The sequence below is a fragment of the Pristiophorus japonicus genome, chromosome 7 (genome assembly GCF_044704955.1).
Source record: "Pristiophorus japonicus isolate sPriJap1 chromosome 7, sPriJap1.hap1, whole genome shotgun sequence".
In the NCBI taxonomy this organism is placed as follows: domain Eukaryota; kingdom Metazoa; phylum Chordata; class Chondrichthyes; family Pristiophoridae; genus Pristiophorus; species Pristiophorus japonicus.
Window position 1 is genome coordinate 20,368,622 of NC_091983.1, and position 72,089 is coordinate 20,440,710.

Here is a 72,089-nt window from a genome sequence, read left to right on the forward strand (position 1 = left end):
AGCTGCACGTCCACAGATGTCTGAGTCCACCATCAAGCGGAATGAGTGCAAGGCTATTAACACCTTGTTGGCGCTGTGGGGTTGATCATCATTTCCATTCAAGCCGATTCAAAGGATACATTTGCAATGGCTGTAGAACAATGGGACACCTCCAACAAGTGTGCAGGCGAGCTGCTAGGCCTGTTAAACCTGCAAACCACCACGTTGCAGAGGAGGACAGATCCACGGAGGATCACGACAAACCAGAGCCTCAGACTGAGGAGGCGGAGTTACATGGGGTGCACACATTCACCATGAATTGTCCCCCGATAATGCTGAATGTTGAACTAAATGGACTCCCATTGTCAATGGAGCTGGACACTGGCACAAGCGAGTCCATTATGAGCAAAAAGACTTTTGAAAGATTGTGGTGCAAAAAGGCCTCAAACATAGAAACATAGAAAATAGGTGCAGGAGTAGGCCATTCGGCCCTTCGAGCCTGCACCGCCATTCAATAAGATCATGGCTGATCATTCCCTCAGTATCCCTTTCGTGCTTTCTCTCAATACCCCTTGATCCCCTTAGCCATAAGGGCCATATCTAACTCCCTCTTGAATAATCCAATGAACTGGCATCAACAACTCTCTGTGGCAGGGAATTCCATAGGTTAACAACTCTGAGTGAAGAAGTTTCTCCTCATCTCAGTCCTAAATGGCTTACCCCTTATCCTAAGACTGTGTCCCCTGGTTCTGGACTTCCCGCATCTTCCCGCATCTAACCTGTCCAGTCCCGTCAGAATCTTATACGTTTCTATGAGATCCCCTCTCATCCTTCTAAACTCCAGTGAATAAAGGCCCAGTTGATCCAGTCTCTCCTCATATGACAGTCCAGCCATCCCTGGAATCAGTCTGGTGAACCTTCGTTGCACTCCCTCAATAGCAAGAACGTCCTTCCTCAGATTAGGAGACCAAAACTGTACATAATATTCCAGATGAGGCCTTACTAAAGCCCTGTACAACTGCAGTAAGACCTCCCTGCTCCTATACTCGAATCCCTGGCTATGAAGGCCAACATACCATTTGCCTTCTTCACCGCCTGCTGTACCTGCATGCCCACTTTCAGTGACTGATGAACAAGGACACCCAGGTCTCGTTGCACCTCCCCTTTTCCTAATCTGCCGCCATTCAGATAATATTCTGCTTCGTGTTTGTGCCCCCAAAGTGGATAACCTCACATTTATCCACATTATACTGCATCTGCCATGCATTTGCCCACTCACCTAACCTGTCAAAGTCACGATGCAGCCTCTCTGCATCCTCCTCACAGCTCACACCGCCACCCAGTTGAGTGTCATCCACAAACTTGGAGATATTACACGCAATTCCTTCATCTAAATCGTTAATGTATATTATAAAGAGCTAGGGTTCCAGCACTGAGCCCTGTGGCACTCCACGAGTCACTGGCTGCCATTCTGAAAAGGACCTGTTTATCCCAACTCTCTGCTTCCTGTCTGCCAAACAGTTCTCTATCCACATCAGTATATTACCCCTAATACCATGCGCTTTGATTTTGCACACCAATCTCTTGTGCGGGATCTTGTCAAAAGCCTTTTGAAAGTCCAAATACACCACATCCACTGGTTCTTCTTTGTCTACTCTGCTCGTTACATCCTCAAAAAACTCCAAAAGATTCATCAAGCATGATTTCCCTTTCATAAATCCATGCTGAATTGGACCGATCCTGTCACTGCTTTCCAAATGCGCTGCTATTTCATCGATAATGATTGATTCCAACATTTTCCCCACTACTGATGTCAGGCTAACTGGTCTATAATTAGCTGTTTTCTCTCTCCCTCCTTTTTTAAAAAGTGGTGTTACATTAGCTACCCTCCAGTCCATAGGAACTGATCCAGAGTCGATAGACTGTTGGAAAATGATCACCAATGCATCCATTATTTCAAGGGCCACTTCCTTAAGTTCTCTGGGCTGCAGACTATCAGGCCCTAGGGATTTATCGGCCTTCAATCCCATTAATTTCCCTAGCACAATTTCCCGCCTAATAAGGATATCCTTCAGTTCCTTCTTCTCACTAGACCCAGTACAGTCGGAAGGTTATTTGTGTCTTCCTTCGTGAAGACAGAACTGAAGCATTGGTTCAATTGGTCTGCCATTTCTTTGTTCCCCATTATAAATTCACCTGAATCCAACTGCAAGGGACTTACGTTTGTCTTCACTAATCTTTTTCTCTTCACATAGTTATAGAAGTTTTTGCAGTCCGTTTTTATGTTCCCTGCAAGCTTCCTCTTGTACTCTATTTTCCCCCCTCTTAATTAAACCCTTAGTCCTCCTTATTGAATTCTAAATTTCTCCCAGTCCTCAGGTTTGTTGCTTTTTCTAGTCAATTTATATGCCTCTTCCTTGGCTTTAACACTATGCTTAATTTCCCTTGTTAGCCATGGTTGACCGTTTTATTTTCCAGTTTTATTTTTACTCCAGACAGGGATGTACAATTACTGAAGTTCATCCATGTGATCTTTAAATGTTTGCCATTGCTTATCCACCATCAACCCTTTAAGTATACTTTGCCAGTCTATTCTAGCCAATTCACGCCTCATACCGTCGAAGTTACCTTTCCTTAAGTTCAGGACCCTAGTTTCTGAATTAACTGTGTCACTCTCCATCTTAATAAAGAATTCTACCATATTATGGTCACTCTTCCCCAAGGAGCCTCACACAATCAGATTGCTAATTAGTCCCTTCTCATTACACATCACCCAGTCTAGGATGGCCTGCTCTCTATTGGTTCTTCAACATATTGGTCTAGAAAACCATCCTTAATACACTCCAGGAAATCCTCTTCCACCGCATTGCTACCAGTTTGGTTTTCCCAATCAATATGTAGATTAAAGTCGCCCATGATAACTGCTGTAGCTTTATTGCACACATCCCTTATGTCTTGTTTGATGCTGTCCCCAACCTCACTACTACTGTTTGGTGGTCTGTACAGAAATCCCACTAGCGTTTTCTGCCCTTTGGTATTCCGCAGCTCCACCCATACCGATTCCACATCATCCAGGCTAATGTCCCTCCTTAGTATTGCATTAATTTCCTCTTTAGCCAGCAACGCCAGCCCGCCTCCTTTTCCTCTCTGCCTATCCTTCCTAAATGTTGAATACCCCTTGGATGTTGAGTTCCCAGCCTTGGTCACCCTGGAGCCATGTCTCCGTGATGCCAATTACATCATATCCGTTAACTGCTGTCTGCGCAGTTAATTCGTCCACCTTATTCCGAATACTCCTCACATTGAGGCACAGAGCCTTCAGGCTTGTCATTTAAACACACTTTGCCCCTTTAGAATTTTGCTGTAATGTGGCCCTTTTTGTTTTTTGCCTTGGGTTTATCTGCCCTCCACTTTTACTATTCTCCTTTCTATCTTGCTTCTGCCTCCATTTTATTTATCTCCGTCTCCCTGCATTGGTTCCCATCCCTCTGCCATGTTGGTTTAACTCCTCCCCAACAGCACTAGCAAACACTCCCCCTAGGACATTGGTTCTGGTCCTGCCCAGGTGCAGACCATCCGGTTTGTACTGGTCCCACCTCCCCCAGAACCAATTCCAATGTCCCAGAAATTTCAATCCCTCCCTTCTGCACCACTCCTCAAGCCACGTATTCAACTGAGCTATCCTGTGATTCCTACTCTGACTAGCATGTGGTACTGGTAGCAATCCTGAGATTACTACTTTTGAGGTCCTACTTTTTAATTTAGCTCCTTGCTCCCTAAATTCGTCTCGTAGGACCTCATCCCATTTTTTATCTCTATCGTTGGTACCTATATACACCATGACAACTGGCTGTTCACCCTCCCTTTTCAGAATGTCCTGTACCCGCTCCGAGACATCCTTGACCCTTGCACCAGGGAGGCAACATACCATCCTGGAGTCTCGGTTGCAGCCGCAGAAATGCCGATCTATTCCCCTTACAATCGAATCCCCTATCACTATAGCTCTCCTACTCTTTTTCCTGCCCTCCTGTGCAGCAGAGCCACCCACGGTGCCATGAACTTGGTTGCTGCTGCTCCCCCCGATGTGTCATCCCCCTCAACAGTCCCCAAAGCGGTGTATCTGTTTTGCAGGGGGATGACCGCAGGGGACCCCTGTACTACCTTCCTTGCACTGATCTTCCTGCTGGTCACCCATTTACTATCTGGCTGTGTACCCTTTTCCTGCGGTAAAACCAACTCACTAAACGTGCTATTCACATCATTCTCAGCATCGTGGATGCTCCAGAGTTCATCCACCTGCAGCTCCAGTGCCACAGTGCGGTCCGTCAGGAGCTGGAGGTGGATAAACTTCCTGCACACGTAGTCATCAGTGACACCGGAAGCGTCACTGACTTCCCACATAGTACAGGAGGAGCATAATACGTGTCCGAGCTGTCCTGCCATGACTTAACCCCCAGTTTAACTTAATTTGGCAACAACAATGCTAAGTGTTACTTACTGATATAGAAAAGAAAAAGAAATGCTGCTCACCAATCACCAGTCAATCACTTACCTCCTTGGCTGTGATGGCACCTTTCAATTTCTTTCTACTTCTTTTTTGCCTTCTCACCCAGTTGCAGCTGCACCGGCTGGCCTCCCGCCGACCGCCGACCGCCGACCGCCGACCGCCGACCGCCGACGCCTCAGGAACTCCCGCTGGGCCTTTATAGGCCTCTCGACGCTGCTCCTGCCTCTCACCGACCGCCACCGCCTCAGGAACTCCCGCTGGGCCTTTATAGGCCTCTCGACGCTGCTCCTGCCTCTCGCCGACCGCCACCGCCTCAGGAACTCCCGCTGGGCCTTTATAGGCCTCTCGACACTGCTCCCGCTTCCCGCCGACCGCCGCCGCCTCAGGAACTCCCGCTGGGCCTTTATAGGCCTCTCGACGCTGCTCCCGCTTCCCGCCGACCGCCGCCGCCTCAGGAACTCCCGCTGGGCCTTTATAGGCCTCTCGACACTGCTCCCGCTTCCCGCCGACCGCCGCCGCCTCAGGAACTCCCGCTGGGCCTTTATAGGCCTCTCGACACTGCTCCCGCTTCCCGCCGACCGCCGCCGCCTCAGGAATTCCCGCTGGGCCTTTATAGGCCTCTCGACGCTGCTCCTGCCTCCCGCCGACTGCCGACCGCCTCAGGAACTCCCGCTGGGCCTTTATAGGCCTCTCGACGCTGCTCCTGCCTCCCGCCGACCGCCGACGCCTCAGGAACTCCCGCTGGGCCTTTATAGGCCTCTCGACGCTGCTCCCACCTCTCGCCGATTGCCGCCAATATTAGGCCAGTTCGCATGAAACTAAGAACTCACACAAAAGAACTGATTCCTGTAATCGGCAGTGCTACCGTAAAGGTCTCCTACGATGGTGCGGTGCACGAGCTACCACTCTGAGTAGTACCGGGCAATGGTCCCATGCTGCTCAGCAGGAGCTGGCTGGGAAAGATACGCTGGAACTGGGACAATGGCCGAGCGCTATCGCCCGCTGACGACACTTCGTGTGCCCAGGTCTTAAACAAATTTCCTTTGCTGTTCGAACCAGGCATCAGGAAATTCCAAGGGGCAAAAGTGTAGATCCACCTAATTCCGGGGGCGCGACCCATCCATCACAAGGTGAGAGCAGGACCATACATGATGAGAGAAAGGATAGAGATCAAGCTAGACCAGCTGCAAAGAGAGGGCATAATTTCACTGATTGATTTCAATGAGTGGGCCAGTCCTATCGTCCATGTCCTCAAGTGAGATGGCGCCGTCAGAATCTGTGGCGATTATAAAGTAACTATCAATCGTTTCTCCCTGCAGGACCAATACCCGCTACCAAAGACCAATTACCTCTTTGCAACGCTGGCGGGAGGAAAGACGTTCACGAAGCTGGATTTGACTTCAGCCTACATGACGCAGGAACTGGAGAAATCATCGAACGCCCTCACCTGCATCAACAAGCACAAAGGTCGTTTTTGTTTATAACAGATGCCCGTTTGGAATCCGATCAACGGCGGCGATATTCCAGAGAAACATGGAAAGTTTACTGAAGTCGGTCCCGCACACCGTGGTCTTCCAGGACGACATCTTGGTCACAGGTCGGAACACAGTCGAGCATCTGCAGCATCTGGAGGAGATTCTTAATCGACTCAACCGCGTGGGGCTCAGGTTAAAATGCTCGAAGTGCATTTTCCTGGCGCTTGAAGTGGAGTTCTTGGGAAGGAGGATTGCGGCGGATGGCATCAGGCCCACCAATGCGAAGACAGAGGCAATATAGAATGCACAACGTGACGGAGCTGCGGTCGTTTCTGGGATTCCTGAACTACTTTGGTAACTTCTTACCGGGTCTCAGCATACTTACTATGAAAAGGGGACGAACGGATTTGGGGCAAAAGCCAAGAAAATGCCTCTGTAAAAGCGAGAAAATTGTTATGCTCAAGCAAATTGCTTCATGTAAGCGTTTGGTACTAGCATGTGATGCGTTGTCATATGGCATTGGGTGTGTATTGCAAGAAGCTAATGATTTTGGGAAACTGCAACCAGTAGCTTATGCATCCAGGGATCTGTCTAAGGCTAAGAGCCTATAGCATGATTGAGAAAGAAACGTTAACGTGTGTCTATGGGGTAAAGAAAATGCATCAATACCTGTTTGGGCTAAAATTTGAATTAAAAACTGACCATAGCTACTTGTATCCCTGTTTTCCAAGAGTAAAGGAATAAATACCAATGCATCGGCCCCCATCCAGAGATGCGTGCTCATGTTGTCCGCATACAACTATGCCATCCGCCACAGGCCAGGAACAAAAAACTGTGCCGATGCTCTCAGTAGGCTGCCATTGCCTACCACGGGGGTGGAAATGGCGCTGCCCGCAGATCTAGCCATGGTTATGGAAGCATTTGAGAGTGAGTAATCACCCGTTACTGCCCAGCAGATCAAAACCTAGACAAGCCAGGACCCCTTACTACCTCTAGTCAAAAGCTGTTTGCGTCACGGGAGCTGGTCCAGTGTCCCAGTGGAAATGCAGGAAGAGATAAAGCCATTCCAGCGGCGCAAAGATGAAATGTCTATACAAGCAGACTGCCTTCTGTGGGGCAATCGAATAGTGGTCCTCAATAAGGGCAGAGACATATTTTATCAATAACCTCCACAGTACCCACCCAGGCATCGTAATGATGAAAGCGATAACCAGATCCTACGTGTGGTGGCCCGGTATCGATGCACACTTCGAGTCCTGCATTCACAGATGTAACACATGCTCACAGTTAAGCAATGTACCCAGGGAGGCGCCGTTAAGTTTATGGTCTTGGCCCTCCAAACCGCGGTCTTGGGTACACATCGACTATGCAGGCCCGTTCTTGGGTAAAATGTTCCTTGTGGTTGTAGACGCATATTCCAAGTGGATTGAATGCGAAATAATGTCGGCTAGCACGTCCACTGCCACTACTGAAAGCCTGCAAGCCATGTTTGCCACACATGGCTTACCCGATGTCTTGGTGAGTGACAACGGGCCATGTTTTACCAGTGCTGAGTTCAAAGAATTCATGACCCATAACAGGATCAAACATGTCACATCTGCCCCGTTTAAACCAGCGTCCAATGGTCAGGCAGAGAGAGCAGTGCAAACCATCAAGTAAGGCTTGAAGAGGGTAACTGAAGGCTCACTGCAGACTCGTTTATCCCGAGTCCTGCTTAGCTACCGCACGAGACCCCACTCGCTCACTGGGATCCCACCTGCTGAACTCCTCGTGAAAAGGGCACTTAAGACAAGGCTCTTGTTAGTTCACCCTGATCTACATGAACAGGTGGAGAGCAGGCGGCTTCAACAAAGTGCATACCATGATAGCGCAAATGTGTCATGCGAGATTGAAATCAATAATCCTATATTTGTATTGAATTATGGACAAGGTCCCAAGTGGCTTCCCGGCACTGTCGTGGCCAAAGAAGGGAGCAGGGTGTTTCGGGTCAATCTTTCAAATGGACTCATTCACCGGAAACACTTGGACCAAATCAAACTCAGATTCACGGACTATCCTGAGCAACCCACGCTGGACCTTACCTTTTTTGATCCCCCAACATACACACCAGTGGCAACCGGCACCATGGTTGACCACGAAGCAGAACCCATCATTCACAGCAGCCCAGCAGGGCCCAACACAACAGGCAGCCCAGCAAGGCCAGCTGCACAACAGCCCAGCGAGGGCCCAACAAATGATTCAACAGCACCAGCTTTCACACCAAGACGATCAACCAGGGCAAGAAGGGCCCCAGATCGACTCACATTGTAAATAGTTTCACTATTGACTTTAGCGGGGGAGTGTTGTTTTGTACGTAAACTTGTATTTACTCTGTACAGCCACCAGAGGACTCATCCCCTGCGATCCCAAGGGATCCCATAATCCCTTGGGAGCACAGGTATTTAAGGAGGCCTCACAGGTTGGAAAGGCACTCTGGAGACCTGCAATAAAAGACTACGGTCACCCTTTACTTTGAGCTCACAGTGTTCAGTCTGACTCTTTCTCCATACATAACAGGTTGCGCACAAAGCGACATGGCTGCAGTCAGTGGCACCCGACATCATGGGGATGCCGTTAATCTGGCATGCTCGTGCTGCTTCTCTCTGGTGATGGGGAATGAAATGTACTCCTTTCTCCTTCTGTACACAGCCTCGCTGTCCTCTCGGATACAGCAATGCACGGCAAAATGCGATAGGTTCGATATGTCTCTTGTTTCACATTGGAAGGATCTGCTGGCATAGAAATTGAGGGCGATGATGTCCTTGACTGTCACTGAAAGAGCCGTCCTCACCCTGGTCTGAGGCTCGGGGTCTGGTTGCAGGAGGTGGCAGAGCTCTGTGACCACATCCTGGTGAAGTGGAGTCTTCTAAGTCGCTGTTCCTCACTGAAACTGATGTAAGAGAAGTGCTGCTGGAATTTCCTGGGAGGGTAAGGCCTCCTGCTGAGAGCCCTGTTGGCCCTCCTCCCTCTGGCCAAATTTTGGCAACCTTTCTCTCTGCCTCTGCTGCCTCCGACATTGGAACTGAAAAATGCTTCAATCGCTGTAAACAGATGTTTGGCGAACTCAACCTGACAAGGCAGCATTCTATGCTGACTACAAATAAATCGGATGTTTGAGGCCTTTAAGCACAGCTCCACCAGCAACCGTCCGACTGCATACCACCTCACTTTCTGCCGTTGTTGACGGCGGGCGGTGATGCAGGGGCGAGAGTGAATTTCTGATCTGGGTCGGTAATGGGGTGCTGCACACTTGATGATGTCACGATCAACAGGGTGCTGAAGACTAAGACGATAAGTGTTAGCACCAGGGCAAAACCCTCAGGGAGATTTTCGGGAGTCGGTTAGTTCGCTGCGCCCGGTCAGTAACCCATTAGCACCACATTACCGCCCCCACAGGCGCTAACTGGAGGCGTAAAGCAGTTGAATTTCTCTGAGTTTTTAAAATTCTAAAATGCCTCAATTTTAAAATTCTCACCCTTGTGTTGAAATCCTTCCATGGCCTCACCCCTCCGTAGCTCTGAACTTCCTCCAGGCCGACAACCCTCCGAGATCTCTGCGCTCCTCCAATTCTGGCCTCTTGCACATCCTCAACTTACATCACTCCACCTTTGGCAGCTGTACTTTCAGCTGCCTAGGCCCTAAGCTGTGGAATTTCCTCCCTAAACCCCTCTAATACCTTTTCATATGCCTCTAAATACTGAATATAACTGGAGAAAAATTAGTTTTCACTTTTAAATAAATCAAATCTAACTGCTTTTCAAATTGAAAATGTGACTCCAAGGTTAAATCTTAGACTCAAACTTAGGGGCAAAATTGCCCCACGCCCTGCTTGGGGGCAGTAAGCTTCCAGGGCCGGGACCTTTAGTGCCTGGCGTGGAAGTCCTGCCCATGATGCAGAATTGAGTCTGCCGCCCCTCAAAGGAAGCGGGGCGCTACTGCAGCGCTGAGTCAAGCGCTATAATGTCCTTCCCCTTCAACTAAAGAGGAAGGCCACTGTGCACTCTGCAGGTCAGCATGGGATAGTGAGGGTTCGCCGCACGCGGTGATGATGTCTTCGCCGGTTGCGCGGCGGCCCGGGGCACTAACTGTGGGGCACAATGTTACCGGGTCATGGCCACCGAAACCCCATGGGCAATTTCTCGGGAAGCGGTAGTGCTCCCCTCCTCTGGGCGAAAACTGTCTCCCAGACGCGCTAAACGGGCTATAAAATGGGGCAATTTTGCCCGCTTAATTTCTTGTTAAACGGACTTTTTTTTATTTTTCTCAGTTTTTGTACCAGCTTAACTTAAATACTTTTTACACATAGTTAAAACTTTCAAAACGAAAACGCGAATTACAAAGGGTTAAACGGCTTTTAGCTCTGTGCAAGAGAAGTAGATGGTGCTAAAACAAACATAACAGACAATTTTTTTAAAAGCCAGACGTTCAGACAAAAGGAATACTACGGGCCGGATTTGTGGCTTTTGGGTTTTTTCAGCGAAAATGGTAGCGATACATGAAAATTACCGTTTTCGCTGCGCTACTATTTTTAAGCTGAAATTTCAGCCTTTGGGATCTGCGCCGTAAGGGAAGTGTTCCATGATTATTCGCAGCGCAAAACGTGAGTTTCAGCAACTTTAGTCCGGGGTCGTTTGCGTGCGAGAGAGGCATTGGGTGGGGCGGAGGGGGGGGGGGGGGGTAATGCCAATAAAAATTCCAAAAACATTTACAAGCCCCTTAACTAAACTGAAAAAAATTAAAACATAAAATCTTTAACTTACCCTTTTTGCAGGTTGGCAGAGCTGCATCGATAGGTTTGACCTATCGCTATTCTGGGTACGGTGTATGGGTCGGGACAATGCCGAAAATCTATCACAAACGCAATTGGAGTCGTTGCACATCAGCGCACCTGTCCCCAGCGGTACTTGGAAGCACCACTGCAAATAGGTACCCGAGGATCCCGCCTGGACTTTGTGACTGGATTTTCACCGCGGAGGGTCAAATCGTGGCGTAAACCCAGTTGGTAAAAGTGGACAGGATTAATAACTGACCTCGCAGTAAAGGATCCTCTAGGAATGAGTGACCATAACATAGTTGAATTTCAAATTCAGTTGGAGGGTGAGAAAGTTGGTTCTCAAACCAGTGTCCTAAGCTTAAATAAAGGAGACTACAAAGGTATGAGGGCAGAGTTGGCTACAGTGGACTGGAAAAATAGATTAAAGTGTGGGGCGGTTGATGTGCAGTGGCAGACATTTAAGGAGATATTTCAGAACTCGCAACAAAAATATATTCCAATGAGAAGGAAAGACTGCAAGAGAAGGGATAACCAACCATCTGTGGCTAACTAAGAAAATAAGGGATGGTGTCAAATTGAAAACAAGGCCATACAATGTGGCCAAGACTAGTGGGAGTCCAGAGGATTGGGAACGTTTTAAAAGCCAGCAAAGAACGACTAAAAATATGATAAAGAGAGGGAAGATAGATTATGAAAGTAAACTAGCTTGGAATATAAAAACAGATAGTAAGAGTTTCTACAGATACATATAAAGGAAAAGAGTGGCTAAAATAAATGTTGGTCCCCCCAGAGAATGAGACTGGGGAACTAATAACAGAGAACAGGGAAATGGTCAAGACGTTGAACAAATATTTTGTATCGGTCTTCACAGTAGAAGAAAATAAAAACATCCCAATAGTGGATCGTCAAGTGGCTATAGGGAGGGAGGAACTTAATACAATCACGATCACTAAAGAAGCAGTACTCGGTAAAATAATGGGACTAAAGGTGGAGAAGTCCTCTGGACATGATGGCTTACATCCTAAGGTCTTAAAAGAAGTGACTGCAGAGATCGTGGATGCATTGGTTGTAATCTACCAAAATTCCCTGGATTCTGGGGTGGTCCCAGTGGATTGGAAAACCACAAATCGACTAGCAAGGGACGATCGACTGGCAAGGGACCTTTTGTTTCGAACAGCAGCTCATGTTGGAGGCGTGGAGGCACATACTCAGCCGGAGTTTGCAGAGGTGAGCAAAATACCTGCAGAAATTGCAGAAATGAGCGCTGGGGGAAATCGCTGGACGCTGAAGTTCAGCGAGTTCATATGGAGCACGTATACAGTTCATACACCAGGATGCCACCGATAATAGAAACATAGAAACATAGAAAATAGGTGCAGGAGCAGGCCATTCAGCCCTTCTAGCCTGCACCGCCATTCAACGAGTTCATGGCTGAACATGAAACTTCAGTACCCACTTCCTGCTTTCACGCCATACCCCTTGATCCCCCGAGTAGTAAGGACTTCATCTAACTCCCTTTTGAATATATTTAGTGAATTGGCCTCAACTACTTCCCGTGGTAGAGAATTCCACAGGTTCACCACTCTCTGGGTGAAGAAGTTTCTCCTTATCTCGGTCCTAAATGGCTTACCCCTTATCCTTAGACTGTGACCCCTGGTTCTGGACTTCCCCAACATTGGGAACATTCTTCCTGCATCCAACCTGTCCAAACCCGTCAGAATTTTAAACGTTTCTATGAGGTCCCCTCTCACTCTTCTGAACTCCAGTGAATACAAGCCCAGTTGATTCAGTCTTTCTTGATAGGTCAGTCCCACCATCCCGGGAATCAGTCTGGTGAATCTTCGCTGCACTCCCTCAACAGCAAGTATGTCCTTCCTCAAGTTAGGAGACCAAAACTGTACACAATACTCCAGGTGTGGCCTCACCAAGGCCCTGTACAACTGTAGCAACACCTCCCTGCCCCTGTACTCAAATCCCCTCGCTATGAAGGCCAACATGCCATTTGCTTTCTTAACCGCCTGCTGTACCTGCATGCCAACCTTCAATGACTGATGTACCATGACACCCAGGTCTCGTTGCACCTTCCCTTTTCCTAATCTGTCACCATTCAGATAATAGTCTGTCTCTCTGTTTTTACCACCAAAGTGGATAACCTCACATTTATCCACATTATACTTCATCTGCCACGCATTTGCCCACTCACCTAACCTATCCAAGTCACTCTGTAGCCTCATAGCATCCTCCTCGCAGCTCACACTGCCACCCAACTTAGTGTCATCCGCAAATTTGGAGATACTACATTTAATCCCTTCGTCTAAATCATTAATGTATAATGTAAACAGCTGGGGCCCCAGCACAGAACCCTGCGGTACCCCACTAGTCACTGCCTGCCATTCCGAAAAGTACCCATTTACTCCTACTCTTTGCTTCCTGTCTGACAACCAGTTCTCAATCCACGTCAGCACACTACCCCCAATCCCATGTGCTTTAACTTTGCACATTAATCTCCTGTGTGGGACCTTGTCGAAAGCCTTCTGAAAGTCCAAATATACCACATCAACTGGTACTCCTTTGTCCACTTTATTGGAAACATCCTCAAAAAATTCCAGAAGATTTGTCAAGCATGATCTCCCTTTTACAAATCCATGCTGACTTGGACCTATCATGTCACCATTTTCCAAATGCGCTGCTATGACATCCTTAATAATTGATTCCATCATTTTACCCACTACTGAGGTCAGGCTGACCGGTCTATAATTCCCTGCTTTCTCTCTCCCTCCTTTTTTAAAAAGTGGGCTTACATTGGCTACCCTCCACTCGATAGGAACTGATCCAGAGTCAATGGAATGTTGGAAAATGACTGTCAATGCATCTGCTATTTCCAAGGCCACCTCCTTAAGTACTCTGGGATGCAGTCCATCAGGCCCTGGGGATTTATCGGCCTTCAATCCCATCAATTTCCCCAACACAATTTCCCGACTAATAAAGATTTCCCTCAGTTCCTCCTCCTTAATAGACCCTCTGACCACTTTTATATCCGGAAGGTTGTTTGTGTCCTCCTTAGTGAATACTGAACCAAAGTACTTGTTCAATTGGTCTGCCATTTCTTTGTTCCCCGTTATGACTTCCCCTGATTCTGACTGCAGGGGACCTACGTTTGTCTTTACTAACCTCTTTCTCTTTACATACCTATAGAAACTTTTGCAATCCGCCTTAATGTTCCCTGCAAGCTTCTTCTCGTACTCCATTTTCCCTACCCTAATCAAACCCTTTGTCCTCCTCTGCTGAGTTCTAAATTTCTCCCAGTCCCCAGGTTCGCTGCTATTTCTGGCCAATTTGTATGCCACTTCCTTGGCTTTAATACTATCCCTGATTTCCCTAGATAGCCACGGTTGAGCCACCTTCCCTTTTTTATTTTTACGCCAGACAGGAATGTACAATTGTTGTAATTCATCCATGCGTTCTCTAAATGTCTGCCATTGCCCATCCACAGTCAACCCCTTAAGTATCATTAGCCAATCTATCTTAGCCAATTCATGCCTCATACCTTCAAAGTTACCCTTCTTTAAGTTCTGGACCATGGTCTCTGAATTAACTGTTTCATTCTCCATCCTAATGCAGAATTCCACCATATTATGGTCACTCGTCCCCAAGGGGCCTCGCACAATGAGATTGCTAATTAATCCTCTCTCATTACACAACACCCAGTCTAAGATGGCCTCCCCCCTAGTTGGTTCCTCGACATATTGGTCTAGAAAACCATCCCTTATGCATTCCAGGAAATCCTCCTCCACCGTATTGCTTCCAGTTTGGCTAGCCCAATCTATGTGCATATTAAAGTCACCCATTATAACTGCTGCACCTTTATTGCATGCACTCCTAATTTCCTGTTTGATGCCCTCCCCAACATCACTACTACTGTTTGGAGGTCTGTACACAACTCCCACTAACGATTTTTGCCCTTTAGTGTTCTGCAGCTCTACCCATATAGATTCCACATCATCCAAGCTAATGTCTTTCCTAACTATTGCATTAATCTCCTCTTTAACCAGCAATGCTACCCCACCTCCTTTTCCTTTTATTCTATCCTTCCTGAATGTTGAATACCCCTGGATGTTGAGTTCCCAGCCCTGATCATCCTGGAGCCACGTCTCCGTAATCCCAATCACATCATATTTGTTAACATCTATTTGCACAATTAATTCATCCACCTTATTGCGGATACTCCTTGCATTAAGACACAAAGCCTTCAGGCTTGTTTTTTTAACACCCTTTGTCCTTTTAGAATTTTGCTGTACAGTGGCCCTTTTTGTTCTTTGCCTTGGTTTTCTCTGCCCTCCACTTTTCCTCATCTCCTTTCTGTCTTTTGCTTTTGCCTCCTTTTTGTCTCCCTCTGTCTCCCTGTATAGGTTCCCATCCCCCTGCAATATTAGTTTAACTCCTCCCCAACAGCACTAGCAAACACTTCCCCTAGGACATTGGTTCCGGACCTGCCCAGGTGCAGACCGTCCGGTTTGTACTGGTCCCACCTCCCCCAGAACCGGTTCCAATGCCCCAAGAATTTGAATCCCTCCCTGCTGCACCACTGCTCAAGCCATGTATTCATCTGCGCTATCCTGCGATTCCTACTCTGACTAGCACGTGGCACTGGTAGCAATCCCGAGATTACTACTTTTGAGGTCCTACTTTTTAATTTAGCTCCTAGCTCCTTAAATTCTTTTCGTAGGACCTCATCCCTTTTTTTACCTATGTCGTTGGTACCAATGTGCACCACGACAACTGGCTGTTCTCCCTCCCATTTCAGAATGTCCTGCACCCGCTCCGAGACATCCTTGACCCTTGCACCAGGGAGGCAACATACCATCCTGGAGTCTCGGTTGCGTCCGCAGAAACGCCTATCTATTCCCCTCACCATCGAATCCCCTATCACTATCGCGCTCCCACTCTTTTTCCTGCCCTCCTTTGCAGCAGAGCCACCTACGGTGCCATGAACTTGGCTGCTGCTGCCCTCCCCTGATGAGTCATCCTCCCCAACAGTACTCAAAGCAGTGTATCTGTTTTGCAGGGGGATGACCACAGGGGACTCCTGCACTATCTTTCTTGCACTGCTCTTCCTGTTGGTCTTCCATTCCCTATCTGGCTGTGGACCCTTCTCCTGCGGTAAGACCAACTCACTACACGTGATACTCACGTCATTCTCAGCATCGTGGATGCTCCAGAGTGAATCCACCTTCAGCTCCAATTCCGCAACGCGGACCGTCAAGAGCTCGAGGCGGATACACTTCCCACACACGTAGTCGTCAGGGACACCGGAAGTGTCCCCGAGTTCCCACATGGTACAGGAGGAGCATATCACATGACCGAGCTCTCCTGCCATGTCTTAACCTTAGATACCCTTAAATTGGTAATAACAATGTTATAGTTCACTTACTGATATAAAAAATAAAAGAAAAGCTACTCACCAATCACCAGCCAATCACTTACCCCATTGGCTGTGACGTCACTTTTTGATTACTTTCTACTTCTATTTTGCTTTCTCTCCCGCTGTAGCTGCACCAGTATGCTTTTGATAGGTCGCTCCCCTCTCACCAACTGCCGCTGGCTCTCGATCTCCCGATGATGAAAGTGCTCCTCAATGGCATCCCAGTATCAATGGAGCTAGATACGGGGGCCAGCCAGTTCCTGCTGGGTATCAAACAGTTCGAAAAGTTGTGGGCATCCAAGGCCAGGAGGTCAAAATTATCACCGATTGACGCACAGCTACGGACTTACACAAAGCAGATCATTCCGGTGCTAGGCAGCGCCACGGTAGTCGTGACCCACAAAGATTCGGAGAACAGGTTGCCACTCTGGATTGTCCCAGGGGACAGTCCCGCACTACTGGGGAGGAGTTGGCTTGCTGTCATGTACTGGAAATGGGGCGATGTCAATGCAATTTCCTCTGTGGAGCGAGTATCATGCTCACAGATCCTGGACAAATTTGACTCATTATTTCAACCAGGTATCGGCACTTTCATGGGGGCCAAGGTAGTGATTCACATAAACCCGGACGCCAGACCAGTACACCACAAGGCCAGAGCAGTGCCGTACATGATGCGGGAAAAGATAGAAGGCGAATTGGACCGCCTGCTGAGGGAAGGCATCATCTCACCAGTCGAATTCAGTGACTGGGCGAGCCCGATCGTGCCAGTGCTCAAGGCGGATGGGTCGGTCAGGATATGTGGTGATTACAAGGCCACTATCAATCGGGTGTCACCCCAAGACCAGTACCTGCTCCCGAGAGCGGAGGACCTCTTTGCGACGCTATCCCGTGGCAAATGTTTTTCAAAAATTGGACCTGACCTCAGCTTACATGACCCAGGAGCTGGCGAGTGAGTCAAAAAAGCTGACCACCATCACGACACACAAGGGGTTGTTTGAGTACAACAGATGTCCGTTCGGGATTCACTCGGCCGCAGCAATCTTCCAACGAAATATGGAAAGCCTCCTCAAGTCGATTCTAGGGACGGTGGTTTTTCAGGACGACATCCTCATCACGGGTTACGATATTGAAGAACACCACCATAACCTGGAGGAGGTGCTACGCAGACTGGACCGGGTAGGTCTGCAACTGAAAAAGGCGAAGTGCGTCTTCCTAGCTCCAGAGGTAGAATTCCTGGGGATGAGGGTAGCAGCAGACGGGATCAGCCCTACTGTGTCCAAGACGGAAGCGATCCAGAGAGCACCCAGACCACGTAACACGACGGAGCTGCGTTCGTTCCTGGGGCTCCTGAACTATTTTCCCAAATTGAGACACTACACGTGCTCCTATGCAAAGGTCGCGAATGGGTCTGGGGGGACAGCCTGGAAAGGGTTTTTAAGAGAGCACGCAATTTGTTATTTTCCAACAATCTGTTAATGCTATATGACCCACGTAAAAAACTTGTGTTAACGTGCGATGCGTCGTCCAATGGTGTCGGGTGTATGTTGCAGCATATCAATGTCAAGGGTCAGTTACAGCCGGTAGCTTATGCCTCCAGGAGTCTGTCCCAGGCAGAAAGGGGTTACGGGATGGTAGAAAAGGAGGCGCTCGCATGTGTATATGCGGTAAAGAAAATGCACCAGTACCTGTTTGGCAGGAAATTTGAGATGGAGACAGATCACAAACCCTCAACGTCCCTTTTGGCTGACAAAAAGACCATAAATGCAAACGCATCGGCTCGCATACAGAGATGGGCACTCACATTAGCCGCCTATGACTATACAATTCAGCACAGACCGGGCACTGAAAACTGCGCCGATGCACTCAGCAGGCTCCCACCAGCCACCACTGAAGGGGCTACCGAGCATGCTGCTGAGATGGTCATGTCTGTCGAAGCTTTCGGAAGCGAAGACTCACTCGTGACAGCCCGTCAGATTAAAGTCTGGACAAATAGAGACCCGCTATTGTCTCTAGTCAAGAAATGTTTCTTGAATGGGGACTAGGCAGCCATGTACAGGGCATGCCCTGAGGAATTTAAACCATTTCACAGGCGCAGGGATGAACTTTCGATTCAGGCCGATTGCCTATTGTGGGGAAACCACGTAGTCATGCCCCAGATGGGCAGAGAGGTGTTCATCAGAGAACTCCACAGTGAGCACCCGGGCATTGTCATGATGAAGGCAATTGCCAGGTCACACGTTTGGTGGCCAGGGATAGACGCAGATCTGGAACTTTGTGTTCGTAGGTGCAACACATGTTCCCAGCTGGGCAATGCGCCCAGGGAAGCCCCCCTTCGCCACTGGCCATGGCCCGCCAAGCCTTGGTCACGCATCCATGTGGACTACGCAGGTCCTTTCTGGGAAAAATGTTTTTGGTTGTAGTAGACGCCTACTCCAAATGGATCAAGTGTGACATTTTAAATTCAAGCACATCCTCTGCCACGGTAGAAAGTCTACGGGCAATATTCGCCGCCCACGGTCTACCGAACGTCTTGATCAGCGACAATGGCCCGTGCTTCACAAGGACTGAATTCCAGGACTTCATGGCAGGCAATGGAATTAACCATGTCAGAACGGCACCGTTCAAGCCGGCCTTAAACGGCCAGGCAGAACGAGCAGTGCAGATAATCAAACAGGGGATGCTCAGATTCCAAGGGGGTTCCCTACAATGGCGCTCCTGTTGGCCTATAAATCCTGACCACGCTCGCTCACAGGGGTTCCACCAGCAGAGCTGCTAATGAAAAGGACGCTCAAAACCCGGATATCCCTTATACACCCCACCATGAAAGAAATTGTCGAAAGCAGGCGCCAGCCACTATATGACTACCATGACAGGAATGCGAGGGCGCGATGTATTGATGTAAATGATCCTGTTTTTGTCCTCAACTATGCTGCAGGGCCCAAATGGCTCGCAGGCACTGTGATTGCCAAAGAGCAAATAGGATTCTGGTCGTTAAACTTAACAATGGACAAATCTGCCACAAACATGTGGATCAAACAAAAAGGAGGTTCAGCAACCCCATAGAAGAAGCAGAGGAAGAACACGATATAGAGTTCACTCCACCACAGGTGACCGAACACCGGAACCAAAGGGAGGAGAGCCAATCACTGTGGGCAATCCGGACAGGCCTGATGCACTGCAAACAGCAGACACTCAGGCCAGCACCCAACAACCGGAGCCCCAATTCAGGCGCTCTACAAGGGAGCGTAAACCACCAGAGAAACTCAACCTGTGATCCCAATAAGACTTTGGGGGGGAGATGATGTCATGTATTCAACCAGCATTGTAACCCATGTATAATCTGACCTAAGTTGTACAATGTGAGAACAATGACCACTAGGTGGGAGACACTCCTAACCTGGACCTTCATGTATAAAAGGGGAAGCTCCACCCACCTTCAGCACTTGAGTGCTCAGGAATAAAGGACAGGTCACAGATTGACCTTCTCTCAAGCATGGGCCTCGTGTGCATTTATACTGTATAGTAAGGACATATCAGTAACAACCTATTATTTCCTCCAATCTATAATTTCTTACATTGTGGAGACTCCCTGTGTAGTGAGTCCCCACCCTCTGTCCCTCCCCCTCTAATGCAGGTGCCCTTGTTAGGTGTGGTCATAGGTTCCGTCACTTACAAGGCCCACCTCCTCCACTGGATAATGGCAGTGTACGTGGACAAGCAACCAGTGTATCTGTTTTCCAGCCCTTCCATTGCAGAGAGTAGGCCAGAACGACTGTGGAATTTCAGCCCTGCAATCTCTGAGCAACTAGTCCATAATCACTACACTTCTGAGCCCATATTTCAGAGGAAAAGTTAAACATTGGAAACTTGTCAGTGATGCATTGAATACAAACTCTAAATTGAATCCTGCTAAGTTAAACTGCAGCCTTAAACACTGGATAAAGCTCTGTAATACTGCTTTTAAGCGGACTGAGCGATTATGATACACTTAAGTTGTGACCATGTAAATTAATACATTGTAATACTAATTGCAACAATCAGTGCCTAATCTATTACCAGTTGTCTTATAGACGTTCTTCATTAAATAGTGTTAGTTAATGCATATGTTATGTATGATTCCATCTGTGGTGACTGGTAAATGAGTAGATTGCACTCAATATTAAACTGTGTTCTTGCTATGTTAGGGTCAACATTCACACGATTAATATAACATTGATTGAGCATTGTTGCAAGATGAGCTAATTTAGGCATCTTGTAAACGTAGACATGAATAATAGATTCCAATCCAGTCTTTTTCTATGTGTACTTGCTTTTCTTTAAAAGTGCAATGCCTAGAAACTGGGCTCCTTGACGTATCCCGTTATCGCCTCTGGTGGGCGACAACGGGACATGAACGACTTACCGACCAGGTGTGGCGCGATGATCGACTCCGGCTAAATTGGCCAAGAGGTTTGCTGCGACGGTAACACCTTGCACCATGATCTCCTTGGCCCAGAGATGGTGACGCCATTGTCCTGCGTTTCGCCCCGGTAACGCCCCGGACCCAAGCTTCGGTGCCCGCCCCCTGCAGCATCGCCGGGCGACAACACCGACAGCTACAGGAGGCGTTGATCTGGAAGCTGGGTGTGTTCGGGGATGCAAGTTAAAGAGGATGTTGGTGCAGTAAGTACAAAAATAGTTCAAATGCTTATTTTCAATTTTTTTTCATTCCTCTTCGGCCGCGACTGATCAGCCCGGCACTCTGCTGCAGGGCACGGGGCTGATTGGGCCGGATTGCAGCTGCTGTCGATGACCAGCTCACTGGTCCCAATGCAGGGCCTGTAGCGATGCCCCATACCTTTAATGGAGGCAAGGAGCCTCAGATGTCGGCAGCGCTGCACCGGACACTGTGCAGTGCTGCACCACTATCACACCCCGCTTCTGTCTCGAAGCGCTAACATCGAATTTACAGAAAACTGAGAATCATTCGCACCTGCCGCTATTTTTTCCAACTTTCAACATTTAGCAGCCCAATCGGGGAAATCCCGAATTTCTCCCCCAAAGGATTGATTTGTTATTTTCTAATATTTTACAGGCCGAATATTGACAGTTTAGATAAGATAATATAATACAAAGAACTTGACATTTAAACAGTGCCTCAGAATATCCCAAAGTGCTTCAGAGTCAATTAAGTAATTTTGAAATGTAGTTATTGTTGTGTGGTCAACCAAGACACCCACAAGCAGCAAATGAATTAAATACAGTCATGGGATTTCTCACCTGAATAAGCAGACTTGGTTTAACATCTCAGCTAAAAGACAGCACCTCTAGCAATACAGCACTCCATCTGTGCCGCTTTGAAGTGTTATACTCAAGTGGGTCTTGATCGCATGTCCTTCTGGTTACATAGGAACAGAGGAACAGGAGGAGACTATTCAACCCCTCGAGCCTTTTCTGCCATTCAGTGAGGTCATGACTGATCTGTGATCTAATTCCATATACCCGCCTTTGCCCCATATCCCTTAATACCTTTGCTTAACAAAAATCTATCAATCTCCGATTTAAAATTAACAATTAACCTAGCATCAATTACCATTTGCAGAATGGAGTTCCAATCTTCTACCATACTTTACATGTAGAAGTATTTCCTAATTTCACTCCTGAAAGGTCTGGCTCGAATTTTTAGTCGATGCACCCTAGTCCTAGACCCTCTAACCAGCGGAAATAGTTTCTCTCTATCTAACCTATCTGTTTTGGGGCAAGAGTGCCACTACTGAGCCAAGGTATTAAGTTACACAATGGGATTTACCATTCATCAGTCCTATAGGCTCTTTGGCTGCGATGCACCATACCCTTGCAAGGCACTTTTGGTTAGCCAGAGCAAAGCTTTCAGAGTACCTTTGACTTAGTTGTTGACTTGGGTCAGGGTACTCTGAGAGAAATTATTTGACACAATAACTTACTTAAAGCAAATCAGTATTGCTTCCTAAATGTTATATGAGTAATTAACCAAACATACAAAATTACAGTATGCTCTGTGTTCATATGTTATGTGCTACTCCTTTTTTTCAGAATGTTTTGTCATATGGTTCGCCTGTAATTACTCTACTGGCTGAGTTAACTCCATTCATCTAGGATAACTAAGAAAAGAGTTTGGCCAATTAGAGAACACAAAAGTTGATACGCTCATAATAAAGGAAGAAACTGAGTACTGTGAGTAATTAGTAAGTGTGACCTTAGTTCCTTTAATTAGACCCCAGAGTGCAGGTACCTCATGGGTGGTCTGTTTATATACAGTGCTCACAAAGGATGCTGGGATCCCTTGGGACTCCAACAGGTAGGCCCTCTGGTGGTGGTGTGATACAGGTTACCAAGGGTTAAATAGATAACAAAAGTAACTTGTGTGTGGAGGTGGAAAACATGGGTATGGTTCTTAATGAATACTTTGTGTCTGCTTCACAAAAGAGAGGGACGATGCAGGAAGAGTGCAAAATATTAGATGGGATAAACATAGTGAGAGAGGAAGTATTAAGGCATTTAGCATCTTTGAAAGTAGATAAATCACCAGGCCCAGATGAAATGTATCCCAGGCTATTAAGAGATGTAAGGGAGGAAATAGCAAAGGCTCTGACCATCATTTTCCAATCCTTTCTGGCTACAGATGTGGTGCCAGAGGACTGGAGGACTGCTAACATTGTACTTTTGTTTAAAAAGGGAGAAAGGGATAGTCCGAGTAATTACATGCCAGTCAGCCTAACCTCGGTGCTGGGAAAATTATTGGAAAAAATTCTGAGGGACAGTAGGGTAATTGTCATTTAGAAAGGCACAGATTAATCAAGGTCAGTCAACATGAATTTGTTCAGGGAAGGTCGTATCTGACTAATGTGACTGAGTTTTTTGAGAAGGTAACAAGAAGTGTCGATGAGGGTATCGCATTGGATGTAGTTTATATGGATTTTAGCAAGGTCTTTGACAAGATCCCACCTGGAAGGTTGGTCAGAAAAATAAAAGCCCATGGGATCCAAGGGAAAGTGGTAAATGGAGTCCAAAATTGTCTCCGAGGCAGGAAGCAAAGGGTAATGGTTGATGGATGTTTTTGTGACTGGAAGATTGTTTCCGGTGGGGTTCTGGAGGGCTCAGTACTATGTCTCTTGCTTTTTGTGGTATATATCAATGATTAAGACTTCAATGAAGGAAGCATGATTAAGAAGTTTGCAGATGATACAAAAATTGGCCATGTTGTTGATAATGAGGAAGAAAGCTGTAGTCTGCAGAAAGAGATCAATGAACTGGTCAGGTGGGCAAGAAAGTGGCAAATGCAATTCGATCTGGAGTAATATGAGGTAATGCAATTGGGGAGGGCTAGCAAGGCAAGAGAATACACAATACATGGTAGGATACTGAGAAGTGTAGAGGAACAAAGCAACCTTGGCGTGTATGTCCTCAGATCCCTGAACACCGCAGGACAGTTAGATAAGGTGGTGAAGAAAGCATACAGGATGCTTTCCTTTATTAGCTGAGGCATGGAATACAAGAGCACGGAGGTTATGCTAAACTGTATAAAACACTAGTTAGGCCACAGCTAGAGTATTGCGTACAGTTCTGGTCACCACATTACAGGAAAGATGTGATTGCACTACAGAGGAGATTTTTTCAGATTTTGCCAGGACTGAAAAATGTTAGCTATCAGAGAAGATTGGATAGGCTGGGGTTGTTTTTGTTGGAGCAGAGGAGGCTGAGTAGAGATTTAATTGAGGTATATAAAATTATCAGGGGCCTAGATAGAGTGGATAAGAGGGATCTATTTCCCTTTAGCAGAGGGGTTAATAACCAGGGGGCATAGATTTAAAGTAATTGGTAGAAGGATTAGAGGGGAGTTGAAGAGAACTTTCTTCACCTAGAGGGTGGTAATTAGATATGCACTTGAAGTGCCGTAAATCTACAAGGCTACAGACCAAGAGCAGGAAATTGTGATTAGGCTGCATAGCTATTTTTCGGCCGGCACAGACACAATGGACTGAATGGCTTCCTTCAATGATTCTATGATTTATCTGTCTATTGTTGTTCTGCTCACAACAGACTAGCAAATTAACATCAATGAACTTTCCCTGCTCATAGTCATTTGACAAGTGACAAGGCAAATAACTCCAAGATAAGACCAGTTTGTGCTGTGACACAAACCTGTAAATTATGACTATTTGTTTAAGCAAAGAATTTGAAAATAAGAATGGAAATGATCGAACTTGAAGAGTAGTTTGCCTTTTACAAGACTATACCTAATGGGTCAAATCTTGTTGGAAAAGTAATGACACACGGCGCCAATCAGCTAGCAAGTTCAGGGGACTAAGAGACACGCCATGAGTTGTGAATCTCCAGAACTTGCTGGTCGACTTACACCACTCTGCTGTTTGCTTCGCACAAACCGCATCTCATCCTCAGCCTCCCTGTTATTTTTAAGATGCTGGATTGCCACATTAATTGCCCATTGAATTCACTGAAGAAAGCTAGGACTGGAACAGTGCAAGAACATTTTTTAAGGACATGATAATAGTTAATGCAATGCCAAGCCACCTCTCTGGCCCATAAAGGGAATAATTTAAACTGTGGCATTTTACAATTTTTTATTTTTTTATTTCTTTTCCTTTCTGTGTATTTTTTCTTTCTCTTAATCCAATCTTTCTTTCCCTCTCTCTATTTCTCTTTCTGTACTTGATTTGACTATAATTCACCCTCTCGCCTTCTCTGTTGTTCCTGTTTCTTTCTCAATCCTTACATCTCAATGGTTGTGGAGAGAGATTGTTGGTCCCATTGTTCACCAATGCTCAGTTGCCCTTGCTGTGCTGTTATCAGCTCTCACCTCAAGTTATAGGCCAAATAAACTGGAGCTGAAGTGAGATGCTCTGCTCCAGCAAATTCTGGCCCAATATTAGTTAAATGTCAAATGAATCGGCTCATTATAGTTATATGGGCCGATTTTGATCAAGGCCTTCACCCGCCCAAGTGCTGCCCAAAGTGCCGCCAATGGCTGCTGAGGTACCGGACGGCACTTTGGACGGTATATTCATGACGGAGGTCCTTCGAAGGTCGGCGGGTGGCAAACGGAAGATCTATGCCTCCAATCTGGGTGGCAGCGGGCTGGAGGTCTCATTCTCGGCGGCAGAGGGGCTTGCCGCCCAAGTGCCGCCGAGGATGGAGTTGGGGGCCCATGGAGGGTCGAAGTACTGAAAAGAAAAACAACAGCAAAAAATAAAAAATTGTATCCGAAGACCTTTTAGGGGACCCCCTCTAGGTAAGTTGCTGTTGAAAAAAAAAATTAAAATGTTCACTTACCATTTTTTAAGGTACTTCATACTCACCGTCGGGAACAGACCAGCCTCTTTGCAGCAGTCTACCCCCATTCTGGCGTCTCTCTCCTCCCACCCGCTCCAGGCCAAATGGAAAGTGGCACAGGGCGAACCTTCAGGAGGAATGTCGGTGCCAGTGGGCGTAGTCAGTGGCAGCAGGCGGTGAGTGGTGAATTTTGGCCCCTATGTCAATAATTGAGTATATCCCTTTTCAATCAACACCTTTCCTAACATCCTTATTCAACTTCTTTAGAAGTAACATCAGCTAAATCCTGAAGTCCAGCTTCACCTAAAAAAATCTCAGTGTCAAAACAAACTTTTCCTTGCGCAATAATATTGGGTTAAAGGATTGCTGAAAAAGTCATGCATGAAATCTGTGAACTTGATATCAACTTCAAACAAGATAGTGTGATGTGAAATTTTTAGTATACTCTAGAGTTGCCGAAAACCCACAAAGCAATTAACCAATAATGGAAAAACGTTATGGGCAATTTAACTAATGGTAAACGGGACACAGTAAAACTGTCATTAGTGATGAGTCCAATCAAGTTCTGTACTACTGTGCATTATGCTGGTGGTCTCAGTCTCCTATTTCAATTGGTATTGTCATATTTATCAATTTCGTGAGTGATTGATCAACCTTTGTTGCAGCAGAATTGTCAAATGTATATGACTGTTTAGAAGCAAATATATTTCTTCAGCAAAACTTCATGTTTTATTCAGTAACTGTGTGGAGCTTTTCACAAACCACTATAATTCTCTGTCAAGTGTAACTGACAGAATAGATTCTCTCACCGTGTACATTTAGTGAGTCCGACACCCAATCGTGGGACGCTCAAGGTCCATTGGTCGCAAGTTCAATACCTGCTCTGGGGCATCTGTACAAAATCAAGTTAACATGAAAGAGGATAGACTTGGATAGAAGTGGAAGTGTTCCTGTACTTGTGTAGTGAATTCCTGTTTTTAAAAAAGCATTAACGTTTTTGTTGTTGATTTGGGGACTAGTGTTCCATTGTTCATAGTAATCCTTTCACAGGTGCTTGCATTGGAGGCAAGGGGGATGGAACATAAGAACATAGGAAATAGGAACAGGAGAAGGCCATATAGCCCCTTGAGCCTGCTCCACCATTCAATAAGATCGTGGCTGATCTGATCATGGACTCAGCTCCACTTCACCGCCCGCTCCCCATAACCCTTATCGTTTAAGAAACTGTCTATTTCTGACTTAAATTTATTCAATGTCCCAGCTTCCACAACTCTCTGAGACAGCGAATTCCACAACTTTGCAACCCTCCGAGAGAAGAAATTTCTCCTCATCTCTGTTTTAAATGGGCAGCCCCTTATTCTAAGATCGTGCCCTTCTAGTCCCCCCCATCAGTGGAAACATCCTCTCTGCGTCCACCTTGTCAAGCCTCCTCATAATCTTGTATGTTTTGATAAGATCACCACTCATTCTTCTGAATTCCAATGAGTAGAGGCACAACCTACTCAACCTTTCCTCATAATTCAACCCACTCATCTCCGGAATCAAGCGAGTGAACCATCTCTGAACTGCCTCCAAAACAAGTATATCCTTTCGTAAATATGGAAACCAAAACTGCATGCAATATTTCAGGTGTGGCCTCATCAATACCTTATATAGCTGTAGCAAGACTCCCCTGCTTTTATACTCCATCCCCTTTGCAATAAAGACCAAGATATCATTGACCTTCCTGATCATTGCTGTACCTGCATAATTTTGTGTCTCATGCACAAGTACCCCTAGGTCCAGCTGTACTGCGGCACTTTGCAATCTTTCTCCATTTAACTAATAAGTTGCCCTTTGACTTTTTCTGCCAAGTGCATGACCTCACACATTATACTCCACCTGTCAATTTTTTTCCCACTCACTTAGCCTGTCTACGTCATTTTGCAGATTTTTTGTGTCCTCCTCACACATTGCTTTTCCTCCCATCCTTGTATTGTCAACAAACGTGGCTACGTTACACTCAGTCCCTTCTTCCAAGTCGTTAATATAGATTGTAAATAGTTGGGGTCCCAGCACTGATCCCTGCAGCACCCCACTACTTTATAAAAGCAGAGAAGTCCTGCTACAACTATACAGGGTATTGCTGAGGCCACACATAGAGTACTGCATACAGTTTTGGTCTCCTTATTTAAGGAGGGTTATATTTGCATTGGAGGCAGTTCAGCGAAGGTGCACGAGGTTGATTCCTGAGATGAGGGGGTTGACTTATGAAGAAAGGTTGAGCAGGTTGGGCCTACACTCATTGGAGTTTAGAAGATTGAGAGGTGATCAAGATTCTGAGGGGGCTTGACAGGGTAGATGCAGTGAGAATGTTTCCGCTTCTGGGGGAATCTAGAACTAGGGGGCATAGTTTAAGATTAAGCGGTCGCCCATTTAAAACGGAAATTTGGAAGAATTTCTTCTCTCAGAGGGTAGTGAATCTTTGGAATTCTCTACTCCAGAGAGCTGTGGAGGCTGGGTCATTGAATATATTTAAGGTGGAGATAGACAGATCTTGAACGAGTAATGGGGAGCGTGCAGGGAAGTGGAGTTGAGGCCAGGTTCAGATCAGACATGATCTTATTGAATGACGGAGCAGGCTCGAGGGGCCAGATGGTCTGCTTCTGCTCCTATTTCTTATGTAAGTATGTTGCTGTGGATTGTAATGACAGACACCATAGGCATATTCAGTGATCCATCTGGGCCAAACAGATTACTGAGAGGCAGCTGTGTGCTCTGAAGTCAAATCCATGCGAGCTTGTCTGAGACATTTAATATCTCATTTTATTTTAAGGCCTTCAACACCACCTAACTTTATGGTAGCGCAAACTGCTGATGCACTTATTGTATTCCCCATTGGCAGTCTGGGAGCTCAAAATGGGTGTGTTGCTGGGCTGGTTTCTTAGAAAAGAACCCAAGCACAAAATGAGATGCTTTTTATTGGACCAACATAATAGATTCTATTTATTAACTTGGCCCAATTAAATGTGCTTGAATCCTAGGGATAGGAAATTAAATTAAATTCTTCATTATGTTGTAGAACTCTGTTGGACAATTTGACAGAGCAGAGAAGATAAAAGTCATAAGAGATAGTAAGAGCAGCATTTATTTAACTGGAAATGTGCATCACCCTACAGCTCTTAGACTATAAGTTCTTAGCGAAGCATTTGGTGAATTTTTTATTCAGTGAATAATGGTATCTAAAATAAGCACGATGTTCTTGCAAGTTAAATGAAATCTATATCAAACACTTTGCAGTATTCTTTGGCTATGTTTCGCTTTTATTTTAATTTCAGGTCCACTCTCACTTACTTTGTGAATTCTTTTCTCATCCTGTTTAGACTCACTTCTGCCACAAACGATACCTGGATCAAACAGTGGAATCAGAGATAGTCTGTTCTAGGGAGATTAAGTGGTTGGCTATACTCCCGATAGGGTAACCTATACCTTTGGAAGAATCAGTCTTGATGGGCAGAAACGTTTTTTCATACCATGCTTTCTTAAAAGAACTGCAACAACTTTCACGTAACAAAGTATTACAAGGTGCATTGGAAGAGTGGTTAACACTCAACAGGAAGTAAGGGAAAAGTTGTGAGACATGATTGAAAGCACAGTTGAAGATGTAAGTTGACAGGTTTTAGAGGAAACTAAGTGAAGCACCAAGGAGAAGAGATTTAAAAAATGAGCTCCTGATCATTAAACTGGGGTCCACTAACAAGAGGGCACAGATTTAAAGAACCAGAGGTGACATGAGGAAAAACCTTTTTACGCAATGAGGATTTGGAACACGCTGCCTGATAGGGTGTTGGATACAGATTCAATAGTAGCCTTCAAAAGGGAATTGGATAAATATTTGAAGGAGAAAAAATTGCAGGGACATAGGTAAAGGGGTGGGATTAACTGGATTGCTCTTCGAAAGAGCCAGCGTCAACTCAATGGCCTCCTTCTGTGCTGTACTATTCTGTGATTCTATGTACGTTGGACAAGGGTTGGAATGGTGGAGGGTGCTAAGGTGATGGGCTAGAGATAAATAGATAATCAGGGTGGGAGGTAAGGATTTTGAAACCAATATGTCATGACACAAGGAGTCAATTATTTTGGTTTTAAATACACTTTTTATGCCCTTACATTGGGTGTGTGGGACCTTTTTTTTATTTGTTCCAGGATGTGGGCATCGCTGGCATTTATTGCCCATCCCTAATTGCCCTTGAGAAGGTGGTGGTGAGCTGCCTTCTTGAGCTGCTGCAGCCCCTATGGTGAAGATATTGCTACAGTGCTGTTAGGGAGGGAATTCCAGGATTTTGACCCAGCAACGATGAAAGAAGGCGATATATTTCCAAGTCAGGATGGTGTGTAACTTGAACGGGAACTTGTAGGTGGTGGTGCTCCCGTGCGCCTACTTCCCTTGTCCTTCCTGGAGGTAGAGGTCGTGGGTTTGGAAGATGCTGTCAAAGAAGCCTTGGCAAGTTGCTGCAGTGCATCTTATAGATGGTACACACAGCCACCAAATTGTGCCGGTGGTGGAGGGAGTGAATGTTTAAGGTGGTGGATGGGGTGCCAATCAAGTGGGCTGCTTTGTCCTGGATGGTGTCAAGCTTCTTGAGTCTTGTTGGAGCTACACTCATCCAGGCAAGTGGAGAGTATTCCATCACACTCCTGACTTGTGCCTTGTAGATGGTGGAAAGGCTTTGGGGACTCAAGAGGTGAGACACTCGCCACAGAATACCCAGCCTCTGACCCCCTTTTTGCCGCAGTATTTATGTGGCTGGTCCAGTTAAGTTTCTGTTCAATAGTGACCCCTAGGATGTTGATGGTGGAGGAATCGGCAATGGTAATACCATTGAATATCATGGGGTGGTGGTTAGACTCTCGCTTGTTGGAGATGCTTATTGCCTGGCACTTGTGTGACGTGAATGTTACCTGCCATTTATCAGCCCAAGCATAAATGTCGTCTAAGTCTTGCTGCATGTGGGCATGGACTGCTTTATTTTCTGAGTCATTTAGAATGGCACTGAACACTGTACAATCATCAGCGAACATCCACACTTCTGACCTTGTGATGGAGGGAAGGTCATTGATGAAGCAGCTGAAGATGGTTGGGCCTAGGACACTGCCCTGAGGAATTCCTGCAGTGGTGTCCTGGGGCTGGGATGATTGACCTCCAAGAACCACAACCATCTTCCTTTATGCTAGGTATGACTCTAGCCAATGGATGGTTTTCCACCTGATTCCCATTGACTTCAATTTTACTAGTGCTCCTTGATGCCACATTTGGTCAAATACTGCCTTTGATGTCAAAGGCAGTCACGTTCACCCCACCTCTGGAATTCATCTCATTTGTTCATGTTTGGACCAAGGCCTTTAATGCGATCTGGAGCTGAGTGGTCCCGGTCCTGGTGGAATCCAAACTGAGCATTGGTGAGCAGGTTATTGGTGAGTAAATGCCGCTTGATAGCACTGTCGATGATACCTTCCATCACTTTGCTGATGATTGAGAGTAGACTGATGGGGCGGTAATTGGCCGGATTGGATTTGTCCTGCTTTTTGTGGACAGGACATATCTGAGCAGTTTTCCACATTGTCGGGTAGATGCCAGTGTGGTAGCTGTACTGGAACAGCTTGGCGAGAGGTGCGGCTAGTTCTGGAGCACAAGTCTTCAGCACGACAGCCAGGATGTTGTCGGGGCCCATAGCCTTTGCTGTATCCAGTGCACTCAGCCGTTTCTTGATATCAAATTGACTGAAGACTGCCTTCTATAATGTAGGGGACTTCAGGAGGAGGTTGCTATGGATCATCCACATGGCTCTTCTGGCTGAAGATGGTTGTAAATGCTTCAGCCTTGTCTTTTGCACTCAAGTGCTGGGCTCCGCCATCATTGAGGATAAGGAAATTCATGGAGTCTCCTCCTCCCATTAGTTGCTTAATGGTCCACCACCATTCATGACTGGATGTAGCTGGACTGCAAAGCTTTATCTGATCCATTGATTGTGGGATCACTTAGCCCTCTCTATAACATGCTGCTTCCGCTATTTAGCATGCATGTAGTCCTGTGTTGCAGCTTCCTCATTTTTAGCTATGCTGGGTGCTGCTCCTTGAATGCTCGTCTGCACCTCCTGGAGGGCAGAATATGGGCTATAGAGTTCTGGATGAGTTGGATTTTGTGTACAGTGAAGTTGTAGAGGCTTGAAGTGACAAAGACAGGAACAAGAGTTTCAGCAATGGTGACGATGAGATCAGGGAATAGGAAAGTGATATTGGGGCTGGAACTAAGCAGACCTGATTGATTGGAGGTGGAGTTTGAAGCTCAGCTTAGCATCAAGCAGTATGGTTCACTCTGGGGAGAGGGATGGAATCAGCAATTGAGCTGCAATGTTTCAACTGGAACTGAATTGATGGCTTTGGTGTTGTCCACATTGAGCTTATAATAAAAGAAAGACATGAAAAACTCGCATTCCTATAGCACCTTTCACTACCTCAGGACATTTCAAAGTGCTTTACAGCCATTGAAGTACTTTTGAAGCATAGTCACATAGGAAACACGGTAGCCCACTTGCGCACCACAAGGTCCCATAAACAGCAATGAAATGAATGACCAGATCCATCTGTTTTAGTGATGTTGGTTGAGGGATCAATGTTGCCCAAGCCACTGGTGAGAACTCCCTTGCTCTTCAAACCATGCCATGGGTTCTTTAATGTCCACATGTTCTTTTGCTACACAGCTGCTTTTCATCCGGCCGTACTTCCAGGAAGGCACAGACCAATAACAACGCTGTCTTTTTAAAAATAACAGACGCAAGTGAGTGATTTGAAGTCTCTAATCTTTCCTCGGAAATGGTCATAAAATGCTGCTGCTTTGCTTTCACTGATTGTGATCAGCTATGATTCGGTGGTAACACTGTCGCCTCTGAGTCAGAAAGTAGTGAATTGAAGCCCCAGTCCAAGGATTGGGCAAATAATTTAGGCTAACACTTCAATGCTATTCCGAGGGAATGCAGCATTGATGGATGTCCCATCTTTCGTATGAAACATTAAATTGTGTGATATATTCTTACGACATCACTAACACAGCACACACACACAAGATGGCTCTAATACAGAAACTGTCATCACGTGACTTTGCCACATGATCCTTTATTATTTACATCAGTAGTTGCATTACCACAGTAGTCCACGAGGTGGAGCAGTAGTCCATTAGGGGGGCACTCTATTACACTTCTCCCTCCTTAATGAAGAAGTAATCATAACATAATCAGCATACATAAATTGCAGGATTATACACAACAAAAGATATGGGGCTAGAACCTCCACATTTTTTTGCCTGCTTAACACCCACTTAACGCCCATTTTACTGCTGAAATGACGTATAATGCCCACATATCGCCCAATCTGGCACAAAATGGAAACTGATGGGCATTTTTAGGAGACCTATCGCCGAGCCTTATTTTCCCAATGGGCTTAACGGCGAGAAAAAATATTACCGCCCGTCCACTTTTTTGGGGCAGAATCAGCAGGATGGGCGAGTTCAATGCCCATAATATCGGCCAGCGTTACTTTCCACGTGGAAATAATGCCGAGATTCAATAATAATGCCCGGCAACTGTTTTTTGTCGTAAAGAGCATTTTTACCGAAACTAGTGGCCATGGAGATCGCCCATCGTCAATTTCACCACCTCGCACACATATCGGCCACAATATCGCTCGCTCAAAAAACCACCCACTAAAAAGTGGAACTAACCAGACAAATCAAAGCATTATGGATGCCATGTTGCAGGTCACGTGTCGCGTCCTTTAAAAAGCTGCTGTGCTTCAACCTTGGCGGAGTTCGGATGTACTCTGCAGATCGTTGGAGTTGATGTGAACATCTGTAAAAACATCTTGAGCACACTGTGACCGATTCAATTTGAAGAGGTGTGCTCGTCAGGACATTGCTTGTTTGTGTGCAATCGGTGGCAAACAGAGAGCTACTGCAATGGGGCCTGTCCTTTCTCACCCTCTCTTAGTGACCAAATACATGCAGCAGAGTCGACATCACCAAAAGGAACGCTGCACTGCATTATGTGCCCAATGAACAAAGTGACAGACAGATGAGGAGGACCAGACGTTATAACCCCCGCAAGTACAAGGAGAAGCATTCTTACCTCGACTTGCCCGACACCAGCTGCCTTCGGAAACTGCGCTTCCACAAAGAGGTTCTCACTGAGGTATGCCAGCAGATAAGGGCAGACCTGCAGCCTGCCAGCACCATCAGAACTGCACTGTCCATCAAGGTCAACGTCACCGCGGCACTGTTATTCTATGCCTCGGGTTCTTTACAGTCCACAGCTGGAGACATTTGTGGACTTTCTCAGCATGCCGCACATCACTGCATTAGACAGGTCACTGAAGCCCTGTACGCATGCAAGAGGGACTTGATCAGCTTCCCGATGACCAGGGAGGCACAGAGTGAGAGGGCTCCAGGTTTCTCCAGAAATGCAAACTTCCCCAAGATGCAGGGAGCAATAGACTGTATGCCCATCGCGATGCGGGCACCTTTTCAGGATGCTGAGGTTTTCAGGAACCACAAGGGATTCCACTCCCTGAATTTCCAGCTCATTGTTGACCACCAGCAAATTATACTGGCAGTGAATGCTCAATTTCCGGGCAGCATTCATGATGCCCACGTCCTGCGTAAGAGCACTGTATTTGACTTGTTTAAAAATCAGCCACAAGATCAATGCTGGATGCTTGGCGACAAAGGATATAGCCTCGCCACCTGGCTGATGACCCCCCTGCATGACACCCACACCGAAGCAGAGAGGCGATACAACGAGAGCCAAAGAACAACTCACAATATCGTGGAGAAAACCATTGGAGTGCTGAAGCAGCGCTTCAGATGCTTCGACCACTCAGGAGGTGAGCTCCAATATCACCCTGAGCAGGTAGCTCAATTTGTGGTAGTGTTCCCCATGCTACACAACTTGGCTATCAGGAGGGAGCAAAAATTGCCTGATGGTTCTGACAGTCCACCTCACCAGCGAGAGGAAGAGAAGGACGAGGAAGCGGATGCTGACATTGGCCCAGACAATCAGGCTGACGCTGAAGCCATGCCCCCGCCCCCCTCTTGACCGCATGAAAGAGCCCATGGTGGCATGGTAACTGCAAGAGCCTTACGTCAGGAGCTCATCAACGATCGCTTTGCCTGAAAGAACGTTGGTGTTATTTATAAGGTTAACACACTGTTGGGTGTGCAGGTCATATATCAATGGTGGGCATCACCTTGGTGACAGTGAAAGCTTATGTTGATTGAAGTTAAGTGTGATTATACCCTTTGATGTTAAGGAATCAACAGCGTGTAATGGTGCAGCTATCTGAGCCAATGAGATGCAAGGTTTTGTAAAATAAAAAACATTTAAACCGAACATTAGTCTGAAATCATCAGTATTTCTGTACAGACTAGCCCTTCTCCCCCCGCCCCCCTCCATTCTCCTCCCCATCTCTACCCATTCCTGTTACCCTCCTGACTCCAAGCCACTTGGCTGAGGTGCTCCTCAGGCGATGCTTCATTGGGGGGTGTGGTGATGGCCAAAGCACTGCTTGGACGGATACGGGAGAGGATGGTCCCGGGGTAGGAACGTGCTCCGATCCATAAGCAAGATGTTGCTGCTGGCTCTCATGTGTGGTTGGCAATGGGGACACGGCACCTTGGGGTGCATTGCGGTGATCTGGGCTCACTGGGAGCCCTCTGCCACCAGTGTTCCTAGCTACCAGCTCCAGGGTCTCCTCCATCTCTCCCATTTTATATGTTATTTGTTGGCCAAAAACTTGGTGCCAACTATGTTCTTCGTGCTTAGTGGGTTTTTTGCTGCTGGTGAATCTCCGCTGTGCCTCCCACAAGCACACACCACAGCCACACATGCTTTCAGTGCCTTTGAGCTTCCTCTCTCTCTGTCTCCTCTTCTGCGCATGTCATGATGACCCTTGACCTCCTGAATCGCATGAATCGAGCGTTGCCATGTCGTTGCTAAGGATGGCGACACTTTACAGCAGAAGGGCAGCAAAATTTAACGCTACCGCCCATTTGATATAGCTCGTGGTAAGTCCAAGTTTCAAAAATGTAAATGGGCGAGAAGCCGGCGATCTGAAAACCCTTTATTACTGCCCACACCAGAAATAATGCCCATTTTTGGGCGATAAGCACAAAAGTGGGGGTTCTAGCCCATGGACTTAATTTTCCATAATTACAAATCAAACTTAACCACTGTTTTTTGTTTTTGTTTTGAGAGGTTACTTTCACTCTGGAACAGAACTTCCCAAACTTGGTGTTGAACTTAGACTGATTCTAGGCTGAGCCTGAGGAGAATTTTTCTTCAAGGGCAACCATTGATCTACATTTAGTGACTCTACAACTTCAGACTCTTTGTCTGCCTGACTCGGACTCAGACTTAAATTCTGACTTTCTCTTGGACTTGTTTCTAATACATCTGATGTTGTATTTGCTACTGGTACTCTTCTTGTAACAAGACTCCCTGTCTCATTAGAAATAATCAAATCATTCCAACATTCAATTCCTTCCACATCTGTAGTTAAAATATGATCAATGTGAACAAACCTAACCCTTCCATGATCAAACCTATGTGTGAGAACCACATATCTTCACTACTCTTCCTGGTGACCACTTTAACCATTTATGTAGATGGTTCTTCACTCTAACCTTCTGATTCAATTTCACACTTCTCTCTCTTACTCTATCTCTATCTTGATTCTCTTTCTGTCTTAATTGTTTCTCTTCTACTGACTCTGCTAAGTTTGGCTTTAAAAATGACAACCTGGTTCATGGCTGATGTTTGAGAATCAACTCTGCTGGTATTCTACCAGTAGTTGTATGAGGAGTATTATGATAAGTAATCAAAAAAGTTGCCAGTTTCTGGTCCAATGATAACTGTTGTTTTTTTTTATTTGAATGCAACATTTGCTTGATGAAGGCACTTTTTACAATTTGTATTGTGCGCTCTGATGCACCATTTGAAGCAAGGTGGTACGGTGGAACTTTGTTATGTTTCACATTGTTTTTGCTCATGAACTGTGCAAATTCTTCTGAACAAAATTGAGGCCCATTATCAGACCAATTTCTTCTAGGAGGCCATATGAAGAAAACAATCTTTGCAAATTGGCTCGTGTTTTACTTGTAGTTATTTTCCACATTGGAAACACTTCTACCAACTTCAAATTACTATTAATCACTATGAACAAGTGTTATCCTTCTATCTCAGCAAAGTCTACATGTAACCTTTGCCACATGCTGGGAGGCCATTTCCATAGCTGTAATGATACTGATGGTGGTTTCTTGCTCACCGATTGACATGTTGTACACTGACTGATATCTATCTTATTCTATATCTTTATGGAAACTTGGCCACCATAAGTAACTGTGTGCAAAAGTCTTGGTCAAGCACATTCCCAGGTGTTGGTCAAGAAGATCTCCTAATAATTTGGACAGAATTTATTTGGAATAACTACTCTTACACCCCACATGATACAATCTTTATCCACTGATAATTCCTTCCTCTGATACCTGGTTTGGCCAGCCAGTTGCTATGTAATCATACATCTTTGATATAACTGAGTCACGTTTGGTTGCTCCACCAATCTCTTCAGCTGTGACTGGCAGTTCATCAATGTATGAGAAATATAACACTTCTTTGCTATTGGGTGTAACTTGTGATGGGGATAGCAACCTTGACATTGTATCAACCTTAACATCTGACTTAGGTACAATAACCATGGGTGTAGCCCAATTACTTAGATCTAACTTAAAGATAATGTTCTGAGATTCTAGCCTTTGGAGCTCTTGTTCAACTTTCTCCTTGAGTGTGTATGGTATGGAACGTGGCTTGCAGTAAACTAGTCTAGCGTCCTTCTCCACTCTGACACTTGCCTTGATTGGACTGCCTGTTTGTAGAACACCTTTGGATACTGCTTGATTACATCATTTTTTGATGCAAATTTCATTTCCTCACAAAAAAATTTGATTCCAATCCAGCTTCAGTAACCCCAACCAATTTCTACCTATCAAGGCAGGCTTGTCTTCTGCCACTACTAAGGCAAGCTTGGAAACTGATTCTTGTATTTCACCGGTATACATCCTACCACAGGGATTTGCTCTCCTGAGTAGCCTCGCAGCTCTAGCTTCGATTTCTCCAGTGGAAAATGATGCAACTTGTCGAGATATAGTCATTCCAGTACTATACCCACGGATGGACATTGTCAATTTCCGTGGGTATCTTGGTTCCTGCAATGTCTACTTGGATGATGATACATCACAAACCATTGTTCGATTCCCTCGTGTTCCTGATGATGTTTATCTCCAGAACCTCCTCATCCTGTTGCTTCTCTTCAATGCAAAGTAGTGTCTGGTGATTTGTACATCCAGCATTGAACATCAGTTTACTCTTCAGTCAGCATGCCTTTGCAAGATGCCCAGTTTTCTTGCAGAAGAAACACTCTGTCTTCACATATGGATAGCTTTAAGCAATGTGTTCTTCCAGACACTGATAGCACGACTTCAATGCGCTGTTACCTTGGCCAGTTGCCGAGGCCTTGGGGCCCAACTGCCTTTTACTTCTAACCTGTAGGCTATTCACCTCACTTGGCTGACAACTGGAAATGGCACTTAATTCTCGGGAGTATTGGTCGGCCACATCCATCGACATAGCTGTCTCACAAGCTAAACCAAAAGTCAAGTTAGGGATTGTCAATAATTTTCTTCTGATGTTCATTTTTTATCCCACAATCAAAGCGGTCATAGAATGCTCGGTCCTGAATGTTTCCGAAATGATAATGAGTGGATAGCTTTTTTTAAAGCTACAATATACTCACTGATACCCTCATCAATGAATTGATCTTGCATTCCAAAATGATAACTTTAAGCAATTTCCAGGGGCTCAGGACTTTAGTGCTGTTCTCTATCAGTGGTGTGTCTTTTGGCTTGAAGGGAACAATCACCCTTTCAGGATTTCATACACTTTGGGGCCTGCTTCAGTCAAGAAAATAGTTTGTTTCCTTTCTAAAACCATGCGCTTATGGTTTACATCATCGGGGACTTCGATGATACTATTGCGGCAAAAAGGATTTCTAGCTGCTCCACACCACATACATTCTCTCGGTCATGATTGAACTCACCCAAGGATCCCATTATTCCCATAGGCATGGCCATCTGTACTCTGGCAATATCAACAGTTCAGCCAAGTGTGCTTGATATTTACCTTGAATTTTTAGCTGTTCTGCAAAACAAAGAAACTCTCAAAGTCTCGTTGTTGTTCGGCTGAATTATTCACCACCAAAAATATCTGCTAGGGATCCAGAAATCCTATCCTTATCGCCAATGTGATAAATTCTTACAACATCACTACAAGCAGACTCTACAAGATGGCTCTAATACAGAAACTGTAATCATGTGACTTTTCCACATGATCCTTTACTATTTACATCAGTAGTTGCAGTAATCAGTAATCTACTAGGTGGAACAGTAGTCCACTAGGGTGTGCTCTATTACACTAAGGTTCCATCTGCCTATTCATGTGGAGTCCTGGCCAACATTTATCTGTCAATCAGCATCTCCTTAACTAGTCATTTGAAATTGGGCTCGAAATTCGCTGGGACACCACCCCTTGCAATGGTCGGAACAAGGGCGCTAAAGGATTGCCGATCATGAGCGGACACAGCTAATGATGTCCTCCACCTCTCTCAAACCCTCCACTGTCTCCATACTGTCAGACTGCTTATTCGACATCCAGCACTGGATGAGCAGAAATTACCTCCAATTAAGTATCAGAAAGAGGAAAACTATTGTTTTCGGTCCACGTCACAAACTTCATTCTCTTGCCACCGATTCCATCCCTCTCCCTGGCAATGTCTAAGGCTGACCCAGTCCGTTTGTAACATTGGTGTTATATTTGATCACAAGTTGAGCTTACCACCTCATATCCTCTCTTAGGCAGCCCCTCGATTCGAGGATGACCTCATATCCACTCCATCACTAAGACTGCCCATTTCCACCTCCGTAATACCACCTGCCAATAACCTTGCCTCAGCCCATCTGCTGCTGTGGCTGTCATCCATTCCTTTGTTACCTCTAGACTTGACTATTCCAATGCACTCCTGGCTGGCCTCCCTAGTTCTATCCTCCATAAGCTTGAGGTTATCCAAAACTCTGTCGCCCATGACCTAACTCGTACTAAGTCCGGCTCACCCATCAACCCAGTGTTCGCTGACCTACATTGGCTTCCAGTTATGCAACGCCTCGATTTTAAAATTCTTATCCTTGTTTTCAAATCACTCTATGGCCTTGCTCTTCCCTATCTCTGTAATCTCCGCCAGCCCTACAGTACCCCAAGATCTTTGCCCTCTTGAACATCCCTGATTTTCCTTGTTCCATCCAGCATTGGCAGCTGTGCTTTCAGCTGCCTAGGCCCTAAGCTCTGTAATTCCCTCACTAAACCTCTCCTAAACATCTCTCTCTTTCCTCCTTTAAGATACTCGTTAAAATCTACCTCTTTGACTAAGCTTTTGGTCATCTGCCCTAATTTCTCCTTATAAGGCTCGTTGTCAAAGTTTGTTTTTCATAACGCTCCTGTGAAGCGCCTTTTACTATATTAAAGGTGCTATATAAGTGTAAGTTGATGTTGTAACGTATCTCATTGCTGCTTGTGAGATCTTGCTGTGCAAAAATTGTCTTGCTTAGATTACCCAAGGAAATGAAAGGCACTATATAGATGCATGTTTTTCATTCTTTCTTTCCTTCTTTCCTTCTTTCCTTCTTTACTTCTTTACTTCTTTACTTCTTTACTTCATTACTTCTTTGCTGCTTTGCTGCTTTCCTTCCATCTTGCGAAGACATGCCGACTGAAGAGTAAACCAGCTTTCAAAGCTATGAGTAGAAATCCCCAGAGACTACATTGCATGGAAGAAAAACAACAGGACGAGGAGGTTTTAGAGCTGCACATCATCAGGAGCATGAGGGTATTTAACAGCGATTTGAAAAGTATTATCATCCACGTAGATGTTGCAGGAACCAAGATAACCATGGAAATCAACACTGGTGCATCCGTCAATGTAGTACCGGAGTCGCTATATCACGACAGGTTACATGATTTCCCATTGGAGAAATCCAAGATAGAGCTGCGAGGCTACTTGGGAGAGAACATTCTTGTGTTGGTCGTATCATCGTATCGGTAAAATACAAGGATCAATTTCAGAGCTTGCCTCTTCTCGTAGTAGCAGGAGACTACTAGGAAGAAATTGGTTTGGATCACTGAAGCTGGATTGGAGTGAGATTTTTTGCGTTGAAACGAGATTTGCATCAAAAGATGATGTCATCAAGAAGTATCCGAAGGTGTTCTGTGAAACAGGTAGCCCAATCCAAGGCTTCAAGGCGAGCGTCCGGGTACAGAAGGACGCTGGACCAGTTTACTGCAAGCAAAGCTCCGTACCATATGCACTCAAGAGGAAAGTTGAGCAAGAACTCAAAAGACTAGAGACTGGTAACATTATCTCTAATATAGATCTATATAATTGGGCTACGCCCATTGTTGTTGTACCTAAGTCTGATGGTAAGGTAAGGTTGTGTGGTGATAATAAAGTAATCGTAAACCAGATTCTAGAGGGTAATCTCCCCAATACATTGCCAAATGTAGAAGAGTTGTTCACAACACTGACAGGTGGTCAGATCTTCTCAAAGTTGGATCTTACGATTGCGTACTTACAACTTGAACTAGATGAGGCGTCCAAGTCATGTTTGACTATAAAAACTCATCTAGACCTATATCAATTTAACAGGCTACCATTTGGAGTGTCTTCCGCCCCCGCCATATTCAAAGGGGTGATGAACTAGATTTTGCAAGGTATTGAAGGGGTAGTATGTTATTTAGATGACATACTAATTTCAGCACCAAACAGGCAAATTCAGAATAATATATTGAATGAAGTGCTCAAACAACTAGAGAAGCTAGAGTACGAGTGTCTGCTCGTAAGTGTGAGTTATTTCAAAACTCAGTGGAGTACTTAGGGCACAGAGTAGATAAAGATGGTTTACTTTTGACCAACGGAAAGCTGGATGCAATGAGAAATGCACCCACTCCCAAGAATGTCACTGAACTTTGATCATTTTTGGGTCTTTTGAACTATTATGGGAAGTTACTACCAAATTTGGCTACAGTGTTACATCCACTGAATGAACTATTGAAAAAACAGGTCCATTGGAAGTGGTCAAAGAATGTGACACAGCATTCAATAAGTATAAAAGCCAGTTGGTAGAGAGCTCCATGTTAGTTTACTATGACGTATCTAAGGAGATCAAGCTAGCATGTGATGCCTCTCGTATGGAGTTGCGGCAGTGATCTCTCATGTACTATGTAGTGTGGAGGAGAGACCAATTGCTTTTGCTTCACGCATTCTCAGTGCCAGTGAGCTTAATTATGTGCAAATTGAAAGGAAGCTTTGTCATTAATTTTTTGGGTCAAGAATTTCCATAAATACTTGTATGGTCATAAGATTACCATTGTTACAGAACAAAAGCCCCGACAGCAATCCTTCATCCAAAGTCCCCAGTTCCAATATTAGCTGAAGCCCAAATGCAGAGATGGGCTTTGATTTTGTCAGCATATAGATATGATATGGAATAGAGATGATCAGCTGATCACAGTAATGCTGATGCTATGTCTAGATTTCCTTTCCCATCATAAGTTATACCCGATAGAGAAGAAGTGTTCTATTTTTCATACATTGATGAACTGTAAATCACAGCTGAAGAGATTGGTAGAGCAACCAAACGTGACCCAGTTATGTCAAAGGTGTATGATTACATCGCAAATGGCTGGCTAAACCAGGTAACTGACAAAGATATTCATCCATTCTTCATTCGTAGGAATGAATTATCAGTCAATAAAATTGTATCATGTGAGATGCAAGAGAGGTTATACCAAATAAATTCTGTCCAAATTGTTAGGAGATCTTTATGACCAGCATCAGGGAATGTGCTTGATCAAGAGCTTTGCACGCAGTTACTTATGGTGGTCAGGTCTAGATAAAGATATAGAGTACATCATCAGTCAATGTACGACATGTCAATCGGTAAGCAAGAAACCACCATCAATACCATTACAGCCATGGAAATGGCGTCCCAGGATGTGGAAAAGGTTACATATCGATTTTGCTGAGCTACAAGGACAACAATTGTTCATTGTGATTGATGGCCATTCGAAGTGTTTCCAATGCGGAAAATAACAATAAGTAAAACAGTAGACATTTTGCGAAGATTATTTTCTTCATTTGGCCTCCCAGAAAAAATTGTTTCTAATAATGGACCACAATTTATTCAGATGAATTTGCAAAGTTCACTGGCAAAAATGGTGTGAAACATACCAACGTTCCACCATACCACCTTGCTTCAAATGGTGCAGCAGAGCGCACAGTACAATTTGTAAAATGTGCCCTCATCAAACAGATGTTGAATGCAAAACGACAGTTGTCATTGGACCACAAATTGGCTAATTTTCTAATTACGTTTCGTAATACTCCTCATACAACTACTGGTAGAACACCAGCAGAGTTGTTTCTCAAATGACAGCCATGACCCAGATTCTCGTTATTAAAACCAAACTTGGCACAGCTCGTAGAAGAGATACAATTAAAACAGAAAGAGAATCATGATAGAGGTAGAGTAAAAGAGAGAAGTGTGAAATTGAATCAGATGGTGAAAGTGAAGAACCCTCACCATAAATCGTTAAAGTGGTTACCAGGAAGAGTGGTGAAGATAAGTGGCCCTCGCATATATTTGGTCAAGATGTTTGATCATGGACATGTTAGATTTGTTCACATTGATCATATTTTATCTAGATGCATGGAAGGAGTTGAGGGTTGGAATGATTCAATTATTTCTGACTCATCAGATAGTTTTGATACAACTAAAGTACCAGTAGCATATCCTAAATCAAATATACTGGTAACAAGTACAAGAGAAAGTCAGAATTTAAGTCTGAGTCTAAGTCCGGCAGACAAACAGTCTGAAGTTGTGGAGAATTCAAATGTAAATCAAGGGCATCCCTTGGAGGAAAACTTTCCTCGGGATCAGCGTAGAATGAGTTTAAGTTTGACACCATGTTTGGAAGGTTCTGTTCGAGAGTGAAGGTATCCTCTTCAGAACAGAAAACAATGGTTAAGCTTGATTTGTAAATATGGTGAATAGTTGTATGAGCTAGAACCTCCACTTTTGCGCTTATCGCCCAAAAATGAGCTTTATTTCCGGTGTGCGCGTTAAAAAAGAGTTTTCAGATCTCCAGCTTCTTGCCCATTCTCAAAACACCTAGTTTCCATTTTTGAAAATGGGCGTTACTGTGAGCGATATCAAATGGACGGCAGCGCTAAATTTTTTTGACCTTCTGCCGTAAAGTGTGGCCGTCCTTAGCAACGGCATGGCAACACTCGATTCCCATGATTCAGTAGGTCAAGGGTCATCATGACATGCGCAGAAGAGGAGACAGAGAGAGAGAGGGAGCTCAGAGGACTGAAAGCGTGTGTGACTGTGGTGTGTGCTTGTCTGGCTGTTGTGGGAGGTACGACGGAGATTCACCAGTAGCAAAAAGCCTATTAAGCACCAATAACATATTTGGCACCCGGGTTTTGTCCCAAAAATAAGATATAACATGGAGAGGATGGAGAAGGCCCTGGAGCTGGTAGCCAGGAACACTGGTGGCAGAGTGTTCCCAGTGGTCCTGGAGTACCGCACTATACCACAAGATGCCGCACCCGCATTGCCAACCACACATGAGAGCCAGCAGCAACATCTTGCTCTGTCTCAGAGCACATTCCCACCTTGGGACCATCCTCTCCCGTATCCGTCCAAGCAGCGTTTCAGCCATCACCCTCCCCCCCGAAGCATCACCTGAGGACCTCTTCGGCCAGGCGGCTTGGAGACAGGAGGGGAAGGGGTAGAGGTGGTGAGGAGAAGCGGGGAGGGGGCGGAGGGTTGGTTTGTACAGAAATACTGATGATTTCAGACTAATGTTCAGTTTAAATATTTTTTATTGAACAAAGCCTTGTAGCGCATTGGTTCAGATAGCTGCACCATTACACGCTGGTGATTCCTTAACATCAAAGGGTATAATGACATTTAATTCAATCAACTTAAAATTTAACTGTCACCAAGGTGATGCCCACCATGAATGTATGACCTGCACACCCAGCAGTGTTTCACCCTTGTAACTAACACTAACATTCTTTCAGGCAAAGTGATCATTGATGAGCTCCTGACCGAAGGCTCTTGCAGCTATCATGCCACCATGGATCCTTTCATGTGGTCTATAGGGGGGCGGAGGCAAGGCTTCAGCATCAGCCTGATTTTCTGGCCCGATGGCAGTGTCTGCATCCTCATTCTCCTCTTCCTCTCTCTGGCGAGGTGGACTGTCAGACTCATCAGGGAATTCTTGTCCCCTCCAGATAGCCAAGTTGTGCAGCATGGAGCACTCCACCACGAATTTAGTTACCTGCTCAGGGTGGTATTGGAGCTCACCTCCTGAGTGGGCGAGGCATCTGAAGCGCTGCTTCAGCACTCCAATGGTATTCTCCACGATATTGCGAGTTGCTCTGTGGCTCTCATTGTATCGTCTCGTGGCTTTAGTGTGGGTTTCACGCAGGAGGTTCATCAGCCAAGTGCCGAGGCCATATCCTTTGTCACCAAGCATCCAGCATTGACCTTGTGGCTCATTGTTAAACAAGTCAGATACAGTGCTCCCATGCAGGATGTGCGCATCATGGTTGCTGCCCAGAAATTGAGCATTCACTGCCAGTATAATTTGCTGGTGGCCGACAACCAGCTGGACATTCAGGGAGTGGAATCCCTTGCGGTTCCTGAAAACCTCAGCATCCTGAAAAGGTGCCCGCATTGCGATTTGCGTGCAGTCTATTGCTCCCTGCACCTTGGAGAAGTTTGCAATTCTGGAGAAACCTGGAGCCCTTTCACTCTGTGCCTCCCTGGTCATAGGGAAGCTGATCAAGTCCCTCCTGCATACATACAGGGCTTCAGTGACCTGTCTACTGCAGCGATGTGTGGCATGCAGAGAAAGTCCGCAAATGTCTCCAGCTGTGGCCTGAAAAGAACCCAAGGTGCAGAACGACAGTGCCGAGGTGATGTTGACCTCGACGGAGAGTGCAGTACTGATGGTGCTGGCAGACTGCAGCTCTGTCCTTATCAGCTGGCATACCTCAGTGAGAACCTCTTTGTGGAAGCGCAGTCTCTGAATGCAGGTGGTGTCATGCAAGTCGAGGTAAGACTGCTTCTCCTTGTACTTGTGGGGGTTGTAATGTCTGGCCCTCTTCATCTGTCTGTCATGTCTTACACTGGGCACATAATGCAGTGGAGCATTCCTTCGGTGATGTCGAGTCCGCTGCATGCAATTGGTCATCAAGAGCGGGTGAGAAAGGACAGGCCCCATTGCAGTATCTCTCTGTTTTCTACCGATTGGTCACAAACAAGGAATGTCCCGACAAAGACACCTATTCAATTCCAATCGGTCACAGTATGGTCAAGATGTTTATACAGATACTCACATCAACTCCAACGCCCTGCAGAATACACCCAAACTCCATCAAGATTGATGCACAGCAGCCTTTTAAAGGATGCGACATGTGATCGAGAACATGGCGTCCATAATGCTGTGGTTCATTCCGGTTAGTTCCACTTTTTCTGGGTGTTTATTTGGGTGAGCAATATTGTGGGCGATATGTGTGCAAGGTGGTGAAATTGACACTGGGTGATCTCATGGTCACTAGTTTTGGTAAATATGCTCTTTACGACAAAAAAACGTGGGTGGGTATTAATATTGACTCTCGGTGTTAAATCCGTGCAGAAAGTAACGCTGGACAATATTATGGGCGTTGAATTCACCCATTCTGATGATTCCACCCAAAAAAATTGGGCGAGCGGTAATATTTTTTCCCAGCATTAAGCACACGGGGAAAGTAAAGCTCGGCGATAAGTTTCCAAAAAATGCCCATTTTGGTTTATGGGCATTATACGTCATTTCAGCGGTAAATTGAGAATTACGTGGGCATTAAGCATGCAAAAAAAGTGGAGGTTAAAGCCCCATATCTTATGTTGTGTATAACCATGCAAGTTACGTATGATGATTGTTTGTTATAATTACTTCTTCATTAAGGAGGGAGAAGTGTAGTATATATAGCTCTATCCAGTGAATGACTGTGGCATTGCAGCTATTGCTGTTTACAACAATAAAGAGGGAGTCACCTGACAGGCTTCCTGAAGTTATCAGCCATCTTACAGCCAGTGTGTGTTTGTGAGGTCGTACCGAAAACATAACACTTTTTTTCTTTCTATCTGATACTCTTTTGATTGCACTGACCCTGAGGTATATATTAAATTGAAGGATGAAAATGCTTTGTTGTAATATCATCCCTTTATTACATAATTGTGCACAATCAAGCTAAAGTAACAGATTAATGTTATTGCGTTTTATCTGTGTATGACTGTATATTCAACCTTACTTATTTCCAAATAAAACAGTCTGTGTGTGATTTATTTTAGTTTCAGAACTACAACTAGCAGTGCTAATCTTAACTGAAGTTATTACATTTTCACCTTATCTTATTACACTTGACAGTCACAATAAATTAAAGCTAGATTGCAATTTCAGTGACAAGTTTGAATGGCAATAATTCAACACCACTTTATTCCTTTCATCGACTAAGCAAAGCTGTCGCACAGTATTTACAAATGATAATGATAAACCGAGGTGTTTTTTTTTATTTCTAATTAACCTTTCCAGTGATGCGAGATTTGCAGTTCATTTATTTCATTTAAACTGATGACTCTCAGACATTCCTGCTATTACTGAGATGTTTACCTCACTGCTACGGTTGAAGCATTAATGGGTATCTTTTCAATAAAATTGCTTGTGTGTCGTATCCAGCGGGGAATGCTGTAATATGCTGCTTCATTTGTTAAACCCATTACTGAAAGATTTACAGTTTCTGTCTTGAAGCCCATTGAAAAAACACAAGTTTAATGTTTCCTAAGCATTGAATTGAAATTTTTGACTGGCCCAACAAAGATACACAGCAGAGATAAAGATTTGTACTCCCTTTGATAGAAGTCAGTGCTGCTGAAGGTACTTATGGTCTCTGACCAGTGGAGGTGTGGCAGAAATTTTAATCGGCTTAACCTAGCAGAGAAAAAGCCTTGCATTTATATAGTGCCTTTCATGACCACTGGACGTCCCGAAGCACTTTGCAGCCAATGAAGTACTTTTTTAAAAGTGTAGTCCCTGTTGTAATGTCGGAAACGCAACAGCCAATTTGCACACAGCAAGCTCCAACAAACAACAACGTGATAATCTGTTTTTTTGTGATGTTGATTGAGGGATAAATATTGGCTGGGACACCGGGGATAACTCCCCTGCTCTTTTTCAGCATAGTGCCATGGAATCTTTTACATCGATCTGATAGAGCAGACAAAGCATAGAGTTAACATCTCATCCAAAAGACGGCATCTCCGACAGTGCAGCACTGGATTGTCAGCCGAGATTTCTGTGTTCAAGTCTCTGCTGAGGGACTTGAACCCACAACCTTCTGACTCTGAGATGAGGGTGCTACCCACTGAGCCACAGCTCACACCGGAAACTAGGCAGGTGTGTAGTTGAGCTGGAGGGATGGATTTGCCCCACTGCTGTATCGACCTGACCTGGTTGACTGCAATTTTAAATTGCAGGGATGTAGTCTTTACTTAAATATACAAATCGGGCTCTGATGATGTCATCGGGACCGACTGCAGTTTTAAATTGTAGGCGGTGGAGTCTTTCTTTAAACATGCAAATCAGGCTCTGATGATGTCATCGGGACCCACTGCAATTTTAACCTTTGGCCTGAGTGTGAATGGTGGGGAAGCAATGGTGGCTTCCTGGCAGTCCAAATCTGCTGGTTGGATTGAGGGCCAGCTATGTTTGAATTTTTCATTGTTTGAAGGTTATCTTGTGTGCCTGGAGAGGCAGGAGTGCTCTCACAAGAAATCTTGGGTCTCCTCTGCTGCGGACTTCCCATACCGCCCCCCCCCTCCACCGTCTGCCATTGCTATCTGATCCTTGCCTGAAAGCCGGGGTCAGTTCTTTCCTGGTCCTCAGCGGCGGACTCCTTCTGCCTGAATGCCCATTCCCGCCCATTGCCCGGGCAGTGATTCCCACAAGGTTCGGGCAAGACCCCTTATGGAAATGAAGCACGGGAACTAAAATCTTTCCAGGCCTCAGCCTGCAACAGCAATGCAAGCTTGCTGCTCACCTCGGCCCCCAACCCACCAATCCCGCCTCCCAATAAAACATCCTCCATAGCGTGTGACGCATGCCTGGTGTTTCTGAGGTACATTGGCAGCTCCACATTGCAGTGTGCCCAGTGACCATAGAGCTGTGTGCTTGTATAAATATGTTGAGCTGCATTCACTCGTCGGTCAGATCTTAATGTACATGGAGAGCTGATGGGACTGCCACTCTGTCAATTTAAAATTGTAGTCGGCCAGATCATGGCAGTATAACAATGGGGAAAATCCCCTCCCCCCCTGCAGTTTAACTATCCCACCTGCTGAGTTTATAGTGATAGCCGTGGCTCAGTTGGTAGCCCCTCGCCTCTGAGTTAGAAGGTTAATGGGTTCAAATCCCACTCCAGAGACTTGAGCACAACAATCTAGGCTGGCACTGCCAGAGGTGCTGTCTAATATTAAATGTAGTCAGCTCTAAATTTAATCTTGGCTTCAGTTATACTGTGCCAGATGCAACGCATCCTGGAGGTGCTTTTGGTTGGCGCACAGATCACTTCTCAACTCCCAACTAATTCTGCAGCTTTTGCGTGGATGGTCCTCCAAAATTAATTTGCACCTTGCAAAAATGTTAGTACAACAATAGTATGACTGGCCTATTTAACAAAAATAAACAGTTTTGAAAGATTTAACTATCATTCCAGTGCACTCTTCACTCTTTATTTTGGTAATTACTTGGGAGACTATGATGGAATATTGGATGCAGAGGAAAGTGCACCCGTTTTGCAGCCTATCTGTAATGCATGCATTACTTCAAAATTGGGTAGGAATGTAGAGCAAAATCTCTGTGATCTCCACCAGCACTCTCATCTCCCCAGGTCTCTCTATCCTTCTGCCTCTGGCCTCTTACATTCCCCTCCTCATTTCCCCTCAGACTGGAAACTGTGCCTTCAGCCGCCTTGACCCCACACTCTGGAATTCTATGCCTAAACACCTCTGCCTCTCAATTCCCGCTCCTCCTTAAAGACCCTGTTTAAAACCCACATATTTGACCATGCTTTTGATCAAGTCTCCTAATATTTCCTTCTTCGGCTCGCCATCAATATTGTGGTGTTCTATGTCTCTGTGGGATGCCTGAGATGGTTTTCTGTGCTAAAAATATATAAATACAAGTCTTTGTTTTTATGTATATCACACATTTTTTGTTCCAGTATGCTACATATTTCATTTATCCATATTGAACTTCATCTGCCAATGTTCAGTCAAATTAAATATGCTATCCAGTTCCATTGGACATGGTATATTCTGCTACTTTTACTAATTTTCATTTAGCTTCTTAACCCAAGTCAAACTAAGAATCAGTAGCATCACAACATCGAATTGCATAGAACTAGTCAAAGCAGTCCGTGGTAATGTTTTATCTTACGTACAAGCAGTAGTTCTAATGCCATGTGTCATCCTGTTCCAATACCCCTTTATTACAAAAATGGGTGGGAAAGCAAATTGTGAGGAGGACATAAAAAATTTGCAAAGGGATATAGACAGGCTAAGTGAGTGGGCAAAAATTTGGCAGATGGAGTATAATGTGGGAAAATGTGAGGTTATCCAATTTGGCAGAAATAATAGAAAAGCAAATTATAATTTAAATGGAAAAAAATTGCAAAATGCTGCAGTACAGAGGGATTTGGAGTCCTTGTGCATGAAACACAAAAAGTTAGTATGCAGGTACAGCAAGTAATCAGGAAGGCAAATGGAATGTTGGCCTTTATTGCAAGGGGGATAGAGTATAAAAGCAGAGAAGTCCTGTTACAACTGTACAGGATATTGGTGAGGCCACACCTGGAATAATGTGTACAGTTTTGGTCTCCGTATTTAAGGAAGGATATACTTGCATTGGAGGCTGTTCAGAGAAGGTTCACTCAGTTGATTCCAGAGATGAGGGAAGTTGACTAATGAAGATAGGTTGAGTTTGTTGGGCCTATACTGATTGGAGTTCAGAAGAATGAGAAGTGATCTTATTAAAATATACAAGATAATGAGGGGGCTCGACAAGGTGGATGCAGAGAGGATATTTCCACTCAAAGGGGAAACTAAAACTAGGGGGCATAGTTTCAGAATAAGGGGCCATCCATTTAAAACTGAGATGAGGAGGAATCTCAGAGGGATGTAAATCTGTGGAATTCTCTGCCCCAGAGAGCTGTGGAGACTGGGTCATTGAATATATTTAAGACAGATATAGACAGATGTTTGAGCGATAAGGGAGTAAAGGATTAGGGGGAGCGGGTAGGGAAGTGGAGCTGAATCCATAATCAGATCAGCCATGGTCTTATTGAATGGCGGAGCAGGCTCAAGGGGCCAAATGGCCTACTCCTGCTCCTATTTCTTAAGTTCTTATCTCGCTTTCCTTCAAACATCTATCGAACCTATTCTTAAATATTGACATGGTCACTTCTGCAATCACTATCTCCAGCAGTACATTCCACAGTCACTCTGCATTTTAAAAATAAGTTCTCCTGAGCGCTGTCCTAAATCGCTTGCATTTAATTTAATATCTATGTCCCCTTGTTCTAGAGCCCTCAGCGACAGGAAGTAACTTGTTTCTATATGCTCTAGCCCCTTGTCTTCATAATTTTAAACACCTCTATCAAATCATCTTTTAATTTCCTCTGTCCTAATGACAACATACCAATCTTTTCAAATCTTTCTTTATATTTACATATACCAGGCAACATCCTCTGTGCTGCTCCCTCGCTATTGGCTCAACATCCTTCCTATAGAGTGAAGCCCAAACTCCATGCAGCACTTAAACTGTGATCTTACTAAGGATCAATATAGATTTGGCATTTATATTCTATAGGGGAGAAATTCAGTTCAGGCAGTGGCACCAAACAGACATTACCGGACTGTTTGCCCGGTCTACGCAGTGCCTGATAGTCCCAGTGTCCATCAGCTGTTCTCGCCATTAAAGGGTTTGCTTTTAATGTCCTGTGAACCTGAGCACAGTTTGTTTTTTCCCCCTAACAGGCTAACTAAACATTGGAGCAAATTTCCGGCTGCACTCCACTCTGTTTTTTGCCCCAGAGCAGCGGCAAGGGCGGCGGTGAGGTGTTCTGGGCGGGCGGTCAGCCTCCAGCGCCCCGCAGCGATCCTCAGGTCCGATTTAGTGGCGGCGCGAGCAACACCGCCCGGAAGAGCTGCACCCAGTGTGCAACACCCCTGGTTGTGACACCGGCACGAGTTTTGACTCTTGCCCGACCTGAAACATACCCCGAAGCGCGCCCAAAAGTGATCATCTGGGAAATCAGGCGGTCCAACGATACCGACAGAAGAGAGGTAAGTAATGGACTCCTAAAGTAAGTGTGATTTTATTCTTCTTTTAATTTTATTTGCAGTTTGTATTGTGGTGGTGTGGGCAATGTTTGGGGAATGTTTTTGTGGCATTTATTTAGATTACCCTCCCCCCCCACTGCCCCCTGCCTATCGGAGCGCTCATGGCCTGGCCTTTTAGCTCGGGAGTTTCCCATGCTAGTGCCAAGAGAGGTGTATAATATTTCCCTTAGCCTGCATCCCCCGACTCAGGGCCCAGCTGCTCAATGTTACTCAATGAGGCGCAAACTGCTTCCGGATGTAAACTTTACCACCCCGCTGCCATTACCACCCCAAAAACATCAAAGCTGAAAATCCAGATTGGGTTTTTACAGGATAATCTGCATCCATAAAATAATAAGATTAAAGGTGGACAAGTCCCTTGGATCTGATGGCTTGCATCCTAGTGTCTTAGAAGAAGTGTCTACAGAGATAGCTATCTCACAAAATTCCCTGGATTCTGGAGAGGAAAACCACAAATCTAACGCTCCTGTTTAAAAAAACGAGGGAGACAGAAAGCAGGAAACTATAGACCAGTTAGTCTAATAGCTGTTTTCCTGAAAATGCTGGAGTCCATTGTTAAGAAAGCAGTAGCAGGACATTTAGAAAAGTATAAGACAGTCAAACAGAATCAATATGGTTTTATGAAAGGGAAATCATGTTTGAAAAATTTGCTGGAGTTCTTTGAGGATGTAATGAGCAGGGTGGATGAAGGGGAACCAGTGGATGTGGTGTATTTGAATTTACAGAAGGCATTTGATAAGGTGCCACATAAAAGGTTACTGCACAAGTTAAGAGCTCACGGAGTTCAGTGCAATATATTAGCATGGATAGAGGATTGGCTGACGAACAGAAAACAGAGTCGGGATGAATGGTTCATTTTCCGGTTGGCAAACGGTAACTAGTGGGGTGCCACAGGGATCGGTGCTGGGTCCTCAAGTATTTACAATCTATATTAATGACTTGGATGAAGGGACCGAGTGTAATGTAGCCAAGTTTGTTGATGATACAAAGATGGGCGGGAAAGCAAGTTGTGAGGAGGACACAAAGAACCTGCAAAGTGATATAGACAGGCTAAGAATGAGTGGGCAAACATTTGGCAGCTGGAGTATAATGTATAATGTGGGAAAGTGTGAGGTTATCCACTTTGTCAGGAAAAATAAAAAGCAAATTATTATTTAAATAGAGAGAGATTAAAAAATGCTGCAGTACACAGAGACATGGGGGCCCTTGTGCATGAAACATAAAATGTTATTATGCAGGTACAGCAGTTAATCAGGACGACAAATGGAATGTTGGCTTTTATTGCAAAGGGGTTAGAATATCAATTAGAAACATAGAAACATAGAAAATAGGTGCAGGAGTAGGCTATTTGGCCCTTCGATCATTCAACTCAGTACCCCTTTCCTGCTTTCTCTCCATACCACTTGATCCCTTTAGATGTAAGGGCCATATCTAACTCACTCTTGAATATATCTAATGAACTGGCATCAACAACTCTCTGTGGTAAAGAATTCCACAGGTTCAAAATTCTCTGGGTGAAGAAGTTTCTCCTCATCTTAGTCCTAAATAGCTTACCCCTCATCCTTCGACTGTGATCTCTGGTTCTGGACTTCCCCAACATCGGGAACAGTGTTCCTGCATCTAACCTGTCCAGTCCCGTCAGAATTTTATATGTTTCTATGATATCCCCTCTCATTCTTCTAAACTCCAGTGAATACAGGCCCAGTCGATCCAGTCTCTCCTCATATGTCGGTCCTGCCATCCCAGGAATCAGTCTGATGAACCTTCGCTGCACTCCCTCAATAGCAAGAACATCCTTCCTCAGACTAGGAGACCAAAACTGAATCAAATATTCCAGGTGAGGCCTCACCAAGGCCCTGTACAACTGCAGTAAGACCTCCCTGTTCCTGTACTCAAATCCCCCAGCTATGAAGATCAACATGCCATTTGCCGCCTTCACCGCCTGCTGCACCTGCATGTCAACTTTCAATGACTGATGTACCATGACACCCAGGTCTCGTTGCACCTCCCCTTTTCCTAATCTGCCACCATTCAGATAATATTCTGCCTTCAAGTTTTTGCCACCAAAGTGGACAACCTCACAAAGGAGGGATGTCATGCTATAACTGTACAGTGTAAAGTTTTGGTCTTATTTGAGGAGGGATATACTTGGAGAAGGTTCACTACATTGATTTCTGAGATGAGGGGGTTGACTTATGAAGAAAGGTTAAGTAGGTTGGGCCTATACACATTGGAGTTTAGACAAATAAGAGGTGCTCTTATTGAGACATATAAGATATTGAGGGGACACGACAAGGTAGATGCAGAAAAGATGTTTCCACTCATGGAGCAATCAATAACTAGGGGGCATAGTTTAAGAATAAATGGTCGCCCATTTAGAACAGAGATGAGGTGGAATTTCTTCTCTCAGAGGGTAGTAAATCACTGAAATTCTCTGCCCCAGAGAGCTGTGGAGGTTGGGTCATTGAATATATTTAAGGTGGAGATAGACAGATTTTTGAGCGATAAGGGAGTGAAGGGTTATGGGGAGTGGGTAGGAAAGTGGAGCTGAGCCCAAGATCAGATCAGGCCATGAACTTATTGAATGGCGAAGCAGGCGCGAGGAGCAAAATGGCCTACTCCTCCTTCTATTTCTTATGTTCATACACCACTTTTAGCTTAAGTAATAATTTTACTTGCAGAATTTTGTAAAAAGTCTTGTGAAAGTCCAAGGACATCATGTCATAAGACTGGCTGCAGTCCAGTTGGTTGTTGATTCTTCAAAAACATCAAAGAAATCATTCGGGAAAGATCTTGTGTTTCAGGATTTTTGTTAACTACTATTGGCTGGGTTACATAGAAACATAGAAACTCGGTGCAGGAGTAGGCCATTCGGCCCTTCGAGCCTGCACCACCATTCAATATGATCATGGCTGATCATGCAACTTCAGTACCCCACTCCTGCCTTCTCTCCATACAGCCTGATCCCTTTAGCCGTAAGGGCCACATCTAACTCCCTTTTGAATATACAACGAACTGGACTCAACAACTTTCTATGGCTCCATAGGTTCACAATTCTCTGGGTGGAAAAGTTTCTCCTCATCTCGGTCCTAGATGGCTTACCCCTTATCCTTAGACTGTGACCCCTGGTTCTGGACTTCCCCAACATCGGGAACATTCTTCCTGCATCTAACCTGTCCAATCCTGTCAGAATTTTATATGTTTCTGTGAGATCCCCTCTCATTCTTCTAAATTCCAGTGAATATAAGCCTAGTCGATCCAGTCTTCCTTCATATATCAGCCCTGCCATCCCGGGAATCAGTCTGGTGAATTACCATCAATCAACTAGTTTTTGAAGTCTTTCCTGAATTTAATTCATTACTATACCCATTCATGATGCAAATCTAATGCGTGTATACTTGTTTGAGTCAGTTTTGTCATTTTCTTTCCATATGGATACTATGAGACTTTCCAATCTACCAGAACCTTCTGAGCATTCACTGATTTGCTAATGAAAGTGTTTGCAGTTTATAAGCCTTGTCCCAGGTCTCTCTTAGCACCCTGGGAAAGATGGCAAAAAGAAGAGAACGTGGAGGTTCACCAGTGACTCAGCCGCGATCACGGATGAAGGACGTTAGTCATGTGGAGCGACTAGAGAAGCTGGGATTGTTCTCCTTGGAGCTGAGAGGGTTCAGGGGAGATTTTATAGAGGTGTTCAAAATGATGAGGGCTTTTGAAATAGAATAAGTGAGAAGCAACAGGATCAGTAACCGGAGGACACATGTAAGGTGGTTGGCAAAAGAACCAGAAGGGAGCTATTTTACACAGCGAGTAATGATTTGCAATGCACTGCCTGAAAGGGAAGTAGATTCAATGGCAACTTTCAAAGGGAATTAGATATACTCTTCTAAAGGAAGAAATTGAGAGGCTATAGGGAAAGAGTAAGGGAGTGAGACTAATTGTAGAGCTTTTTCAAAGAGCCAGGACAGGCACGATGGGCTAAATGGCCATCTCCTGTGCTGCAAGATTCTAAAGGGAGAATTTATCTCAGTCGTACTTGCCAGAACATGCCAGGTTGATTCCTAGTCTATGCTGATTTAGCTGATCTCTGGCAAAGCGGCAGTAAAGCATTGTAAATGATCTCAGCTACAGCTGGGGAGGATATAATCAACCAGGACCCTGCTCCTAATCACTATCCCATGAACCCTGCTGGAAAGGCGCGTCTGGATGTTGAATGCAGGACAGCATCAGATTCAGCTGTGATGCCCCCACAGTCAAGCATCTCACAGGCACTGAGGCCTGGATTTTCCTCTGCTATGCTACCCAACACTGACTAAGCCAATTGCAGAAAATTGGAGAACATCAGGCAGGGAGGTACAAAGAAAACAATGATTGTTGAGGGGGTTGGGCATACCAACGCGGACATTTTCCTTGTCGTCCGCTAATGACCGGGACTGCCAGGAGAAGGGTGGCAATGGTGGAAGATGCTTCATTTTGCAGGAGAGGACCCATTAGTAGGCACCTATGCCTCTCTTCAGGCCCCAAAATTAACACTTTTTTAGACCTCGGCTCAATTTTAGGTCAACATTAAAGTCGCAGTCTGTTCTTCGGGGCAATTCTCTCCCATTTAATTGTGGCTCCAAGCCTTCTGGTGCTGCAGCAGGTGTAATGCCGTTGCACCTCCTTCCTCCAGGAATGTACTCAGCTCACTCTTGCTGCTGGGAATCCCACCAGGAATCCGCCCTGTAAACATAGGCAACCCTGACTCAGAAAATTGGGTGTGTGTAACAATGGTGGGGTGAAGTCCAACACTGACCATCCTGAAGCAGGATTGGAGGAATCCAGCCTTTACTGTCTAGGCTTGCACATAAAGAATGGCCACTTTGGAAATGAAGGCTTATGAGAGAGGAATAATCATCTGTAAACAAGCTGAAGGAAAAGAGACCTGCGGGGGATGCTACAGGAAGTCGAACAGAACTGAGTAAAATGTGAATTGAAACATTGAGTAACATTCAAGTTGGCCAATTAGCAAAAAGGTCAAGTTATTTCTGGCCAAACACAACTGGACACCCGGCTACCATGTGGGCCCAGTTTTTTATTGAACTGTAAAACACAAGGACAAAGGAATCTTCTTTCTCTAAGAAGCAGATGTTGTGAGTGAACCATTAGTAAGCCGACAAGAAGAACCATTTGGGAGGGTTGAATTGATCACTCGATGAATGATACATAACCTTGTGAGGAGGAATATATGACCAAGTAACTTGGGGGGGGTGGGGGGGCATATTTATTGCAAGAAGTAGGATTTGGTTTGATTCTACTTAAACTGTATAAGGGGCTTCTTTAACAAAAGACAAAACTTCAACCGTGAAGTTACCGTTGCTCAAAGAAAAACAACTTGAACGTTTAATTGGATTACAAAAAATTGCGATTGTCTTCTGTAGTTTAAATTAACAATGTGTGGTCTTGTTTTAAATGAATCAAAAATTGTAACAAAGCACTGTCTTTTCAATTTGGTTATCAATTTGAAAGTTTAAAAAGCACCGTCTCTTTAGTGTCCCTTTTAAAAAAGCCTGCATTAATTTCTTGGAGCTACAAGCCTTCTGTGTAAAATGTGTTTGTGATGTTTGTTAAATACAAACAATAGTTCAGTATTTTTAGTTCATTGGAAAGGCATCTGAAGAAAGGAGAAAATGGAAACTGACATAACTTACTGGATGCTATTTTATTTTGTCTGCTCTGCATTGTGTTTAGTTAATAACATATTGACTATGAAAAAAAGATATTGGTCTCAATTTAATTGGATTATTGAGGGTAATTAACCAATGAAAATCGGACTTTCATTGTGACTGCGGTGAAATTCTGGTTATTTCAAAGTGTGAATGTCCCTAGTTCCAGATATGAAACTTTCATCACATTGGAAAAATAGATAAAAGACACTTGATAATGATTTTTGCTAGGAATACTAAAAGTTGCCGTTTGGTTGTTTGGAAAATGTTACTTTAAATATCGGGGAAGGTTTTAAAAAAGAGAATTATGCAACGTCACGTAATGACGTCATGCAACCTTACAAACCTGCAAAGGAGTTAACCCTTTCCACTGACAGCTGTTTTCTTTAGTTCACCAAACAACTTTAGTATTGCTTCATGAAATTAAAAAAAAATATTGGACATTATTAATTTGGGTTTCTTAATTGGAAATGAATGTTTTCCCACATGCCAGAAGGGAAATAAATAAATTGGTTATAAAGAATTTAAAAAAATGTGTAATGACTGGGACTAAATTAGTACGTTTGATCTATGTTTTCTATCTTTAATGGTATGTGTAAAATAACATAAGGGAAAAGACAAATGCCCAAGGACAGATCGATACCAAGGCCAAGGACTGTGAAAGGGTTCAGGCAGGTACTAGTGATATTCAACTGCTGCCGAAATGCCGAGATGGCCCAACCTATACAGGACCTGGTCAAAGGGGGGAAACTACCCCTAGAGCCAGTGGACTGGGGCCCTGTTCAAGAAACGGCATTTGTAAAGTTAAAGCAAGCCCTCACAAGTGCTCCAGACCCGGGATTACCCAACCAGAATAGGCCCTTCCATATCTATACCTACCACAGTAAAGATCATTATAACGCAGTAGTGACTCAAATACATGGGGATAGGCATAGGCCAGTAGTGTATCGACCTCGACCAAAGGGACCCTGGGAAAACTTACAGCTATATTTTACTGGACCACTACTCAGCCACAAAGGGAAGACATACTGCAATCGGGAAAAGGGGTTGCACGTAAGGTGCGCGCCAGATTTTTCTCAATTCTCTGGAGTACCCCAGAAAGGGAAGGATGAGTGGAAAATGTGCAAGTCCTTCCAGTATACAGAATCTAATGAATGGTGTTGGAGGGCTATTCGCCGAGATAGACCCACCAGCACGGCCCCACCAACTATCTTAGCAACAGTGAGCACTACTAGGGCCCTGACCATCACACCCCTAGCACCACCAATAGGTCCAACTATGAATGCTGAAGCAAAAGGGGGATTGGTAATAAGGCAAACCAAGGATAAGCTACACTTCGGAAGTACAGCAGTGAATAATTAAGGTATTACTAACTTAACAGACTTAACCATCCCCAGCTGCTGGGGGTCAAAAACTATAAGCCTGTATAAAAACCTGACCCTACAAGCACTTGAAGGCCCTCAATCAAAAACCATGAATTTTAATGTGGAAAGAGGTTCAGGTAAAAATCGGGATCGGGGAAAAAGAGGGCTACTAGAAATGGTAAGCGCGGGATAAGCGTCGGGAGTTGCGACGGTAAACGCTATCGACCTGCACACGATAGATGATCGAGTCGATGCCCTAACCCGAACCTTACAGGGATTGTTGGATAGGGATGAGGATAATGAAAGGGTACAGGCACAGCTGAGTAGTGGCGTGTAGAGGGAATTATTACAAGTAGCCCACATGTTGCGAGACCATGCCAGAACCATAAATTTGAAAGAGTGGAAAGAAACTTGAGCAGAACCATACAGACAGAAATAGTTTGCACAGGGTACGAAGCATGGTTACTCAGTGGTATACAACATAACCTAGAGCAACTCCAAAATGGAATGGTGCCAGATTGGATAACACTTGATGTATTTACCTGCTGGACCTTGGACAAAAACATGACTCATGCAGGTGAGGTATGGAGAAACAGTCATGTTTGGGTCCCAAAGGTCAGATGTGTAACCGGACATTAAAGTATAATAGGTTTTGTACTATTAATACCAGAGTAGGATGTGACAAGGGAGATCCCCTATACAAAACAGACCAATAGATGAATATCTGGTTTGAGGAATGGTGCAAGGGGGAGTGATTCAAATTCCTGGGACATTGGAACCAGTTCTGAGGGAGGTGGGAGGAGTACAAACCAGATGGTCTGTACCTGGGCAGGACTGGAACCAATGACCTAGGGGGAGTGTTTGCTAGTGCTGTTGGAGAGGGTTTAAACTAATATGGCAGGGGGATGGGAATCTATGCAGGGAGACAGAGGGAAGTAAAATGGGGGCAGAAGCAAAATAGAAAAAGGAGATAAGGAAAAGTGGAGGGCAGAGTAATCAAAGGCAAAAATCAAAAAGGGCCACAGTACAACGTAATTCTAAAAGGACAAAGAGTGTTAAAAAAACAAGTCTGAAGGTTCTGTCTCTCAATGCGAGGAGCATTCGTAATAAGGTGGATGAATTAACTGCACAGTTAGCTGTTAATGGATATGATGTAATTGGGATTATGGAGACATGGCTCCAGGTTGACCAAGGCTGGGTACTCAACATCCAGGAGTATTCAATATTCAGGAAAGATAGAAAGAATGGAAAAGGAGGTGGGGCAGCGTTGCTGGTTAAAGAGGAGATTAACGCAATATTAAAGAAGGACATTAGTTGATGTGGAATCTGTATGGGTAGAGCTGCGAAACACCAAAGGGCAGAAAACGCGAGTGCGAGTTGTGTACAGACCACCAAATAGTAGTGAGGTTGGGGATGGCAACAAACAAGATATTAGGGATGCGTGCAATAAAGGTACAGCAGTTCTCATGGGTGACTTTAATCTACATATAGATTGGGCTAACCAAACTGGTAGCAATATGGTAGAGGAGGATTTCCTGGAGTGTATAAGGGATGGTTTTCTAGACCAATATGTTGAGAAACCAACCAGGGAGCTGGCCATCCTAGACTGGGTGATGTGTAATGAGAGAGGATTAATTAGCAATCTTGTTGTGCGAGGCCGCTTGGGGAAGAGTGACCATAATATGGTAGAATTCTTCATTAAGGTGGAGAGTGACACAGTTAATTCAGAGACTAGGGTCCTGAACTTAAAGAAAGGTAACTTCGATGGTATGAGACGTGAATTGGCTAGGATAGTCTGGCAAATTATACTTAAAGGGTTGGCAGTGGATAGGCAATGCCAGACATTTAAAGATCACATGGATCACAATTGTACATCCCTGTCTGGCATAAAAAATAAAAAGGGGAACGTGGCTCAACCATGGCTAACAAGGGAAATTAGGGATAATGTTAAAACCAAGGAAGAGGCATATAAATTGGCCAGAAAAAGCAGCAAACCTGAGGACTGGGAAAAATTTAGAATTCAGCAGAGGACGACAAATGGTTTAATTAGGAGGGGGAAAATAGAGTATGAGAGTAAGCTTACAGGGAACATAAAAACTGACTGCAAAAGCTTCTATAGATATGTGAAGAGAAAAAGATTAGTGAAGACAAACGTAGGTCCCTTGCAGTCAGATTCAAGTGAATTTATAACGTGAACAAAGAAATAGCGGACCAGTTAAACAAATACGTTGGTTCTGTCTTCACTAAGGAAGACACAAATAACCTTCCGGAAATACTAGGGGACCGAGGGTCTAGCGATAAGGAGGAACTGAAGAACATTCTTATGAGTCAGGAAATTGTGTTCGGGAAATTGATGGGATTGAAGGCCGATAAATTCCCAGGGCCTGATAGTCTACATCCGAGAGTACTTAAGGAAGTGGCCCTAGAAATAGTGGATGCATTGCTGGTCATTTTCCAACATTCTATAGACTCTGGATCAGTTCCAATGGATTGGTGTGTAGTTAATGTACCCCCACTTTTTAAAAAAGGAGGGAGAGAGAAAACAGGGAATTATAGACTGGTCAGCTTGTAGTGGGGAAAATATTGGAATCAATTATTAAAGATGTAATTGCAGTACATTTGGAAAGCAGTGACAGCATCGGTCCAAGTCAGCATGGAATTATGAAAGGGAAATCATGCTTGACAAATCTTCTAGAATTTTTTGACGATGTAACTAGTAGAGTGGACAAGGGAGAACCAGTTAATATGGTGTATTTGGACTTTCAAAAAGCTTTTGATAAGGTCCCACACAAGAGATTAGTGTGGAAAATTAAAGCACATGGCATTGGTGGTAAATCTATTGTCGTGGATAGAGAACTGGTTGGCAGACCGGAATAAATGGATCCTTTTCAGAATGGCAGGCAGTGACTAGTGGGGTACCGTAAGGTTCGGTGCTGGGACCCCAGCTGTTTACATTGTAAAGGGACAGGTTAGGTGAATGGTTAAGTGACAAATGTATGGGCAGATGCAGTATAATATAGATAAATGTGAGGTTATCTACTTTGGTGGCAAAACCAGGAAGGCAGAATATTAACTGAATGGCGGCAGATTAGGAAAAGGGGAGGTGCAACGAGATCTGGGTGTCATGGTTCATCAGTCATTGAAAGTTGGCATGCAGGCACAGCAGGCGGTGAAGAAGGCAAATGGTATGTTGGCCTCCATAGCGAGAGGATTTGAGTATAGGAGCAGGGAGGTCTTACTGCAGTTGTACAGGGCCTTGGTGAGGCCTCACCTTGAATATTGTGTTCAGTTTTGGTCTCCTAATCTGAGGAAGGACATTCTTGCTATTGAAGGAGTGCAGCGAAGGTTCACCAGACTGATTCCAGGGATGGCTGGACTGACATATGAAGAAAGACTGGATCGACTAGGCTTATATTCACTGGAATTTAGAAGAATGAGAGGGGATTCTCATTGAAACATAAAAAATTCTGACGGGATTGGACAGGTTAGATGCAGGAATAATGTTCCCGATGTTGGTGAAGTCCAGAACCAGGGGTCACAGTCTAAGAATAAGGGGTAAGCCATTTAGGACCGAGATGAGGAGAAACTTCTTCACTCAGAGAATTGTGAACCTGTGGAATTCTCTACCACAGAAAGTTGTTGAGGCCAGTACGTTAGATATATTCAAAAGGGAGTTAGATGTGGCCCTTACGGCTAAAGGGATCAAGGGGTATGGAGAGAAAGCAGGAATGGGAGACTGAAGTTGCATGATCAGCCATGATCATATTGAATGGTGGTGCAGGCTTGAAGGGCCAAATGGCCTACTGCTGCACCTATTTTCTATGTTTCTATGTTTCTAATAAAGGGGAAATAAGAAATCAATCTCGCGTGCATTACCATGACCTATCCAGATATGTAATTAAAGAGAACAAGAATATTAAGAGTCTCAGCATAGATGATTGTTATAAAATAACCAAGTTGTTCTATGTCGAGATCCGCTACGAATGATCAAAGACGACTGTGGATATGGCCAAATTGATGGGTGCACCTTGAGTATCACCCACCTAGCACGGGACTACAAAACTACCGCTGTTCCATGAGGAAATGGAGAATGGTGTGTGAGCTATGGCAACTGAAATGATAGTCACAAATAAGGGAGACGATACCTCACGCGCCATCATGAATACTGACTTCTGCTTCACCCCGCTTCACGAGACACGTTTAACTAGGTACTTTATAAACCTTGAACTAAAAGAAGAAACCATCAAGGTGACAATGATAGGCGCTTTCCGAAAAGGGTAGGAGAAGGCCATCGGGCCGCAAGGGGAACCGATATCCGAGCTGAATGAGGAACGAACTCGACTAGAGCAGGATATTCGGAGGCAAAGACTGAAGTATATAATCCTGATGGAAGACATAGACAAACTGTGAAAGGACACTGAGGAAATATTGGCTACTCAGCCTTGGTACATGAAGTTTTGGAATGCTGGACTCAATGTGCAATTGCATCCATGGATACGGATAATGTCACATGTACTGGTTGTGGTGCAAAGGATCATTTTGGTTATCTTGCTATTGTTAGATGGTAAAAAATGTAATCGACGTAAGAGGCAGACCGTGGCACAAGCAATAGTTAAAACATTGAATAAAGGGAATATAGGCAGTCCGGCAGAAAAGACTTATCTTGTATAACCTTGATGGGAAAGCTAACAGGTGGGTCCTGCATTTCGGGAAGTAGCGCTACCCAAGCGAAGGGACAACCCTGGAGGCTCACCCATGAGGAATCTATTGGCAAATCGCCTATCTTTGGCATATAGCCAAGGGCCATAAGGTGAGATTGTAAGGGGGTAGAGTATGGTAAGGGGGTAAAGTATTGTCACCAAAGTGGAAGTAGACAGACAGATAGTCACTAAAGTGGATACTGAAGATAGTGAATTGATCTGACACATAAAATGGTCCAGAGTAAAGGGCTTATCAGTATTAGGAGGTTGTGAGGAGTCAGGAGTTACTCCACCTTACAATAGGGATTGTAATATATCGCCAATGACAGATTGTATGTAAAGCTCGCTTACAAATGGGTTTTTGGAGAAAGGCTAAGAAGCAAAGCTTGATGGTAAATGAACCATCAACTGTGTTGAACTTTAGTACAGACTGATAGAAAATGGAAACTTACATATTCAGTACAGAACAACACTATTCAAGAAGGGTATGAGAAGGCCATCGGGCCACAAGGGGAACCGATACCCGAACTGAATGAGGAACTAACTCAACTGGAGCAGGATATTCGGAGGTAAAGACTGAAGTATATTATCCTGATGGAAGACATAGACAAACTGCGAAAGCACACTGAGGAAATATTGGCTACTCAGCCTTGGTACATGAAGTTTTGGAATGCTGGACTCAATGTGCAAGTGCATCCATGGATACTGTTAATGTCACATGTACTGGTTGTAGGGAATAAGTTGTCTGGAAACTTCAATTGTAGCAGCAGCTGCATTCATGGGAACAAGATAGTTTTGACTGGAGTTCTTGGCAAAGGGATAATATTGGCTGATAAGAAACCAGGTGCATAGCAAATCCTGGGAAACAAGGTTAACCAACATGTCATGAGGAACTGAGGCAAAGTTGACACTGTAGAACAACACATTCCAGAAGGTTGACATGTGATGGGAGATGGATAGATTGGAAATCACTCAGCAGCCAGTCTGATAAGGGTCTACGAATCAATGAAGCTCCGCTGACAAGCTGTAGGTCAATCGGTGGTCATAGAAGTTTTGTAAATTATAATTGTGCATGTAGAAATCCCTGCATTTTGAAGGGTTCATCGGAACTCTTCATCTGCGTATGCTTGAATAAAGATCGGTTGAACCGAGGTTTTGTCTGAGTGATTCCGTGGTCGCTATATGGGCATGTGTCGATCCCTTATTTCAGGGGATCCACCTTGAAGAAAAGTATTCTCTTTACCCTAACAAGCTGTCTAACTTAGAGCATAGAAGTCGGTTGTATGTACGTATTGAATCTGAAATCAGTAAGCGGATAATTGGAAGTTTGGTTTGATTTTAAACTTGTACCCGATAGTGTTGAACTAGGAACTTATAGTCATTTTTAATCTTTTTAATAAAGTCCATTGTAATAGAAAATCTCAGTGTTCTTATAAATCTTGGTGTTTGAAAGCCATAGTAAAAAGTCTGACAGAAATGGCGGCCACGAAGGAACACTAAGCAAAGAACACTGTCTATGAGAGATTTTAAAAAATGGAATGTCTATGGATGAATTGATGGTGATATATATTCACAGTAGTATCAGCCTAACTGACCCAGGGGTACAGGATATAAGGGAGGAGGAAGACCCCGCCCAGAACACAAGAGAGTGGTCAGAGGGTCCACTCACTAAAACAGAAGGCAGTGCGGCTGATGGCTCACAGCAGGGTGTCAGATAATAATAGGTTAAAATTGAGCAAGCTAGAGAAGGTGATTAAGGAGTTAAAAAGGAAAGCTAGCAATAGAAAAGCAGTGTTCAATCGCCTGCTCAAGGAGCTGGAAGAATCACAACAAGGCAGAGAGGCCAACAAGCTGTGGCTGGAGAACACAATAGAATACTTCCAGTGTCTTGTTTCAGACTGCTCGGGGCGGTGAATATCAGGGGGAGAGTAAATTTTAGGCAAGCAAGGAGGCTGAGGAGACAGCCAGAGAAGTAAAAGCAGCCTTTAAGGTTCTGCAAAACTAAAGAGACAGTGAGACTGATCACACAAGATGTGTGCAGAAGATTCAGAAATTGGAAAAAGAATGGGGCATGAAAAGGGGAATGGACCACGGTATGGAACAAGAGGTGGAGGAAAGGGGGGAGTCTGATGATATGCCCCAGTAAGGGAATATAAGACCTCTACCTGAGGCACCGATGAACCCCATGTGGCAATAAAGATTCACGCCACCTGGACAGGATGGCCAACTAGGGGCATTGCAAAGTAATTATGTGACCCCCCTATAACACGACCCAACTAACAGAAATGGTTTAAGAAGTAACGAAACTGGGGGGAAGGGGCGATCCTAAGCAGATGTTTCAAGAAATTAAGGTGGTGCAGAGAAAGGTTGTGAAACAGAATGGGTGGATGGAGCATGCAGAATTCAAAAATAACTTCAAAGGGTTTGAAGGTAAGTTAGGGATGCAGGGAAACATTTTGTTTGCTGTATCTTATGGTCTGGAAATGTGTTACGCCGATTGTTTCAAAGATGGAAAAAAAAAGCAGTTGTTTAGGGAGTGGAAGAATGTTTGTTTGAAAGTCTGTCTTTAAAAGAAAGTTTGTTCTGTTTGTTTTAGCTCCCCCCATTTTTTTCTCGGGCAAAAGTCATGTATGAAATGTAGAGAGGCCCCTTTGTTCTGTAAGCGATAAGGTTCCAAGTTAATTGCTATGGTGACTACCTAAAAAAAACAAAAAGGAGTTTTAAAAAGAAATGTTCAGTGGGCATATATAGCAGAGAAAAGTATTAAAAACTGCAGGAGGCAACAGATTTGGTCATAGATATGGATTGCGAGTTTTAAGATAAAGATCAGAACTGAATGGGATTCAGTAAGAAACATCAGAAATTGAAAATTGGTTTAAGGAAAAATGAATAAATAGTTATGATCAAATCAAAAGGAGGAAAGGGAAGATCATGGAGCCAAAATTCAGGGTCTCAGAAAGACCCATTACTGTCCGTTTGCGTTGTAATCCACCGCTTTGTGTTCAACTGGCTGACCCGACCCAAATTCAGGTCGGAGATTTTTCGGCCTGGACCCGATACTGCCCGATGATGATGACCACCGCAAGTGTGTCATCAGAACGCTCACCGCCGCTCTCCCTCACCTTAAAAATCCACCAACCAAAATTTAGGAAGAAAAATCGATCCCCCACTGCATGGTGCCCCCAACAGCTTTCTGTGTTGGTGCACCTTATCCTCAGTGAGTGCGGCTCAACAGCGCAACGGCTCTTCAAGGGCCGCCATATAATAATTTTTGCAGGCCAACTTCCTGATTGGCCGGCAAGATAGTGCCCACGGTTTTGGCCGGGCTGCCAACGGGCAGCATGCCCAGCACCCTCCCTGGACGAAGGTGAAAACTCACAGATTCTCTCCTTTTTAGCGGAGGGGAGAGAGCTGATTGACAGCGGCGTAGTCTCGGTCGCGACACAAATTCAGCCCCTGAGCCTGTCTTCCTGTCTATGTCCTGCCCCCACTATGACCAGTTTCCTTTGGGAAAAAAAATGTCAAAGTCCTGAAAATCGACATCCGACCACATCATGGATTCGTGCGGTAAGAACATAAAAAAAATCATAGATGCGCCAGCTTTCTTGCAGTACTACATTTTGGTCCCCATGTCTCTTTTCGACTGTTCTTGTCATGTATTCAACCAGCATTGTAACCCATGTATAAACTGACCTAAGTTGTACACCGTGAGAACACAGACCACTAGGTGGTGAACTTGTGGGAGACACTCCTAACCTAGACCTTCAGATATAAAAGGGGAAGCTCCACCCACTTCCTGCACTTGAGTGCTAAGGAATAAAGGACAGGTCACAGACTGAACTTCTCTCAAGCATGGGCCTCGTGTTCATTTATACTGTATAGTAAGGACATATCAATGGCGACAAGAAACTGGGATTTAAACCATGCAAGCAGGGCCACTAGCGGAACAGACGAGAGGTACTGTGTTAAGGAATGGTTGGGACAGAGATTCAACATTGTTAAAGCAGCACACAGTTCTCCAGGCAGGCAAGGGCAGTCGGGCATGCCCCAACATGTAGTCGAGCCCAGAGGGGGAGTTCGACAGAGACAATGGCAAGCTGAACGCCGATCCACGCCATTGCAAGGGACAATGCGGCCAGTAATGGGGCCATCAACACCTGTTAATGGCGCACTCAAGGGCAATAACAGGGGCAGTCAGGGACGATCGACTGGCAAGGGACCTTTTGTTTCAAACCGCAGCTCATGCTGGAGGCATGGAGGCTCACACTCAGCCGGAGTTTGCAGATGTGAGCAAAATACCTGCAGAAATTGCAGAAATGAACGCTGGGGGAAATCGCTGGAAGCTAAAGTTCAGCGAGTTCATGTGGAGCACGTATACAGTTCATACACCAGGACACCACCGATAATGATGAAAGTGCTCCTCAATGGCATCCCAGTATCAATGGAGTTAGACACGGGGGCCAGCCAGTTCCTGATGGGTATCAAACAGTTCAAAATGTTGTGGGCGTCCAAGGCCAGGAGGCCAAAATTATCGCCGATTGATGCACAGCTACGGACTTACAAAAAGCAGATAATTCCGGTGCTAGGCAGCGCCACAGTAGTCGTGACTCACAAAGATTCAGAGAACAGACTGGCACTCTGGATTGTCCTAGGGGACGGTCCCGCACTACTGGGGAGGAGTTGGCTTGCTGTCATGAACTGAAAATGGAGCGATGTCAATGCAATTTCCTATATGGAGCGAGTATCATGCTCACAGATCCTGGACAAATTTGACTCATTATTTCAACCCGGCATTGGCACTTTCATGGGGGCCAAGGCAGTGATTCACATAAACCCGGATGCCAGGCCAGTACACCACAATGCCAGAGCGGTGCCGTACGTGATGCGGGAAAAGATAGAAGGCGAATTGGACCGCCTGCTGAGGGAAGGCATCATCTCGCCAGTCGAATTCAGTGACTGGGCGAGCCCGATTGTGCTGGTGCTCAAGGCGGATTGGTCGGTCAGGATATGTGGCGATCACAAGGCCACCATCAATCGGGTGTCACTCCAAGACCAGTACCCGCTACCAAGAGCAGAGGACCTCTTTGCGACGCTATCCGGTGGCAAACTTTTTTCAAAATTGGACCTGACCTCAGCTCACATGACCCAGGAGCTGACGAGTGAGTCGAAGAAGCTGACCACCATCACGACACACAAGGGGTTGTTTGAGTACAACAGATGTCCGTTCGGTATTCGCTTGGCCGCCGCGATCTTCCAACGAAATATGGAAAGCCTCCTCAAGTCGATTTCAGGGACGGTGGTTTTTCAGGACGACATCCTCATTACGGGTTACGATACTGAAGAACACCTCCACAACCTGGAGGAGGTGCTATGCAGACTGGACCGGGTAGGGCTGCGACTGAAAAAGGCGAAGTGCGTCTTCCTAGCTCCAGAGGTAGAATTCCTGGGGATGAGGGTAGCAGCAGACAGGATCAGCCCAACTGCGTACAAGACGGAAGCGATCCAGAGAGCACCCAGACCCCGTAACATGACAGAGCTGCATTCATTCCTGGGGCTCCTGAACTATTTTGGTAAATTTCTTCCCAAATTGAGCACGCTGCTAGAGTTGCTCCACGTGCTCCTACGCAAAGGTCGCGAATGAGTCTGGGGGGACAGCCAGGAAAGGGCTTTTAATAGAGCACGCAATTTGTTATGTTCCAACAATCTGTTAATGCTATATGACCCATGTAAGAAACTTGCGTTAACATGCGATGCGTCGTCCTATGGTGTCGGGTGTATGTTGCAGCATGTCAATGCCAAGCATCAGTTACAGCCGGTAGCTTATGCCTCCAGAAGTCTGTCTCAGGCAGAAAGGGGCTACGGGATGGTAGAAAAGGAGGCGCTCGCATGTAAAGAAAATGCACCAGTACATGTTTGGCAGGAAATTTGAGCTGGAGACAGATCACAAACCCCTAACGTCCCTTTTGGCAGAAAACAAGGCCATAAATGCAAATGCATCGGCCCGCATACAGAGATGAGCACTCACATTAGCCGCCTATGACTACACAATTCGGCACAGACCGGGCACCGAAAACTGCGCCGATGAACTCAGCAGGCTCCCACTAGCCACCACTGAGGGGGCTACCGAGCATGCTGCTGAGATGGTCATGGCTGTTGAAGCTTTCGGAAGTGAAGGCTCACCCGTGACAGCCCGTCAGATTAAAGTCTGGACAAATAGAGACCCGCTATTGTCTCTTGTCAAGAAATGTGTCCTGAATGGGGACTGGGCAGCCACGTACAGGGCATGCCCTGAGAAATTTAAACCATTTCACAGGCGCAAGGATGAACTCTCGATTCAGGCCGATTGCCTACTGTGGGGAAACCGAGTAGTCATGCCCCAGAAGGGCAGAGAGGTGTTCATCAGAGAACTCCACAATGGGCACCCAGGCATTGTCACGATGAAAGCAATTGCCAGTCACACGTTTGTGGCCAGGGATAGACGCAGATCTGGAACTTTGTGTTCCCAGCTGGGCAATGCGGCCAGGGAAGCCACCCTTAGCCCCTGGCCTTGGTCACGCATCCTTGTGGACTACGCAGGTCCTTTCATGGGGAAAATGTTTTTGGTTGCAGTAGACGCCTACTCCAAATGGATCGCGTGTGACATTTTAAATTCAAGCACATCCTCTGCCACGGTAGAAAGTCTACAGGCAATGTTCGCCACCCACGGTCTGCCGGACATCTTGGTCAGCGACAATGGCCCATGCTTCACAAGCACTGAATTCCAGGACTTCATGGCAGGCAATGGAATTAACCATGTTAGAACGGCACCGTTCAAGCCGGCCTCAAATGGCCAGGCAGAACGAGCAGTGCAGATAATCAAACAGGGGATGCTCAGAATCCAAGGGGGTTCCCTACAAACTCGCTTAACACGCCTCCTGTTGGCCTATAGATCCCGACCACACTCGCTCACAGGGGTTCCACCCGCAGAGCTGCTAATGAAAAGGACGCTCAAAACCCGGTTATCCCTTATACACCCCACCATGAAAGAAATTGTCGAGAGCAGGCGCCAGTCACAATATGACTACCATGACAGGAATATGAGGGCGCGATGTATTGATGTAAATGATCCTGTTTTTGTCCTCAACTACGCTGCAGGGCCCAAAGTGGCTCGCAGGCACTGTGGTTGCCAAAGAGGGAAATAAGATTCTGGTAGTTAAACTTACCAATGGACAAATCTGCCGCAAACATGTGGATCAAACAAAAAGGAGGTTAAGCAACCCCATAGAAGAAGCAGAGGAAGAACACGATGTAGAGTTCACTCCACCACAGGTGACCGAACACAGGAACCAAAGGAAGCAGAGCCCAGTCACTGTGGGCAGTCCGGACAGGCCTGAGGCACCGCAAACAGCAGACACTCAGGCCAGCGCCCAACAACCGGAGCCCCAACTCAGGCGCTCTACAAGGGAGCGTAAACCACCAGAGAGACTCAACCTGTGATCCCAATAAGACTTTGGTGGGGGAGGTGATGTCATGTATTCAACCAGCATTGTAACCCATGTATAAACTGACCTAAGTTGTACACCGTGAGAACACTGACCACTAGGTGGTGAACTTGTGGGAGACACTCCTAACCTAGACCTTCAGATATAAAAGGGGAAGCTCCACCCACTTCATGCACTTGAGTACTAAGGAATAAAGGACAGGTCACAGACTGACCTTCTCTCAAGCATGGGCCTCATGTGCATTTATACTGTATAGTAAGGACGTATCAGTTCTAGTGTTTTTCTTTGATGTTTCAACTTGAATATTAACGTTTTAAAAAAGCATGTGTACCTGTTCCTTTGTAAGCAATGGTTGTGACTTATCTCTCTTTTTCCAAGTGGCATTGGTTAGTTTAAGATTGGAGTTATTGAGGTTAATTAACCTACTTAAACCAGACTTTTATTATTGCCGTGGTGAAATTCTGGTTAGTGTAAATTGTGTGAAAAGCCTTTAGTTCCAGACATGAGGCAATCACATCAATAATGCTTTTTTAAAAAATTAGTGACCAATGTGTGATTAGGGAGGAAAGGAAAATGTTACTGACTATTTATAGGAGTGGTCTTTGCAAATTTTAAAAGCACAGAGACTTTGCA